Source organism: Melospiza georgiana, chromosome Z, assembly GCF_028018845.1.
Source record: "Melospiza georgiana isolate bMelGeo1 chromosome Z, bMelGeo1.pri, whole genome shotgun sequence".
NCBI lineage: Eukaryota > Metazoa > Chordata > Aves > Passeriformes > Passerellidae > Melospiza > Melospiza georgiana.
This window is the reverse complement of record NC_080465.1, coordinates 81061236-81132820: the sequence shown is the minus strand read 5'-3', so window position 1 is coordinate 81132820 and position 71585 is coordinate 81061236. Positions and strand designations below refer to the sequence as shown.

The 71585-nt window shown below is 41.5% G+C and overlaps 1 protein-coding gene across 2 annotated transcripts; it reads left to right on the top strand.

The window, feature by feature from the left end:
- Nucleotides 1–11181: 11181 nt before the first annotated feature.
- On the top strand, nt 11182–59420 carry SMAD2 (SMAD family member 2). Of its 2 annotated transcripts, XM_058043643.1 has the most exons (11): nt 11182–11298; nt 22159–22448; nt 44488–44577; nt 45716–45909; nt 46389–46523; nt 49575–49649; nt 51248–51301; nt 52368–52580; nt 54328–54465; nt 54622–54766; nt 59138–59420. In XM_058043643.1, exons 2-11 carry the CDS (start codon nt 22216–22218, stop codon nt 59259–59261), a joined length of 1401 nt encoding a protein of 466 aa, XP_057899626.1. In that variant the 5' UTR covers nt 11182–11298; nt 22159–22215; the 3' UTR covers nt 59262–59420. The 2 variants fall into 2 exon arrangements, with proteins under 2 accessions (XP_057899626.1, XP_057899627.1); XM_058043644.1 differs by lacking the exon at nt 44488–44577 and having other exon boundaries at nt 59138–59408.
- Nucleotides 59421–71585: the final 12165 nt, after the last annotated feature.

Below are 71585 nucleotides of genomic sequence, written 5' to 3'. Positions count from 1 at the left end.
TTTTGCTGGGAAGCAAGCTAAGAAGAGATACTGATGTTCTGTTTAAAAAAATATTTTTTTCCAAGCCACTAGCCTTAATTTTTAATTGCACTCCAAGTGTAAATTGTCACAGATTTTCTTCTGGCTTTATCTAGCAGCAGGAGACCACTATCTACTGACATTAGCTGTTAAATAAGTGCAAACTACCTGTAACTGCAGCATTGCATGTGCCCGGGGAATTTGTGTAAGCCTGAGCTGATGACAGGGATGGACTTCTGGAAAAAAAAACCCCAAACCCTAGAACACCTTAAAGAGGCAGAGTGGATTCATCGAATTATGTCTTCATCTGAAATTGTTGTACTTGCCACTGACACAAATAACCTGTGAGATCATGACTGAAAGAGGATTCAGAGGGAAAATATTCTCCCCTATCATTTTGTTAACTTTGTGCCTTTGACAGCACATCAGTATGTCTAGACAGTTCCACGGGTAGGCTGACAATCAGCTGTCTGGCACTGACACGTGGCAGGTGAGACACTGCAGGTGCCTCTCCTCCGGATCAGCTGCAGGAGAAACAGGAAGGATGATCACAAAGAAGGCCAAGTGTCTGGCTGTCACTTCTCTAAGCATTTTCAGGACAGGGCAGCTCTCACACAGAGCATTGTGGCTGTCAGTGCCCATCAGCAGAGTCATTAGGGCTTGTGCTGGGCACTTTCCCTGGGCAGAGTGACTGCTGGACTCAAACCTGCTCCAGGCATGTCTCCATGGTGTTTCTTAAGAATGGACAGAGTTCAGACTGACATTCCCTGACTCTCTTACTCCACAAACAGTGTAATCACCTTCCAAGTTTGGTGCATTGCAAAATCCACCAGGGCCTGGGTAGCCAGCCAGCCCTGAACTCCACACTGTGCTGGTCACAGAACTCACAAACCCTGAGATACTGAGCTCCATCGAGAGGTTTTCAACTCTCATTAAACTATAGATGAATCCTGGAAACAGCTTTCCAGATGATTCTTCTGTTTTCTTTAACTTCTAAGGGGCTTTTTCTTGCTGGTGGGCCAGAGTTCAGCTGAGCTTCATACACGAAATTGAACAATTGCACCCAATTCAAGGTCCTCCAAAGCATTGTACTGTGATAAAATCACCCACCGAGTGCTTGGGCCAAAATTCTTAGCCTCTGCCCTGAAAACCACAAACATCTATCCCCTTTCTTATCTAAGGAGAAGTCTGTGGTTACACTGAGCAGAGTTAATGTCAAAACTACACACAGAGGACAATGTGGGTCCTTGAGTCCAAAATAAAAAACCTCCTTTAAATCTTTACCTAAATCTTAAATTTAGCTTTTAAGTTTGTGAAAGACACTTGCATTCTTTCTGCAAAGAAGACATAATGTCCTTGGAACATTTCCCATATAATGTCTTAATATCTGCTTGAGGTGCAAACTGTTTTTTTTTTTTTGTTTTGGTTGGTTGGTTGGATTTTTTTGCTTTAATCTTCAAGCCAGTGGATGAGAGCAAGATGCTCCTTCTGAAGGTTGATACTGTTTTTCTTCTGTTGCTGTAGACTCCGAACTGGTGCAGATTGCTCTTTGTGCAGGCTTGGAAAGCAATGTATCTTGGAATGAACACATAAAGCAGGATCATTGAATATTAGCCTCTTCCTTTGTTTCTTGCCCTTTGCAGACCACTGCCTCTATTTCAGATGCTGCTCCTTTTTATTGTCGGTGGTGTCATCTCCCATGTTTTCCAAGGTTTTCATCTTTTGCAGCTCATTTTTGCCCTGCTCCCTGCCATGACACACATCAACATACTGATTAATTCTGAATCTGACTTTTGCAGCCTGTATGCAGTGATTTCCTTATCTCTGCTTCGTAAAACTGTATGATCTGTAATCTGCTTGCCTGCAGCCCTGTCAAACTTTCATGAAGGAGCTGACTCTGCCAGACTGCAGTTTCGGGTTTGGTTTGGTCACATCTACCAGAAGACATACCTCTCCACTTCCATTTCCACCAGCAATACCACTCTAAAGCATTTAAGTTCTCATTTTTGTCTGACCTTTCCTCACCTGTAAGCGTGGAGATCTGAAAAATCAAAAGCTGTCCTTGCCTGTGGCTGGAGGCTGGGAATCTTTTCTTACTGCCATGTTTCATAAATATTGACAAATTACTTTTGCGGACCAATTTGCACAGTGCAGAAGGTGTAGTCACTCAGAATTGGTGTTTTTAAGACAGCTGTCTGAAGGAATCAGGGGCGCACATCTCAACATGAAGAGCAGGGACTGCGTTTGGGAAAGCAGTGGCTTTATAAAGAATTTACTCGTCACTGTATCTATTCCTAGTTTTACATAGTAGCCCAGAGTGGAAAGGGGGCCTATGAATGTTTGGGAAAGCAGTGGCTTTAAAAAGAAACTTACTGGTCACTGTATCTATTCCTAGTTTTACATGGTAGCCCAGAGAGGAAAGAGGGCCTTTGAACGTATAAACAGATGACAACTGAACAAAGGCAGAGAACTGTTGTACCACTGTAAATGAATTAAAGGGCTGTTCATGGTTTCAATGTTCATATTTAAAAAGAAAACTGAAGAGGTAAAGAAGTTGTGGGATAAACCTGAAAGTTTGGAAATCCTCCTAGCAGGGAAAGACTAAAGAAAATTGGTTTAGAGTGTTTACTTAAGAAAAAATCCACTGAGGTGTCTCACTCCCAGTAGCCAAATATTTACATGGGATAAAGATTTGTATGTGAAGACATCACTGTGACAAAACAAAACCAACAAAAAGGTATAACGAGATTTGACGGCTTGAAGATAAAAGAGAGAGGCCTCCATTTTCACCACACCAACTTACTTGGCAGATAGGGGATCCTTCTCAACCCAAGTTTGCCATCAGAGCTGAGCTGCCTTTCCTGCAACAGCTCACAGCTGCAAAGGTTGCGGACTGAAGAAGGGATCCTCTGGGGAAATTATGTGGTCTTTGAAGTGAGCAACATACCGTAATGGTTGTAATGCTCCATCTTAGTTGTAAATTTGTAGATCCTGGTAAAATATTAATTTTTAACCTCTCGCAGGCAGATCACGGCATGAGGACAATGACTGCCCACATATTGCTGAGATGTGGTCTGTGTGGCCAGCAAGGCACCTCCTACGTGTAAAACAGGGCAAAACTCCCTTCTGCAGAGTGGAGTTTGCTGTGCTGAGAGAGGACAGGTGCCCACCCCCAGCTTGATCCCAGACTGAGGGAGGACACAGCCAGCTGACTCTTACACCACCCAGCAGTGCCAAGGATATCTCCTCGTGCTCTCCCCAGCTCCTCATAAACACAGCAGCTGTCACAGCATCGCTCCAGGGCTGTCCAGAGCAAGGAGCTCCTTCTCCTGTCACCCCAGACAAGGAAACCAGCCCCTGGTAATGCAGGATGCCAGGGATGGAGGCTCTGACACAGGCTTCCCTGGGGATTACGCAGAAAAACTATCAGTTGGCTGCAAGCACTGTGAGATGGATAGGCAGGTTTTTTTTTGCATCAGTTATTCATCATGATACATGCCAAGAGCTAAAATAAACAACATGACAGCTCTGTAGTGATAAAGTCCCACTATATTTTTAAGGCCTAATTTTTTTAATGGCAACATTTTTATTTTGTGTTATCTTCACCTGCTCAACAGTAATATATGTTTTATATCTCTAAAAGAATCTAAGCAAGAAAGGATTTGTCAAGCCCTTTAAAGTCTTGCTTGATTTATTTAGTCCATCAGAATAAATCTTTTAAGATGATAACTTTTAATCAAAACTTTAAAATGGATAATGTAATACATCACTAGTTTTTGAAAACAAGGAGAATGGCCAAAATCCGTAAATAAAGATTTGTTAGGCCAATAATAACAAAAAGAAAACTTCTACCTCAAAGTGTTCTAAACACGTCTTCAACTAGTATAGACAATATATACAGAGATCACTCCCAACTCAGCTACCAATCTTGCACAGATGGCATAGAAAACTGGGGTAAATCTCATTGAGACTAATCTATACAAACATATGCTTAATTAGCATAGTGCATCTTACACAGTGTAAAACAGAAACAGACTGTATTGCAATAACTGATCACGGCATAAATTGGTTTATTTTGATCCTTCCTGCAGAGCCACAAACTATTTGTTATTGATTATTTTGCAGATTTCAGTGTAATGAATTAATGTTAGTTTCCTGGAAAAAGCAAACTAAAAAAAATTAAAGATGATAAAAAAATAATCATACCAGGTTTGCATTTATGCTGAATTTTGTTTCTATGACTGGTCCCACTGGCTTATTCACTGCATAGATTTAAACACGTACTCAAATCCTTCCTGGACCAAGGCCTACCATTAATTCAGAAACAAAGCTATTGTCCCCCAGGCCTGCTCAGAAATTACACTTGTTTATTTAAGTCAATAGAGATAAACTTGTGTAAATCTCTTTGTAAACAAGGCTATTTCACTTAATGATGGCTTATTTGGGGTTACCATAAATGTGTTTCTAATCAACTAATCCAAAATAGAGGATGTAGGCAGATGAATGGTGCAGTATTTGGAAGAATAAAAAAGGACAAAGGAATAATCTGAGGAAAAACAGAAATGCTGGCAACATGAAACGTTTCTACACAATGAAAAACAGAATTGGGAAAGGAAAAGCCAGTTTCGGTGCATGAAAGTTTCCTGTCAATTTCAGCACAAAATCAATCAAGATAATGCCGCAGAGGAATTAAAAACTTGAGTGTCTGATTGTGCCCAAGTTGTCTGTCAATTCTTTACACTTTGGGTTACTGAGGGCAACTGGGTGTATGTGCACAAAGGCACTAGGAATTAAGGCAAGTTAAGGCAGTTAAATAATTTACTCATCAAAATCATACAGTGTAAATTAAGAACAGATATATAGGTCTTCTCATTGTGCTTTGAATGTCTCAAGGGGGATGTCACTTCTAAGGATTATGTCTAATTCCATTCCATCTGATGAAAGCACTGTGCTTTGTACCACAAACACCAACCAGTTTGTGCAATGATGGGTCAGAAAGGCAGAACTTTGCTTTTAGCCTATTATTTTGAATAGTGGTTATTTCTTAAGTCTGCTTTGCCAAGGGGATAAGACAGACACAGCAGGCTTACATCAAGAGCTGTCAAGTTTTATTTTTTGTCAATATTTTTTTCACTGTGGAACTGATTCCTCTTTTTTTTTTTTTTTTGGCTTTGTTGTGAAATCTTCCAACAGCCCAGTCTGAAATGACAGTGATTTGTGTAATATTGGAAACATACTTCTGCATTTCAGAAGAGGCAGTGAACAGATTTGTGTTTCAAGGTTTCAGAGGTTGTTCATTGCATTACTGAAATAATGAATAATTTCAATATAGGAAAGATAAGAATAACAGAAATATGCAATGCCTTTTTTATGTATTTTGCTGCTATTCCCAGCCATAGGTTCCAGCATATTTTATTAAGTTTGAGAAGTTTTGTATTTAATTTATGCTGGTATGACTGAGTAAAGTTGCTGTTTATTTTGGAGATTTTTATCCCTCATGCAATGGCTTTATTTAAATTTATGATGCTAAATCTCTTCTCTAGACACTTTAATGCAATGCCCGTTTTGACGCTACGCCAGACATTACTTGTCTTGAAAATCAACTGACATGTTCCTCATGATGTGATGGGGAAAGCAGAGTGTGGTTTTCTCTTTAACCCTCTTTGTGCAGCCAGAAGAACTGGCACAGCATGAAGCTTATGTGCAAGCTTGACAAAGATGCAAGGAAAAGGGGTTTAATCCATATTTAACTCTCAGAGGGAGACACGATCTCAGTCCTCCAGGAGGTTTTTCATGCTGGTACCAACAATAGGGGTGTTTTTTGTTGTACTGCTTCCCCGTGGCAGGCAGTCCTGCAATGGCATGGACAGGCTGTTTCCATGTTTGGCCATGAAGTAATGCAGGGTGCAAGGGGATCTGTGCCTTTCACAGCTTCCACACTCAGCGCCATTCCCTCTTTCATAATCTTTTGCAGATTTGTGCAAGGGGAAAATTACTTCCATGTAAGTTTGGAGAGAAAATAATGTGCTCAGATGGCATTAAGAGAAAACAGGGAAGCAACATTGCAGCCAGTGATGCAAGAGACAAAGCACCTATTGAAGTACAGAATAGTTCTCCAACAGAATGAGCTAAGAAATCTAGGAACATTTAACAGTGGTTTTCCATGGATTTGCGGCAGGTTTTATACACAGAAGTAAGCACTATACCCTGATTTGGATGGGAACCACAAGGACCACGAGCCCAGCCCCTGCCCTGCACAGACCCCAAACAATCCCACCCTGTGCATCCCTGGCAGCGCTGTCCAAAGGCTCCTGGAGCTCTGGCAGCCTCGGGGCTGTGCCCATCCCTGGGGAGCCTGGGCAGGGCCAGCACCCTCTGGGTCAGAGCCTTTCCCTGAGATCCCACCCAAACCTCCTGAAACAGCTCCAGCCATTTCCATGAGTCCTGTTAGTGGTCACCAAAGAGAAAAGATCAGTGCCTGACCCTTCAGCTCCCTTCATGAGGAAGCTGCAGACCAGGGTGAGGATTTCCCCAGTCATACATGGTTACCTGTCTTGAACTGATCTTTTCATATCACACGTCTGCTCAAAGCTTTTCAATTTTTTTCAGTTTAACACATCATTTTGACATGTTGGTAATAATGACTTCAACACAAAAACTATCTACTCTGCCTCCAAGGCCTGTCCTCCTGGCATTGCACTTTGCACTTGTCTCTACTTTCATGCAGGGATACCTGCTAGTGTTGAGTCATTCAGAAATCCTAGGTGTCTTTGAAGTTATCTGGTATTGATGCTGTATTTCCTCTGGTCATAGGCTTCGGGAAGTCAGCATGTATCCTCTACAGCACAACAGAGCCAGCTACTGTTTCTTGACACTTTTTTTAAGTCCTGGGCTATTTCATACAATCACAGAGTGGTTTGGGTTCGAAGGGACCTTGCAGATCATCTTGTTCCACAGGCAGGACACCTTCCACTAGACCAAGTTGCTCAACCTCCTTTGTTCTTTTTAGCAGACAGATGATAGATACCACTGAGCTGTTGCTGTCTCTGCACACGACATCCTTTGTGAGGATGTCGAATGCTCACACACACTCAGAGACCTTAAGGTGGATGCTCATGTTCTCACATGGCAGCCTAAAATCCAAATGGGACTGACAGCCATTTGTATCTAACTGCTAATGTCCAAAATGTGCTGAGCTATGTGGCTTGAGAAACAGGAGGACCTGGAGTGAGTCCAGAGGAGGCCACGGAGCTGCTGCCAGGGCTGGAGCCCCTCTGCTCTGGAGCCAGCCTGGCACAGCTGGGGCTGTTCAGCTGCACAAGAGAAGGCTCCAAGAAGACCTCACTGAGGGTCTTCAGTACCTAAGGGAATCTCATAAAAAAGATGGAGAGCAACTTTTTACAAAGCAGATAGTGAAAGGAGAAGAGGACATAAGGAAAACTTAGATTTGATTTTAGGAAAAAATTCTTGCCTTTAGGGTGGTGAGGCTCTGGCACAGGATGCCCAGAGAAGCTGTGGCTGCCCCTAAATCCCTGGAAGTGTCCAAAGGCAGGTTGGACAGGGATTGGAGCAACCTAGGATAGTATAAGGTGACGCTGCCCATGGCAGGGGAGTGGAATGAGATGAACTCCCAGCCTTCCAAACCAAACTACTCCAGGATTCTGTGACTAATTAACAGGACATAGCAATATCCAGCTTTGGTGTCAGGGACCAAGTTTTGCAAATGGTTTTACTAAATCAAGTATTATTTCACAGAATTATAAAATAGTTTGGATTTGGATTTGGATTTGCATGAGACCTTTAAAGGTCATCCGGTCCAACTCCCCTGCCAAAGGCAGGGATATCTTCAGTGAGATCAGGTGTCTGAAAGCCCTGTCAAACCTGACCTTGAATGTTTCCAGGGATGCGGCATCCACCAGCTCTCTGGCCAACCTGTGACACTGCTTCATCACCCTCATCAAAAAAAACTTCTCAATGCCCAATCTAAATCAATGCTCTTCCTGGAGCTGCAGGCATAGGGCTGGGAGCTCTTTCTAGATCAGATGCACATCCTGCCTGCCTTCTCCACAGCCACACTGCTTCTGAGGTGACTTCTGGGCTCTGGGATTCGCAGCCGTGATGGTGCCTTCTTCCATCAGCTTTCTTCCTCCTGCTGCTTGCTCTTTCCTTTCCTAGAAAAAGGTTTATGGAAATGTTGGGTGTGTGTGTGTGTGTGTGTGTGTGTGTGTGTGTGTGTGTGTTTGTAAGTGTCCCCCAGCATAAACTGGCCAACCTTTTGACTGATTTCAACCACACCTGACAGAGAAGCAGAGCTTCTGGAAACACAAAGCCTGTGGAGCTTCATGGCAAGCAGCGGCCCTGTTAGAGAAGACACGTGTTGTTAAGTGCTCTGCTGGGGAGAAAGGCAGGCAGAGCTCAGCCCTTATCAGCACTGCTTGGCTTCCTTGGCAGCAGATAAGGGGCAGGCAGCTGGCCAGCCAGAGCACACACATCCCTGAACCAGGCACAGCATGTGCTGCTCCAGACAGAAGGCCAACACAAGAAGGCTGGGGACACAGAAGGGAGATTTGGATGTATCAGGAATCAGCCTTGGAGATAGGAGGAGAGGGAGCCACGAATCTGTTGCAGAGGAGAGGTGAAGGGAAGGTCTGATGCAAATCCATATGAAAACTGATCTTAATTAAATTACTCTTCATAGGGAAAAAAAATCTCTCCGAATGCAGTGAAACCTCCATAAAGCAAGTGCAGTGTTGCCTGAATAGTCTGTATGTGTTTCCAGGCACAACATGACTGGAACACCTTATCTTTCAAAAACATGATGGCAATCTCTCAGGTGCTCTGCTTTGCCCGCAGAGGGGATCTTCTCCATTTCACTTCGCTGTTAATTTCATGACCAGCTTGAATCTGGTTTGGAACTGGCTGAAAATGCTTCCAAAAAATTAAGCCACATGTCCGCTTCAAGCTGGGAAAATCCAGGCACAGAAGAGGCAAGAGAGGGATTTCTGTGAGTCCACATTCTGTAGAAGGGCTAAATATCGTGAGGTGTCTCACCTTGCTCCTGGGAATACCAACCCCGATGAGATGGGAGCTGTGCCCAAGACACTGAATCATAACACCTACATCACTGAGTGCAGAAACCCTTCAGTCTAGAAGATGAGCATGACTCTGGAGAGACAACTGCTATGTTAGGGAGAGGTGACCTCAGGTGTGAAGGAAGTGGCTTGAAGTGGAGATATATACTAAAGTACCAAAAAGGCAAAAGCAAAAAAAAACCCAGAGGATCTCCAACAGACCTACAGCAAATCTGGAATTGACCTTCTCACCCCAAAAACCCCCATTAAATTCTCACCTTGTGGCTTCCCACTTGTAGAATCACAGAATGTTAAGAGGTTGGAAGTAACCTCAGAGTTCATCTGAGCCCACTGCCGTGTGCAGGGACACCTTCCACAACACAGGTTTCCCCAAGTCCCATCCAACCTGGCTTTGAGCACTTCCAGGGTTGGGGAATCCACAATCTCCTTGGGCAACCTGTCTCAGTGTCTCTCCACCCTCATAGCAAAGAATTTCTTTCTAAGATCTAGCCTAAAGATCCCTTTCTTTCTACCCATTCCCCCTCGTCCTGTCACTGCAGTTCCTGACAGAGAGTCCCTCTCTGGCTTCTGTGTGGGCCCTTCTGGATACTGGAATGTGCTGTGAGATCTCCACAGAAACTTCTCTTTTCCAGGCTGAACAGCCCCAGGGCATCCCTGCAAAGGTCTCTACAGACACAACAGCCATGGAGACCCACACAGATGGGTCCCCAAAAATGCACTGCTACAACAGGCTCTGATTCCCTTATGGTGACCCTGGACACAGAATCTTGGTTACCTTTCACCATTACCTCAACACAAGTGGTTAAAGCTTTGCAGAGATTATTGAAGAGAGTAGCTAAGAAAACCCCAGCATATGGGGAACCCCTATGTTAAGAGTTAAGAGTGTGTAAAGAGTTACTGAGTTTGGGGTGCAGGCAGCAGAGGGAGGCTGGGCAGGCTCTGGGGCTGCGCCATGTCTGTGTCACACCTCGGGACCCCCGCCCTGGAACTGTTGTGCCATTGTTGGAACATGGAGCTGTGGGCAGTTTGGATCTATTTAGAAACACAAAATCTTTTAGGCTGGAGAAGCTCTCCAAGACCAGTGAGTCCAACTGTGACACCAGCAGTGCCAATGCCACCACTGACCCATGTCCCCAAGCGCCACATCCACACAGTTTTTAAATCCCCACAGGGATGGAGACTCCCCCACTGCCCTGGGCAACTTGTGCCACGGCTAGACAGCACTTTCCATGAATGAATTTTCCCAATATCCAACCTCAACTTCACCTGAGGCCGTTCCCTCTGCTCCTGTCCCTGTTCCCTGGAGCACAGCCCGACCCCCCCGGCTGTCCCCTCCTGTCAGGAGCTGTGCAGAGCCACAAGGGCCCCCCTGAGCCTCCTTTGCTCCAGGCTCAGCCCCTTCCCAGCTCCCTCAGCCTCTCCTGGGGCTCCAGCCCCTTCCCAGCTCCGTTCCCTGCCCTGGACACGCTCCAGCCCCTCGGTGTCTCTTCTTGGCCTGAGGGCCCAGAGCTGTCCCCAGCACTGGAGGTGCCTCAGCAGCGGGGCACAGAGGGGCAGTCGCTGCCTTGGTCGTGGTATCACACTATTGCAGGAAGAAGCCAGGTGCCACAGCCCACCCGTGCAGACCCCAGCCGGAGTCCAGTGGCAATTCCCGCCGGGAATCGATGCACTCTTTCTCCGCTCCCAGCGTGCCCGCCGCGGAAGGATACGGAGCGGGAGCGCCGCACTGCGGCTGCGCTGCTGCAGCTCATCCAAACCTCCGGCGCGCGCCGATCAGCCTCCCGCGGCGGGCGCGCGCGCTGTGATTGACAGCAGAGCCAACCAATGAGCGCTGCGACCTCGACCCGCCTCCCTTCGCCTCACGCCTGTTTCTTTCACTCCCCTTCCCTTGTCTTTTTTTTTTTTTTAACGCTGAGGACATTCCATTGGTGATCCTGTCTGCCAGTCAGACCCTTAGACCAATAGCAGTGCGGCTCTTTAAAGAAAAGATAAATGAGGCCAATGGGCGGCCTCCCCGCCCAGCGGCGGGGGCGGGGCGGCTCGGGGGGCGGGTCCTCAGAGGAGGTAACGCTGAGGGAAGAGGCGGCGGCCGCACAGCACTCGGGGAGACGGAGGAGGATAAGGAAGGGGAGAGGAGGAAGAAGGAGGGGAAGGAGCTGTGGCTCTCGGCGGATCCTGGTGGCTCCCGGTAGGTGCTGGTGGGTGCCGGGCCCGGGGTCCTGCCCCATGGGCAGGGTCGCTCCGCCGGCGCTGTGCGGGCCGTGAGGAACCGTCCGGGCCTGGTCCCGGCGGGGCCGGGGGCGCCTCCCTACGCCCTCGCCCTTTTTGTTGTGGTGGGACCCGGGCTTGGTTATCCCGCTCCCGCCGGCATTACCCCCGGGCTGTGGTGGGAGGGCCGCGCTGTGCCGCCCGTTTGTGTGTGTGTGTGTGTGTGTGTGTGTGTGTGTGTGGGTGAGGGGAGGGAGGAATAAAGAAGTTGTGCCGCTCCCTCTCTCCCCCGCTCCCTCCCTTCGTGCCCGGTGTGTTTTCCTTGCAGGGGTCCGCAGAATATGCCGAGCTGGAAGGGGCCCGCGAGGATCATCGCGTCCAGCTCTTAGCGCTGCTCAGGACACCCCTCTGTGCCTCCTGGACGTGCAGTCAGGGTTAAGTGTGCGAAACTCCGTGGAGTTTTGGAGGGGCAAGTTAGGAGCGGTGTGGGGTGAGGGGTTGTGTTTGGAGCTAGGAGTTTGTGTTTGGGATGGCGAGGCCTCGCCTCACCCTTTTGTCTGTCCCTTCTCCTTGTCTGCAGAGCCGCGGGTGTAAAATACACACAGCCCACGTGAGGCAGGACTCGAGATTTTATTCACTGGTTTAATTCACGCCTTTAATGCTGCAGCAACCTGCGTGTTGTCAGAGGGCAGGGGTAGGTGGGATACTGGGGAGAAATTCCTCCCTGTGAGAGTGGTGAGGTGCTGACACGGGCTGCCCAGAGGAGCTGTGGCAGCTCCATCCCTGGGTGTTGTTTGTAAACAAACACAACCTCGTAATGTCTCATCTGTCTCCATAAGTGCACGGGGGAAGCTCTGTCGTGATAAGGGCAAGTGGTTGGTGTTGTTGCTGCAGAGTTGAGGAGTTCCTGTTTGTAGGGTTTTTTGTTTTGTTTTTTTACATTTTGTGGAGAGTGGAAGGGAAGAGAAGTGCAATGCAGCGTGGTCTTTTAGTGTTCACTCTGGGGAAATAAAAGAACGGAAAAAAGCGTGTGAATGAGTGAAGAGCCCTTGTGATGATTGTGGAGAGCTGTGTAACAGCTAGGCTGCAGGCTGGTCTTGTGTCTCCTTGGTTGTCCATCACAGTTTATGACTGAGAAAAACCCAACACGTGTGTTGTGCTCTTTTCAAATGCTTGTGAGTGGGATAGCATTAGGAAAAAGTTTGTTTACTGGGCTTGCCAAAACAAGTATCTCCAAAAACCTGCAGCCTGTGTGTGTTGTGTGTGGAGCTCATGCTGTCACAGTCCAGGGGTGCAAAGGGTTTAGATTCCATTGGCAGCGAGAGGTTTGTAATAACAGCTTGTTAGGAGACCGCAGGTAACAGCAGGTTTGTCTCTTCTCGAGTGCTCTGTCTTAGCCTGGAGAGCTGTGCTTCCAAAGGGATTCATGGCATTGCTGCTGTGGGGGCTGGCCTCTGCACCGAGGGACTGATTAGCGCTGCTCTGTTCTCCAGGCTGGAAAAGAAACACCCTCTGGCTGAGGTGAGGGGCCAGCAGCAGAGCGAGGTTGCTTGTTTAGATTTTCTCATGCTTTGCCGAGGTGTCGGTGCGTGAGTGGGCTGTTTGTGTGCCCCTTCTGAGGCACAGCTTTCAAACTTCTAACGTTTACAAGCTCCGGTGAATTCGGGGGGGATGAGAGGGTGGGTAAAGGAGGTGTCTGTGAAGTCCCTTCCCCCCTTTGCTTAGCACTGTCGTGATGAAAGATAACATTAGTTACAAATGCCTTGAAGAAGTGGAAGGGGAGGTTCTTGTTTAAGGTGGTTTCCACTTGAAGATGAGTCTGAGCATATGTTGAGCAGCATCTTGGGGTGTTGAAAAGAGTAACCTGGCAGCTGGTTGTTGTTGTGCAGTTGTGTGGGTCAGAGACACAGTCAACAAAAGGGGTGTAAGTGTTTGAGGATCCATTTTTTAAATTGAGGAGGCTGGATGTGCATGACAGAACCTTGGAGAAGGATTCATCAGCTTTCCTGAGGTTTTGTTTAACAATAAAAGAAACAGGACAATTGAAGCAATTGAAAAAATGAGGTTCAAGATTTGGTCTCTGAACTGTTCTCTTGTTTCCTTCCACCCAGCAGCTAGATTGACCAACAAAATCAAATACCCTGGAACTGCACAGTGAATCTCCAAATGAAAGGCTCTCCTCCTCCATCTTCCTGTTCCACTTGATCTTTCAGAAGTCTTGAGCACCAGTTGATATAATTGAGTTTATTGGAGCTCAAAAAAAACCTCCCTGCTACTGAGGGCAACTTTAAAAAACAAACCTTGTTTCCATCTCTCTAATCCCTTTCCCACAAAAGTACTGGGAGAACAGGCTTTGTAGTATGTTCTGGGCGACAATGAATCTGAGCTCTGCTTGAGACTGAAGCAAATTCCTAAGTTTTGTTTGTATAAAGAACAGTACGCAAAGTTTTAATTATTATAAAAAGTATTCCAGAGTTTTCAAATGTATTCAGTGCTGCCTTAATGGTTGTGCATGTAAATGCCCTGTAATTGAAAGCATCCATTTATGGGCCTGACTTGCTAAGTGAGCTGTAAATTCTGCTTTTCAGATTGGATTTAATGACTTTTATCATAAAGCCATAAACTGGTTGTGAACTGTGCCGAGAGGCAAACAATACCTAAGCTTACTTTGCCAAAATATTTGTAATTGTTGATTTGTTAAACTGAATTGCTGCAGGTCATGCGATGGGATTAGGTTTTTGTAATAGAATGGAGAGTACAGGCAGCCCTGTGCTCAATACTCTCTGGGCTAGAAGAAATTGGCCACTGCAGAAAACCTTCCTAAACATTCCTCTCCACTTGCAGTAACAGCAACTCCATTGCAAACATTGCAGCCTTCATTCCCGATGACTTTTTACTCTGATTATGTGTTTGACAGCCACAGTGTGAAGAAAGACCAAGCAGAGACCCCAAGAGGGGAGCTCCAGAGTCTCCCATCAGTTTAGTCTGGGGCTTGAGCTTGGTTTAAAACCCTGGAGCAAGAGGAGATTAACATCAGATAGATATATAACATAATGGAACCCTGCTTATCAAGGGGGTGGGGGCTGGCTTGTCTGAGGAGCACTAGGCCTCTATTGAAAGTGAACTTGCTTTAACTAATTGTTAAATGCAGTTGTTTGGGCTTTAACAAAGTGGAGGAGCTGCTAAGCTATAAACTGAAACAGGTACCTAGGTAACTGATAGCAGCTCTGTGAATATTCCTGTCAAATTTAGCCCAGGAATATTTATTTTCTAAAATAATGAAGCTGACACTTGCCTGTTGCACATGGAAAATTTTAGTTAAAATTAATGAGGTGAGAAGGGCTTAAACTGCTGTGTTTTGGAGTGCTTAGTCACAGCTTTTCTGGGGCTGTTAATGTCCTTTGAGTTTCAAGAAGCAGTACTCTGATGTTGTTCATAATATTGAATAAGTGGAGGAATTTTGCATCTTTGTAGAGACAGGTGGATTGGCCAGCTACAGTTGTGGAAGTTTTCCTCTACTGCAATTTTAAGAGAGTTGCTAAAATACATTGGGCCCTCCAGTAGTTTAATCAAAGGTCAATAAAATTAGCAACTCTTCCTTCTCATGCAGGCAATTTTAGTGTGCCAGGAGTGCATGTGTTAGATGGAGTGCTAATTTTTTAATAGCAACACATCTTTTCATTACTGCATTGGCTACAATTTGAGGTAGCCCGTAGTAATTGAAGAAAAATCCAGCTTCCCAAGCTTTTTTAAGATCATTATCATGCTTGTTTAGCTCTATGAGAAATTTGAGTTTTCTCATTTGATTCATAAACAGACTTCATGGAGTGGGTGAGATACACAGTCATGATAGGTGAGTAACTGTGTTTTCAGTGAGTATAGTTATGTAGAATTTCAAGATGCATTGCAATACTAGAGTGTGGTAAACTTAAAAATATGTGTGAATTGAGTCTCTGTATAGGCATGTTTCAATTTCTCACTCTAAAGCTGGCCCAGAGGAGGAAATTCCTTTGCTCCCTCCTTCCCTCACAAGTGTCATGCCTTGAACTTCATCAGCCTGTACCAAAACAGAACCAGGACCTTGATCTTGCTGGCCAGAGCTCCTTGGGATGGGAGCTCTCCAGAGCTGCCTCCCCTACTGAGCTGATTGTTGAAAACCTAAACTGGAGTCTGAGGGCATTGCTCAGTGGGGCTGAACTCCCAAAAGAATCCCTAACAGCCAAACCCCAGTAAGGGAATACTGCCCTGCTCTGACCTGAGTGTGAATGAATGAGCAGTAGGAATGAGCACTGTACCACTTTCTCTGGTGGTGGTTCTTCAGAAGGGTATCACAAAACCAGATGTCTGTTTGTAGGAAATGAAAGAGTTAGCCCTTCTGGAATCCTGAAAGGCAGTTTTTTGAGGAGTGGTGGGGGCAATAGATGCCCCTTGTCCTTTCCACTGAGTGATTTAAGCTAGAGCGTATCTCAAATGTAAAAGATTGACTTTGATTTTAGTTTGAAGTTCATACTGAATTCAGGTGCACATTGTGCGCTTGGTGAAATTGATAAAGAATCTTTTCCAGATTCCAGGATTAATGAAAAAAACATTGCCTTTTAAAAAATCCCAAAAATGGGACTAAAATAGGGAGGAAATGAGCTTGTAGACTTTCTCTCAAATACCACAAATTATTTTCCTCGATCTTCTTTCCTCGGGAGCTTAACTTCTGTCCTCTTTATTTCAGAAGAGCTCTTGCAAATGAAATTCTTCTAAGCCAGAATACTTCTAGTAAAACCAGGAGAGATCAGATTTCTTTATTTCAAGTTTAAGATGAATAAGCAGACTGATATGAAATATGTTGCATAAGGCTTTAGAATAAATTAGCCAGAAATCACTTGATATTTTTGGTAGCACCAGTGTGTTTATAGTATGTTCCAGACACTCAGGAAAGGAAAATTTCCCTTGAAGATTTCAGTGTGCTAGTATGCTGCCCTTAAGGTTTTCTTCATCTTTTGTGCTTAGTTATTGCTGGGATCATGGGCTTAATATTTAATACTTGTTCCAGAGAACCACAGTAGAATGGAATAATAGTAGACATGACTCAAACTTTGACTTTAGGAGTTGCCAACTATGACACTGTTTGACCAACTATAGAAACATGTGTGCATCAGGGAGGACAGATACGCTGCGGGGGCAGAGATGAAACAAATACCACCAAAGTTAGGCAATTTGTAGCTCTTCCAGTCTTAATCTGTTGGGAGTAACAGCACATGGCTCTCTGTGTTCCAGCAATCTAAAGGAACTTTTGTACCTTTCTGGGTAACAGTGAGTACTCCCTTGAGTATCCCTAGCTGCAGTTTGAAGGCACATTCTGGAGATGGACCGGGATGGAAAAAGCTGAAATGGAAGTTTTATGCTGACTTGGTACTACTAGTTCAACTACAGTTGAGCTTGGGAAGGGATCCTGAAAATCTCTCTGCAGTTACTCAGAGAGTCCCTGAATCTTGGTGTCCTGTAGTGGATATTGGAGGTAGTGCACAGGAAGGAAATAAAGATCAAATTTGGGCCATGCCATTGGGCCTCAGCAGAAGGGAGCAAAGGGGTCATGGTGCAAAGAGTCAGTGATGGTGAAGCACATCTGAGCTCCTTTTAAAAGCAAAAGCTGTGAGTACTCAGTTTTTTGAGGAGGTTGGCTCTAAACTACGAGGGAATCACAAAGAAACACTTCAAGTAAGAGGGGATGTTACATATATAGCATGTAGTTAATCTGAGGCCATTTTAGCAATGTGGAAATGTTTCTTGCAGCATTGGTAAAGATTGTGTTCTATGTGCATTTGGGGAAAAAACATGTTTTATTATTTTTTTTAGTGGATGAAGAATGTGTACCAGGCAAAAATCTAGAGGAATGTTTCTAGCAAGAGGCAAGTGTCAGCAGTGGCAGTGTATGCAATTACTGTTCTTTAAAAGATCAAAGCTTCTTCTATTACTGTATCCATTTGAAGGTAAAAGTTATAATTGATGAATAGAAATGGGATTTGCTGGTCAAAAATGAGCTTTAACAGTGACTCCTAAACCCATTGATGTAAACAAGGTGTTTCTGATACCATCTGGGTGGGTACATTTGGAATGATCAATGCAGGTCTAGGGATCCTTATGTTTGTTTGAGCTCCTGACAGATGTTCTGCAGCAGACACGTGCATCCTGCCTTCTATCTCCAGTTCCTCATGAGGTGTAAATTTCTGTCTTTATGCTTTATATTTAAATTATAATGTTGAGAGCTTTAGGATAATATGACAAAATGAATAAATGCAAAGATAACGTTAGGCTGATACAATATTTTTCTGTGGTCCTTGGATTAGTCCTTATACAGTGTCTTCAAGTACTTGAAATTAATTTAATGGAAGAAGTAAAGCTTTCAGGCTTGGTCTCTGTCCAGGGGAACATCCCAAACTGCGTGAGCTGTGTTCAGACAGTTTCTTTGTGAGGAGAGGCTGAGAGCCCTCTTATTTGAGGGAGGAACGTGATTCTCGTGTACAGAGTCGTGAAGCTTGCACGCCAGATGAATGCAAGTAGTCAGCAAAGTTTTCAGTAGTAGAACAAGAGTGACTTTCTGAAACTAGGAAGGGAATGAATTAAATTACTAGAAGTAGTTTTTCTAACAGTGGGCACTTAAATACTGGTGCAGTCTGCCACAACAGGTTGTGAAGGCATGTTTAAAAGGTGGTTAGATGGATTTGTGGGACAGCAAGTCCATAAATTGCTTCTGGTGGGAGAAAGTAGCGATGTAGCCTTCAATTTTGTAACAGTTTAAATTGCTGAAGGATTATGAGGAGAGTGGACTGCAGAAAACAGGTTCACATGCTTTCCTTGAATAGCATGTCCTTTTGCCACCTTGGGAGCCATTGTAGCACTGGGCTGGCTGCACCATGGCTGCATTTTCACTGCAAAATCTCCTTTTATCCAAATTGCTCATAATTCAGCCCACTCGTGCCTTGCAGTTTGCACTGTCTTCTCTAGGCTTGGAGCAGAGTGCCTTTTTTCATAAATTAAGCTGGTTGAAGTACTCCCATGTGAGTACTCACCACAATAGGCTGAAGTGTTAAGCTGAATGAAGTCCCTGTCCTACTTGTGTCACATTCTCTCTGCTCACCCTTTGAAAGATACAGGGTCGCTACTGGAATAACTTACTGAAATTCTTATTGATAACTCCTGGCAAATCACTGACATGGTAAAACAATAGCTAGAAGGAAGAAGTTAGTTTAAGCCTCCCAGACTCCTAGTCTGCAGCTGTGATGTACGTTGTGTTTTTGTTAAATAGCTGCAAAGTTGCAAAAAAATCATTGTTAGAAAGGCCTCTTTAAGTATGTCTCCTGGTGTTTTGGGGTTTTTTACAGTTGATTTTCATGGAGGTAACATATCAGTTTTTTGCTTTCTGACATCTTCTGCAGAAGCTGCATGAGCCCAATCTGTAAGGCAACTGTATAAAATAAAATGTAGTATCTAGAAATTTCTGACTAGTTAGGTCTGAGCTTACTTCATTTGGAAATGTAAAAAGAGATTTTTAAAAAAAATTATTTTCCTCCGAGTATGTCAAAATAATGTGAAAGTTCAAATGAAATATATGGAATTTCTAAATTCTTTTGTGCTCCAGGATTTAAGTTAATCAATGTGTATTTGAAGGAGAAAGGCAAATCTTTATTAAAGAAACACCAAACCATCAGAGAACACAGAAAATTTTATTTCATTATTAGGGGAGAGAATACTTCAAAATTGAGCACCTCATCACAGGAAGTATTAAAAGCTGAAAAATTGGATAAAAGCATTGAGACTGTTTGGAGGGCCTGGAAGAATAGGCTCCAAAAGAGGCTACTTACTGCCTTGGTGGTAAATGAGACCTTTCTGAAGTCTGTGTTTTATAAGGCTGACAGTCAAAGGAGTATTCTGTGGCACTGAAAGGTGTCAAATTTGAAGCTAAAGAACAGAAAGTATTCAGATAAGGATAAGAATTGGTGTGTGGATCAGCAACGATAGTGGTACTTGATTGCCTACATCTGTCAGCACTGAATTTAATATTTACATATTATACATCAATTGCTGCTCTTTTGAAACAGAGTCTTAAAAGCCAAAGGGATTGTCTCCTTTTGTTCAGTCTTTCTGAATTTCTTGTGTGTGCCTCTGAAGCACCCAGTGCTGGCCTTGCTCAGAGGCTGAGGTATTTTTATAAAGCTCCCAGGGACTGCTGCTCGCTGCTTTAGAAACTGAGTGTGATTCTTCAGCCAGTGGAGGCGCTGCAAGCCTGCCTGTTTAATCCTTGGAGCTGCTTGGTGTACTCATTAGGGGTCTAATGTCTCTCACTGCAAGGCCCTCACATGGTTCAGAACATATCAGGCTGCTTAACTTGGCTTTGTCACCAAAATAAATGACTTAAATTAAAGCACATTTCCAGCTATGCAGTCAACACTAGTGCTGCAGTGGAAGTCTGGGGCTGGAGTTCTCTTTCCACACTCCTGTAATTCATCTGACATCACTTGTAGTACATCAGTACCATGTGTGAGCAGCTTTTGAGCTTAAAAGAGAACTGTCTTGGCAAAACCCCCAGAAAACTGATGGGTTTTTACTCTTACCTAGCTGAATTTTTGTGGGAGGGCATTAGCACTGGTGCTGAGGTGGTGGTACCACAGAAAGGAAGGAGAACTGGGCTCCCTGTGGCAAAAAGCTGTTGTGTTGGCTTGACTCCTTTTCATACTATACCTTGAGTGTCTGAGTCAGTGTTTCATTAAAAAATGTTGTCTATTGAGTTTTATTTTTCTTGTTTGCTGTAGCCAGGCCTCCAATGCAATGCTCAGCAAAACCATCAGTTGGAGTTTTTGGGGACAATTCAGTAATAATTTAATGTTGCTGGAAGAAGATAATGTCTTTATAGTCTTGTGTGAAAATGAATGTTTTATCTTTTTACCAGGGCCTCTACAGACAAAAAATGTGCAGTAGTTTAAAACTGAGAGAGGGTTAGTCTGGATTTGGTATAAGGAAGAAATTCTTGCCTCTGCAGATGGTTAGGTCCTGGCACAGATTGCTCAGAGAAGTTGTGGCTGCCCCGTCCCTGGAAGTGTTGCAGGTCAGGTTGGATGGAGCTCTGAGTAGCCTGGGATAGGGGAAGGTGTCGCTGCCCATGGCAGAAGGTGCAACAAGATGATTTTTAACAGTCTCTTCTCAAAATACTCAGTGATTCTGTGGTTTAGGATGGAGTATTTTCAATGGCTTGCGTAAAATTATCAGTGTTGATCTTGGGCCCTGTTAATTAGCGCCTCTGTCTCCCTGACCCCAGAAAACTACTTTGCTACCTTCTGTCATATTTTTTGGGTGCTCTGAGAAGCTGGTTTATGGAGGTGTAATTTATTTGAATCTGAAATGTCATGCGTACTGAATGTTCTGTTTTGTGGAAGTTGCAAAGTTATGAATTAAATTACCTGTAGAATATAATCTAGTGTTTGTTGACTTGGCCCTCACTGAGAGTGCAAAAATGTGACAAGGCATAAATTAGCCATGAATGCTGTAGGCTGCAGTACCTCGGATCATGCTGTTGTGCAGGTGGGAGACTTCAGTGAGATGAAGTTGGTATATTTTGGATAGATGTGAGGAGTGTGCCTGTACAGGTTGGAGAGGCACATAAGCTGCCTTCAAAGCTCAAATCAAATAGCCTGAAGGTAGTGTTAGCTTTTAGCTAAAACAAGGTATTTTCAACTGAACTAACTTACTCAGCTTGGGAATATGGGAACTTTGTGGAGTTCAAATACCCATTTGTTGCCTGGAAATAGAATCATTTTTGACTTCAAAGCTATGCTTCCATCCATAGGACCATTAATGTCCTTGAGCAATTTCTAACAGCTGTGTCTGCCTGTTGATTTCAGGTATTTTATTTTAATGCCTAAAACCAGCCTAATGGAAGCTGCAAAAGCAAGATGCTTTTTCCTAAGTGGCTATCATTTCTCTTTTAAATTATTTGAAGTGCATATTGCAGTGAATGCTAAACATAGCTCCAGTTTCAGCATCCTTTTTAATATTTCATTTTATATTAATATCCTGATCAGGTAGTTATACTGAATGAAAGGCTTTTAAAATTGAAAACAGACAGTTCTACTACCCTGATGCCGACACACTAAGATTTTAACTGTTCCTTTTGTGAATTTTGAAAGACTTCATGTTAAGGACTGCCATTTGAGAGGATTTATTATCTGTAGACCACTGAATTTTAGAGGGGACTAGGCTTATTACTAGACTTAGGGGAAATTTGAAATTGGTGTCTCCCCATGTAAAAAAACCTGGTAGTTATTTTAAACATGACAAAATGAGAAAAGGTTTGTGAAATGACTGGCTGTTGTAAGGTTTCTCTCAAGCTATAATGACTAAATCACCTTCCAAGCACAATTTCATCTGCTAAATTAATTTGGAGATGGGCAGAACATGCATATATATGTATGCAATTTGTCAGTCATTTGGGGAAAATATTAATAATTTACTTAAACCAGCTAGCCTAGGTACAAAACTAGACTCAAGTTACCTTCTGTATTTGGTGAAGTTTGCTTTAGTCAGGAAAGACTTGAGAAAAAATTAATTTTCTATTCCAGTAGTAATCTTGGTCTGTGTTAGCTGTTGAAGAATCTGCAGCAAACTTGATCTTTATTGATGAAGTACCTAACTGCAATACAGACTGCTTCTGAGCTATTTATCTTTTTTTGTTGGTTTTTTTTTGGGATGCGGCGTCCTTTGGAATTTCGCAGTGAAAGGTCCTGTGGCAGACAGGTATTTAATTCATGTGGAACCTCAGTGCTAACGTGTCTCTTGTTTTGGTTTGTGTTTTTAGGGATCAGGCGGGAATCTCCAATTCATTGCTTGCTGAGTGTCCTCTCTGGTGGAAGTCATGTCCATATTGCCATTCACTCCACCAGTTGTGAAGAGACTTCTGGGGTGGAAAAAATCTGCTGGTGGCACTGCAGGGGCTGGTGGTGGTGAGCAGAATGGTCAGGAGGAGAAGTGGTGTGAGAAAGCAGTGAAAAGCTTGGTCAAGAAGCTAAAGAAAACAGGACAGCTGGATGAGCTTGAGAAGGCAATTACCACTCAGAATTGCAATACAAAATGTGTGACAATACCAAGGTAAGTGCTATTGTGTTTGAAATTGTTACAGCCACTTAGGAAATTACTAAATGGATGCTCAGACCTTCTGTGAACAAATGACTGAAAAATAGTTGCATGCTTTTGATTCTTTAAAATTATTTAAAACCTGTATTGGATTAATACGGTGATTGCTTATAATGGAATCACGTGCTTTGTGAAATCACAATTTCGTTACAATTTTTATTGATATGTAGGATCCTGTTTTTGTGCATTCTGATGATATTTAACACTCGTCTTTGTTTGTAGCACTCCCTTATGCTTTTATTTAATAACCCTGTCTATATTTGGGGAGGGGAGCATGCTGGAGCCAACGCTTTTACTTGAAAAAATACCAAAAGACTAGTTTTTCCTTGGTCAACACTTCAGTAATCTAATTATTTTCAGTTTTATCTGCTAGTTTCAATGATACAAGCTGCCTCCATTCTCCCTTTTGAAGGGAAATTTTATCTTTGGAGGCAAGTTGTCTGAAGACCAGTTTATTTACTGTAATTATTGTTATTGTTTAATGAAAACACTTTTTGCTTAATAACTTGGGGTATTTCTAGAATTGCTCTTCTGATATGTATAAAGATTTAGATGAACAACTTGCATTCTACCCCTTTGACTTTCCCAGCTTAATTCACAGCAACTGCTGTGCGAGAGCAAGGGTTATGTTTGTAAGTATAATGCAGTCTGCTCTTGATTCATGCTGCACTGAAATCCCACTGGGGTGCCTGGGCAAGCTCATTGTGTGTGACAGAAGTATCAAATCACTTCACAGGTGTGTTTTCCATGAAAAAGTTAGACAGTTTCACTTTTCTGGGCACTTAAGTCACTTGATGCTAAAGTTATTTATAGGGGAGAGGAGCTACATCTGGTTTATGAACTTCATTTCTGTATTAGCGCATTCATCCTAGCTACTTTCAAACTTTGTATTAATCATAGCGCAAGCTAGATTTGACTGGTGTCACTAATGATTCCATATATCAAATGTGTTGTAGCTGTTATCTGATAATGGTTTCAGCATTCTGTTTTCGATTTGACACAGCTGTCTGGGAAAATCATGACTATACCCTGAATAACTGACTATTTTAATTCTTATTTTTCTCTTTTTCTCTTCACATTGTGTTTCTAATGCTGCACTCTGCTTGTATTTTCTTCCCTAGAATATACCCAAAAATTTCTGGTTTTGCCTTCTGCTTTCTCCTTTTGCCAGATGGAAACAATAGATTCAAAAATATTAGTGCTTTCTTGTCTTAGTGTATTATCAGCAGACTAAGATTGGAACCTGTAAGGTTTTATGTTTCTTGAGATGACTCCGTGTATTTAGCGAGTCTTTACTGAGACTCAGATGAGGTGCTTAATTGGAAGTTGTTTCATATGACACAAGTTAAACGCAATATAAAAATGTGTACTTAGGTTCTAGAGCTCTTGGATTTTATAGAGCTCTCCTTCAAGGATACTGAAACAGTAGATATTGTTATTTCAGAAAAAGAGATGTTTACAGTGAATTTTGTTAGAAGATAACAAACAGTATTCTAATACATTTTTATTTTTGAGTAGACTCTAGTCTACTCATAGTAGAGTATGCTTGTATGACGTTTTGTGCTAAAGTAGACATAATAAATAATTCTTTAAAATGGAATACAGATATTCTGTTACTAGCAGTTCTTGCTGTTCTCTGTCCTCCACTCAGCTTTAAAAAGAACTGGACCTGGATTTTGCTCCTCTTGAGTACCTTCAGAGTTAGGCAGGAAGAGTTTTTCTGTTGGTGTTGGCTATTATACAGGGCTTAATTTTAAATTAAAAAATTGTTTTGGCACTAAGGGGCAGGGTGATATCAGGGCTGCCAGCAGTGCCATACAGAATTTTTTAATTTCATAGCTGGGTTTTGTATTGTTGATACTACTTCACTTTGACAGCAGTAGTTTGGGTTCCCAAGAAATAATGAATGTCAACTCGGTACTGTAATGACTTCTTGGAGATTCTGTTCTTGGATTTAGTAAGTTAATGAAACCACTGCTTGAGACCCGCTTTAATGAATGTCTTAAAGATCTGCAGATCAGCAGGGATAAATAATAAAATGCTGAATTTGAAACTTTTTTCCTTACTAGTCAGCAGGAAGTTTGTGGTGCCAAGCTGCTGAGATGCAGTTCTGATGTGACAGCTGGGCTAGCTTTCCAAATGTTGTTCTGCTTGGGGAGGGTTTTTGTGTGTGTTGGTTTATTAGTTAGCTTTAGTTTTACTTACTACTGTTTTTAATTTGGTGCAGATATCAACAACTGTCGTGGGATGCTTCTGTTTGTCACTATTGCATTATTGCTTAAAAAAAAGTTTCATTTGCAGTTTCAGAAATTTCTGGTCCCCTGGGAGATTTCCAGAGGTTTGATACAGTGTTAAACTCTAGTATACTTTTTCATCATTGAAACCTAAAGCGTCCAAACTCCCACAGACTTTTCACAAAACTGAGAAGCAGCTTGAACAAAAAGTTGTATTAAATCACCTACTCAGAAATCTGCATTTCTTACTGTGTGTCATTGATAATTGTGCTGAATCAGGTTTATTCCTCCCTGTGCTGTTTGTCAAGGTGACTGCACACTAAGGGAGGCTGATCCTCTGTGTACTACACAAAAGCTGCTCATGTGGTAATTAACACAACTTCTTACGAGACTAATGGAGGTTCTGAGAAAGCAGAAGCAAACAGATGGAGTGGGTGTTGGCATTGCACAGCAGGACTGCTTAGCTCTTCATAAGTGGGTCAGTAATCTAGAGCAGAGGCTAAATAAGTACAGAAGTCCTTTTGACACTAGCCCTCTAAGTAATTTGTAGTTATCTTGCTGAATCCTCCCAACAAGCCAGTGGGATTCTAATCACATAATCCTTGTGTATTCTGAAACTAAATGTTGACACGTGAGTTCACTTTTCTAAAATACAAAATGAATTTGGTGGCGTTTAAGAACTTGTCTTCATGCTCTCTCATGCAGTTATGACATGGGCAGAAGATGTAGTCAGTGGAGAAACACTGTGAGCATCCTTCTTCTAATGGAGCAGTTTCTTCCTTCCTAGCCTGGATTATTCTTTTGAATCTCAGAATCCTAGATTAGTTTGGGTTGAAGGGAACCTTAAAGATCACCTAGCTCCAACTCCCCTGCCATGGCCATGTGCAGAGGCATCTTCCACTAGACCTGGTTCCTCAAAACCCAGTCTATAAATGCTTTGTAACTAGTGGAGGCTGAAATCCAAGCATTTAACAAACCAAACCATGCCATGTAGTGAATAATCAGCTGGTTTATTGTCCTATCTTTGGCATATAGTCTGGCATATAGTCTAATCTTTGTTATTCAAAAAGTTGTTTCAGTGGTAACAGCACAGAGAATTGAAATCCAAAGTATGAAAACACAACTAGTTTCAGCATCCCAGTATTTTGGTGTGATCAGCTGAATCATTTTTCTCTCTTAAAAAGGGTACAGCTATGCTTCATGCCTTATTTTCTGCTCTTTTTAAATGGGACCACAAAACAGTTGCTTTTTTCAAGTGCCTTATAACGTACAACTAGTAAAAAGGGTTTGGTTGGGTCAGGTTTGGGATAATATTGACTTGCTGTAGTTCATTTATTTTCAAAATTGGAAATTAAAAAAAAAAAAAAAAAAAAAAGGCATACCAAAGCCTACGGGAAGAGAAGCATTGAATTTGGACAAATTTTTGTTGACATTAATAGCAGTAGTCATATTACAGTTATTATATATAGTTGCTTTTGATACTGTATGTGGGGCTGTTGTTATCACTTGAATCTCAGCTTTAATTGGGGGCTTTGGTTCCTGCAGAGGAGGTAAATTTTACTGCTGATTTATATTGAATTGCATCACAAAAGCAGAGCAGTGTCGAAAGTTGGAGAGCACTCTGGCAGATTTTTGGCTGAAGAAAGGTTTAAAAAGCCCAGCTTTCTGAAACTGCAGTTCAGAGAGTCTCTGCTGGGGTGCTGGTACCATGCAGGTGCCTCAGAGCCCCAGTGAAACGCAGCCATTGCTTCCAGAGCAGAGCAAGGGCTGATACTCTTGTCATGCTCTTCCTTTCCAGCCTGCTTTGCCATTGGAGTTTTAGTATGATCTGGTCTTACATGTGCTTTCTGTCCCTCTTGTGTAACATGAGGAGAGCTTCTCTGTGTCATGGTTTTTAGAAGCTTATTCTTGCTTGGTTTTTTTTGCAGCTTGCCAGTTTTGACTTAGAGTGAGAGTAAGAATGTAGATGATCTATGGAATTTGCAGTCCATAGTTAGATTTCTAAAGCACCTGGCTTCTGCTTCCAATATGAGCTGAATTCTGAATTTTTGTATCATTCAGAATCAAAGAGAAAATCCTACAATGGGTTCCATGGTTTTGGAAATGTGGAAGATAGTGAGGGTGTGTTGGGAATGTGAAACACACGGTTACAAATCAAGTGATTGGTTGGAATTACTGATCAACTTCATTAACATTGATGGTGCTTTGAGATTTTAGGAGGAAGTAGTAATATTTCAAATATTTTAAAGCCATACTTGCATGGCTTTCACTTCATCCAATAGTAAAGGCTGGTAACTTTTTTAACTGCTCCCATGGAATTGGTTACATGCTGATTGTTCTGGGGAAATAAGATGTTGTTATTTAAGCATTGCATTCAGAATACCTTTCTGATATTCTTTCCTAAAAAATGTAAAAACGCAGCAGCATGCATTGATTGCATCTGAAGGCTGTAGTGTTTTTGGGTTTGGTTGTTGTTTGGTTAGGGCTTTTTTAGTGAAATAAATATCCATGTGACTTCTGAGCCTGAAAGACTGCTCTTGATGCTGAAGTGAATAATGCTATTGACACAACTTCTCTTAGGCTTACTTAAAGTATCCAGGAAATAAATCCAGTATATCATAATTTTGCTGTATTTCTGATGTACTCAGCAATGCTTCAATAGTTAAAACTGCAGAATCTGATGAAAATTTGTCAAACGCATGAAGAAAATGCCATTTGACTTGATTAAAATCCTTTGAAGAAACTGTTTCTCTCTTATATAAATGTTATTCCTTTGGTTGCTTGCCCCACAGCCCTTTCCTCATTCCCTACTGTGAATAAGACAAGGGGCCTAGGCATGGCTTATGGCCCATGTTGAAATTGTTTTCTGCAGAATGGCTCTCTTTATTGGTCTCTCTGAGCCTCCAAACATGGGTGCAGATCACAGTGTCTACACAAGAGTTACCAGCAGGAGTACACTGGGCAAAGAAATACCCTGCTCAAATATGGGGAAGCTGGCTTGGAACTGCTGTTTGAAAACAAATCTTTTAAAATAATGCTTTTTTTGATGCCTTTTTCTTCACATAACTGAGTAGAAAGTAAATTTAAGTGTAAAGAGGTGAAAAAAAACAAACCCTCTACCAGTTAGCATGTTGTCTTGAATTTCTTGGGGATATTTGTCAGGAAAGTGATCACATAGGTAAGTGCAGTAACCTAGTTTTAGAAATGCTTTTGATCACTAATAGAGCTGAGTTGTCAAGCTGATGCAGCTTCTAGAATAGATTGTTTTCAGGGTTTAATATCTTTCCCAAAAATAGGTTACTTCAGAGGAGAGCACTACAGGTACTCCTTTGTTCCTTCTCAGGTTAAAGCCATAGGACACGGGTGATTTCAGCAATTAAACTGGGGTGCAGGGAAAGTTTCTCTGGGAGCTGTTCTAGGAGAGTTCCCAACATCTGCTAAGCTACGAGCAAGTTAGTGAAGAGGACAGTGGTAGGCACTTGCAATAACATTGCAGTCCAGAGAGAGATGGAACCTGTTTTCCCAGAAAGAAAACTTGGCACTTTCTGATAGTTTGTAGCAGAGATGGGATAATTCACTATTCAAGTCGAGGATGGACACTTATTCTTAATCATAGTTTAATGTATAAAAAATGTCCTCAAACCATGTAGTGTTTCTCAGTCTGGATGCATTCAGTTGGATGTAAATGAAAATACGTGAAAACTATAGTTGAACATCTTAAGCTTTCAAAAATATGTATAGATATTTAAGACAATGCTTCAAAGTTCGCTGACGTACTATTTTTCTTGCTGAGATTACAGGAATAATATGCTTGTAAATCGCTTGTTGATAAACTGACTCCCTTTTCTCATGATAAGCTTATTGAGGATGAAGCAGACCCCCCCTCTGTTTTTCTTTTGTTGGAATTTCAATAAAAACATTCTTTAGAACAAAGCCAAATAAATATTTTCTGGAAGTATTGCAAGAAACAGCTGAGATTTTGGGGGATATTGGCCAAGATTAGCTTCATAATCTTGTGCTCCTCCTTATGATATTTGATGCTGTGAGTACTTTGAATGTGTTCATAGGAAAGGTGTAGCAGGAGAATCAAATTGCCCTTATTCTGCAGTCCCATAATTATGGTGGAACTTAAGTATTGTTCTCTGTAAAAGACTAAAGGATGTGGTTATAGAAAAAAGGATGCTGCCCTAATTATGTAAAATGACATGTTCAAACTCGAGGCTGCAAAACACCTTTAGATGTTGCATGGACATACAGTGGGAAATAAAAATTCACATGAGGTTTGACTTCAAGGCTCCCTGAAACTTCCTGTCTAAACTAGAGTTTAACAGTTAATATGGCAATGTTGGTAATGTTATCATGTTAAATACTGTTATTCCTTCTATTATTAACCCTTTCAATATAATTCCCACATTATAGTCTAAAAGCAAATTTTGTTAGTTTTCTCCTATTTGAGTAACGATGTTGCTGTATTTCATGTGTGGAGTACGACACAGGATGGATATGAGCACAAGGTAATGTTTTGTTGTTTTTTTTTTTTTTTTCTCAAATAGCTTTGTTTTCCTCTACTGCCACTTCCTACTGGAATAGTCTCTCTTCAGGGATACCTGAGAGCTTCTTCAGATACCTTCAATGGACTATAAGAAAGGGACTTAGGACAGGGGCCTGGAGTGGCAGGACACAGGGAATGGCTCCCACTGCCAGAGGGCAGGCACAGATTCTGGCACATTGGGAATTAGGAATTGCTGGCTGGGAGGGTGGGCAGGCCCTGGCCCAGGGTGCCCAGAGCAGCTGTGGCTGCCCCTGGATCCCTGGCAGTGTCCCAGGCCAGGCTGGATGGGGCTTGGAGCAGCCTGGGACAGTGGGAGCTGTCCCTGCCCATGGCAGGGGGTGGAATGAAATGAACTTTTAACTGAAATTAAGGATAGCAATTGTGTTGAAGTGTAATTGAGTGGGGTTTAATTACAAATACTAAAACATAACTGTTAACTTGTTTTGTGGCACAGCTGTGGCTGGTGGTGAGGACTGAATTGCTGTAGCTGAGGTTAAGCTTTAGTGTAGGCATAGCTCAGGTTACAGCATCTTACAATGATGTCATCCTGAAAAAGGAAGTCTTAGAGTATTAAACAAAGATACTTATGGCTGCCAGCTTTAAGCTCCTGCAATTCAGGAAGCCATGTGACTTACCCACATAATTTGTTAGAGCTGGTGTGCCAAGCAGGGAGTATTGGCATGTCATTTGAGCTAGGTCAATGTGTAAAAATACAAATGTGAAAAATACTTAGCAAGTAGCAAAATGCTGTGTAGTTCAAAGGAGCTTGTCTCTCGAGTCAGAAGGAAGAAATGTTGAATTTTGAGGATTACATTGTATACTAACTGGAATTCTGGATAAAGGCTGGGGGAATGTGGATTCTGGCCTTGGATTTCCTGCCTTTTCCCAGGTAACCTAAGTTTCTAATTTGCTGTTATTTTTCTGTCTATAAATGGAGATACATATTTTTTAAGGGTTGTAATAATGCCACCTTCACTGCTATAAGGCATATTAATTGTTTAGAGAGAAAGCTTAAAGTATTTTTTGCTGTTGGACTATCAGTGATGTGAAAGCAAATTTGGGGGTGACAATGTGAGTGGTTAGGATTTGTGAAAGTTCTTTGTTTAAGTTGATGCTGGTCTTGATTAGGATTGCCTTAATGGTTAGAAGCAGGGAAAGTTTGAATCAAAAATAAGTGTTAAAGTAAGTGTATAGGCTTGCTTGATTTTTTTTTTCTCTTTTTTTTTTTTTAATTTTTAATTTGCAGTTAATTATCAGGTTAACAACTGATGCCGAGGCTGCTTGTGTTTACTTTAGCAATTTACCTGCACAGTAGGTTCTGTTAGCAAGTTCTGACTAGGAAGAGTAATACCTGCATCTTGACAGTTCATGCTGCCTTTAAGAAGGTGTATTAGTCACTCAAAAAAATATATTGATTGTGCTTTATTGTCAGTACTGAGCCCCAAATTATCTCTTAAATAGTTTTTTTTTTTCTCCAGTAAAGGAGTCAGTCTTTACCCAGCCCCAGTCTATGCTAAATTGTTCCCTATCTTGCTGTGGTAACTCATGCCTTTAGCTGGCCAGCTATTCAGTGTGGTGAAGATTCCTCTCCTCATTATATTCTTCTGTCAAAGTCAGCCATTTTAGTTTTCTTGGTACTGTAACAAAACACCTGAGTGCTGTTTTTACTAGTGTGAATGTTTTATGACAACCTAGCCAATTTTACATGAGAAACTTCCCAAGTATGTCGCTCAGGCTGTTAGGCTAGGAGGAATTTATAGGCTAAACAAGATACTGCAGTTCCTTTACTGCTGCAGCTTTGAACACAAATAGCTGTTTAATAGGCTCCCTACTGATTTAATCCCACTTGTAATGTACACCTGCTAATTTAATAAAAGTAATTTCCCATGTCTTGTTTACTACTTGGAGTTGTTTTTTTTTTTCACTTACTCTGACTCAGTTGCACTGCTGATTGGTGGAAAGCTTCTAAAATTTACTGTGTACAATGCCATAGTCTCATCATGAACAGCTTTCTTTGGCTTCTGTCATGTTGCATTGTTTGAAGCCGACTGGCAGGATACAAGAGAACAATCGGGAGCTGGAGTAAGTTCACATCTCGCTGCATATGCTTTAGAATTGGCAGAAGAACAATGAGGTTGGGGAAATCCCCTTGAACAAGTGCTGCACAGTAATCTGACTTCAGCATTTGTGCAGAAAAATCCTCCAAACTGTGGCTTTTCATTACCAAATATACAAGGAAGTCTTAGAATTAGAGTTGAGAATTTTCACGTAGAATCTTCACTCATAATTGTAGGTAGACAGGCCCCTTTTTCAGTGCTTGGTTTGTTCTTTTCTTGAGTAGTGGATAGAGAAAAACCTGGTGCAAGTGAAGCATACTCAGTTTTAGTGTAAATGCAGAATTTCAAAGTTACTGTTTAGTTCAGTTAGTGAGTTACCTCCCAGAACTGGCCTTTACTTCCCCTTAGTTTTGTGGAAGGCTTTGAGTTCCTCTGATGCTTGAAATAATTTCAACTCATGCTGTAGTTTTGCAGGTTTGAACATGAAGAAAGGCTTATACCAACTGATGTGGAATCTTGCAGCTTTGTGGCACAGAAAGTTGTGTTTGAAATGGTTTTTGACTCAAGTCAAAACCCTGAAAAAGCCTTGTCTCTAGTAGACTACTCAAATGTTCATCTCATGGACTCCCAACTACATTTTTCAGGAGTGGCTTCTGAACCTTACAGTTTGCATAACCTGCAGAAGCACAGCCTCCAGTGACCCAAGCTCATTGATAATTCTTTACTCTCTTGTCTTCTCCCATTTCTGCTGCAGTGGGAGGAACTTGAGTATGAACTGAACAGCTGTACCAGGGAAGGGAATTCACATGTGTCCATAACCATGAATTCCACAAAACCAATAACAAAAATGCTTTTTCAGTTCTTGTGCATTTTAATTTTGAATGTTCTGTTTGTCCCATGTACCTGTCTTGCAGATTGATGTCTTGTCTAAACACAGTTAGTACCCAAACATTTGCTGTCCACTGTATGTCTCAATTAGATGAATATAGGAGGAAAACAGAAGGGCTCTACCTAGTGCAAGCTGCATTATTGGCAGTCATTTAAAAAAATCTGTAATTCTATTTGCTGATGGGAAGACATTTTTACTGGAGTTGAGTGCTGATGTGTTTGTTGATCCTCTGGGAGCCCCTCAATGTTTTGGCAAACAACCACAGACATTCCAAGAAGGATTTAAGCGGCTTTCCTTCCAGCAAAATCCATGTATTTGTTAACTTAAATGTTAGTGTTCCTTGAGCCTTTGAAACACTCATCTTTTTGGCTGCCATAGGACAGAGAGAGAGAGAGCAGGGCAACTGCCACCTCAGCAGAGGGCAGGTGGTGGTAGATCAGGGCTGACTTCTGGCAGGTGGAGTGAGGAAAAGAAACTGTTGGATGTCCTGGGAAAGGGTTTTACCTGTTAAGCAATTGGATGTGAGGCAAGAGCACTTGTGGGCACAGTCTTCAGATGCATGTTGTGGGTGTGGACCATGAGCAAGATGTTGAAGACTTCAGGACTTGGCCAAGGTTTTAACACATCCTTTCTGCCTAAGCTCTAGTCAGCAAAGCTCAGGAGGTAACTTTGGCTCTTATTCTAGAGGTGTCTCCTGCATATTCTAGTTTTGTGATGACAGTATCCGCTGTAGGGTCCCATGTTCTCTTCTGGGCCTGAGCAGAATAGAGGCTTCTAGTCAGGCACATTGGCTATTACCTTCTTGATTTTGTCTTATGAAAAGCATATGAAGTAATACAATATCTAAGCAAACAGGCCAAGTGCGTTTTAGAAATGTTTCATTTATTTATTCTATCTGAATAATGCAACTCTTCAAGGCTTTTTATGGCTTCCTTGCTAGTTGTGAGTTTTCTTTCTTCTCATAATGAAATATGGGCATTGTCAATGTTGGCAAGGGCATTGTCAGACATAACTTTGTATTTTTTTGGCAAAAAGTGATGTCACAAGTACCATTCAATTCTCACCCTCAGTGTGTTGCTTGGGGAAGCTTTCTCTAACACTCAAACTTCAACTTCATTTGAAATTCCTTACAGGAAACACTTATAATTTAGCTATATAATCATTGGTATTTCTTTATGTTTTCATAAAGATAGTCTGTTGTTTGACAGTCTGCATATGGATCAAGGTCAGTGTATTCTCTGCTTCACCAGTTTTCTGCCAGGTGTGCATGGCTCGGGCTGCAGCAGGGATTGTGGTGGCCTCCCTGCGTTGAGCATTTCATAGCATATAACTCTGTTCTTCTTCTTGGGTTTTGAGATGGATGTGCAAGTCATAGGGGCTGTTCAGAGGAATGAGGTATTTAATGAGGTATTTAATGAGGTATTTAAATGAGGTATTTAAAAGATCCTGTAACTGTTGTTCCACGAGTAATCTTTTTGCCAAGGTGACATCCTTTTTGAGGACTGTGGACAATTGACTTGAAGGGCTAATCTCTCCCCTTCACTGTCCCAAATACACAGTAGTTTGAAAAGGTTAATCAAAACATCTCATGTTTTCTCAGCTGTCTATCACTGCAAAACAGCCCATGCAGGTGGTAGCATCAGCCACTCACCCACTTGAAGGATGACGGACTCCTCAAGAAAAATTACTTGACTTGGCCCTTGCTTGGTAGCTGTACCTGTTAGCTTGTGGGGAAAGCTTTCACCACACCTGCTGTGACTAACAGTGGTTAGAGAACTTGAGATAAAGGTCATTTTTTAATGTCTGTTGGGAGTATGATCTTCTGTGAGATTTGTCTGCTATTAACAAAGCAGTTTGTTGTGGATATATCAGCCGATATTGTGGTGGATAGGTCTTCATATACAGGTATCCAAAGACAAAGGTCTTTGGATATTTCTGATTTTCAGGTCTGTAAAGAATGATACGACATTAACGTGTGAAAATGCACTGGGTGTCATCATAACCCACTGCCTGATGTTATCACAGAGTAGTTTATGTTTCTAAAGATGTGAAACTGCAGCAATTAGAAAATCTTTATTGGCAACAATAGTGTAACGAATAAAGCAATGTAGGAACTCCAAGTTACCATTTCAATAATGCCATCTTAAAGCATAAACATCCACATCCTCAGTGTTTGTAGGTTTACATGGTAATAGGTTTTTCTTTATTGTTGGTTTTGTTGCATGGGGTTGTTTATTTTTTGTTGTTCCCTCCACCCCTTGGTTAGTCTTTAGAGAGCTGCCATTGTGAATGCTCTTGTACACTTGTCATCTTCAGTAGATACAGGGCATCTGGGAGTGATTGGTTTTGATGGCTGTTTTGGAACATGTGACTGGGGGCAGTTTTTCCATGCTTAGGTTCCTCTCACCTCCAGTTAGACTGCTTCAGTGTTTGTGAGATGCAGAGCTGCTGAAAGCTGTGTGGTGTTTGGTTGGGAGTAGGGGAACTGCAGGGCAAGTTTCCCAGCAAAGCTGTTAGCTCATGATTTCTGTGGGCTGCTTTTGGATGCTCCACATCTTTGGTCTTTGAGCAAAAGACTTGTGGCCAGCTCCCTGCTGAGCCTTGAAGGAGGCTGAGCTGCCCTGCATGCCTTTTATTTCTCAGTCCTGACACCACCTCTGTGTTGCTTGACCTTGTCCTTTAGAGATTTTCAGGCTCTACTCCCCACCTGCCTTTGAGCAGAGAGTAGAAACTCCTTGATCAGATCTGTGTCTGAGCAGACCATATGGACAATGAGAAAAGAAAGGAATATTTTACTTCAGCTTGGTTTCCATGGCATCCTGGGAAAATTGCTCTTGAACTTTGAGGTTCTATCCTTCCAGGATCTCGTAGCATTGAGAGAAAAATAAAGGTAGCACTGGTTGTTGTGGACTGCTTTATTCTGTCTGACAGCACTGGGCTAGCATGTCAGGATTTGGGAGAAGGGAGGATGATAAAGTGCTTTGAAGAGCCTTGTATCTGTATTTTTGCCTATGTAGGCAGTTTGTTGCACATGTGACCAGGAAGAAGTGTTCCTTTAGAAAAGGCAGCAGAAGCATAGGCTGTTCATCAAGATCGCTTGTTGGCCTGGCACTCAGCAGAAGTAGAGAAAATCAGCTACTGGCCCTGGGCAGCAGCCCTCAAATGCTGGGCTCTAACAGTGTCTTCTGTACATCACGTTCCACTTTCGTGTCCCTTGTGGACATCCTTGAAGTTTTAATCTGAAGTAAATGGGAGTTATTCAATGACTTTTTTTCTTTTCCCACAGTGTTAGAGAGGTTAATTGCATCCTGTGCCTCCTGCTTTTCTGGCTATTTTGATGTGTTAATTTTTTTAGCATACATCTATTTATAAGGAAGGTTATTAAGTCATTTTCCTCGGTTCAGATGCTGCATTTTGTATTTGATGTAATGGTTTTGAATATGCTTTATAAAGTTCTATGTAAACTTTATTCGTAAAAGCATTCTGAAAGATGAGAGGTTGTGTAATGGTTCCTGATTTATATTCCACTAAATATGCACATACATAAGCGTATCCTTCTTGGCTGCTTGTGGTGTGTCTTGAACGTGCCTGTGGGGTGGGGGGAGGGAGGGAGAGAAGGTAGTGTTACAGTTTTCAGCAAGTATCTGTGTCTTCTGCTTGAAGCATAAAGGTCTGCTTTTGGATTCTGGGGAAGGAGGAAAAGTGATTTTTTTTTTTTAATTTCTTTTTTTTTTTTTAGTAACTGTGTAAGGCCAGTTGCTTAAATAAGTAAATCTAAGGGGTTAGAGATACTTGAGGAAGCACTCCTAGTTGTAGATGATCAGTGCACAGCCCACACTTTTACTTTTGTTTTGCTGAGTTTGTGCTGAGAGAGAAATCTGTGATTTCAGTTCTGCAAGAAGATTAAGTGCAGGACTTTGTAAGACAGTACTTGGTATCTTTTTCCTAGACTTGCCAGGCTCTATTGCTGCTTTGAAGAATGGGAGATTCTGGTGGCAAACTACCTGTAACTACCTAAACTCTCCACCTACAGTTGTGTGTAAATACATGTAAATATTCATTTACTCTGGTTGGTAATACAGCCCTTTAACAGAACTTTTCTAGGGGTCTGCTTTTCTACTCCAGCTTCTATCACAGAATTGTCTACATAAAAGAACCTTTGCTAGCTCCTCCAAAGGGCAAGTTCCACCACAGAGTGGTATTGATAATTTTCAAAAAGAATTCATACCTGTGGTTTTTATTTGGTGTTCGTTAACTTATTAGGTCATCCCTCTAGCAGATGATTGGATGAGAAATCATTATTTCATGCTGAATTACTGAAACTTTATATTTTCTGTTGCAGGATAATGAGATCAAGACCTCTGTAACTTGATGTCATTGACAAGCAGGAATGAACTGCTGTAGCTCTGTGTCATTCCATTTGATGAATGTGTGTGCCTGGTTCTGTACACTTAAGTGAGCAGATGACATTATGTCACTGTAACATGGGATGCTGGAGATGCAGGTGAAGACATTGATCAGTTCTGCAGGGATGCAAAATAATTCAAAGGAGGAGTATGGTAGATCTGCCATGAAAGGAGCTTAGCATTCATGTCCTTATTGCAGGTTGTTTTAGTCTTTCCTAAGTCAGCATCGTGCACTGAGTCAGCATTCTTTTCCCCTGTCACCCTCAGCATGGGGAAAAGAAACATAAGCAGCATGCATTTCAGTAGTTGAGGCATTTAGGACAACCAGATTGCATTTTAGTGGGTTTGTTCAGGCACTTGGTGCTGCAGCTAGCTGAGGTGCTGCTTGGAAAGATTGGTAATATAGTTAGAGTTTGTAGGCATTTTAGACTGTAACAGGCAAAAGTGCTGATTGTCAGTATGCAGAAAGGACTATCAAATCAGAATATAAAAGAATATTTCCATAAAAACCTATTTTCATTTGAAACCCAGAATTAAGGAAACCATGTTCAGGCAGGTTTGCTAGGAGCTGTCTGTGCTGAGTACAATACTCATGTACACACGTATCAATGTAAGCAAGTGAACTTCTTAAAATGCTGACTTAGTTTACTTGCTGTTACACTTAAGCGTTTTAATTCAGCTTTTCCTATTACTTTGAGGCCATTCCTGAACTAGCTTCAAAGGCTAGAAGGTAACTAATATGAGAAGAAGGAGTCTGTTCTTCCATACATCAATTCACTGGTCCTTTTCTCAAAGGTAGAAACAGTGGAGTGCAATGGGCAGTGTGTTCACAGGAGTGCAGCTTCAGTGTAGCCACACCAGTGATAAACTGGAGGCCAAGCCAGTGTTGTGGTTCTTGCCTTGGCTTCCTGCTCACTACATTGCTCTGAATTCTTGGATCTAAGACATTACATAGCAAGATTGATTTATTTCTTTAAAAAGAAAGGTACAGGTCTTGTATACAAGGTACAGATCTGGAGTTTTCAGACTTCAACCTGTTTTCTCTGGTCAATTTTACAGAGGCAGCCATAAGCAAAGCTAAAGCACTGGAATTGCCCATTTGTTATGAGAAAATGGGATTCCATAAGTCTAATGGCCATTTTTTACCATTGCTCTAACTCCAGTTTGGATAGCTTGGTGTAGCTCTTGAAGCAGATTTTCTGCCTCTTTTCTGCCTACTTGGCAAAATAACAAGGTTGTAAGCCTGGTAAATGTTAGGCTAGTGTAAAGGTGCCTGCTTGCTTGTATAAGCAACTTCTCTAATTCAAGTGAAAAGTCTGATCGTTTTTGTTGTTGTTGCATTTTTTTCTTGTTCAGTCTTTGAGTAAAAACAGTGAAAACCAACATCAGGCTCACTTCTGTAGGGCAGACTTTGTGTGAGAATTCTAGAACTGGAAAACTAACTTTGATTCTCATCTCCCATTTTAAGAGATAAATGGAGTACTGTCACAGATTGCTGAAATTATTTTTCGTTTCAACCACAGCTCCAGCTCTATGAGTGCCTCAGAAAATGTAGGGGCAGACAAATTAGATTCAGTGGGAGAAAGGCTCGTGATTATAAGATGCAGGAGAAAGGCAAATGGAGAAGATTGCCTTGAACATGAACTTGGCAGACTTGTTAGTGGCTGCAGATTCTGAAAGATGTGAAAGATTCAGGAAGGATATTAGGGGCTCAGTGTAATACTTCACAAATAAGCAAATTAAATGTCCAAGACCATTTCTGTAATGTTTTCTGTATAATGTGGGCTTTGACTAGCACAGTGCTATTTGCATTTCAGGTTTTATTTGTCATATTTCTAGTGTTACCACTTCAGGTAAAGAGGAGGCTGCCAACTGAACTCAGTGCCTTTTAGCTCCTTTAGAGCTGTTCTACCTTGCGAGACTTCGAAGAAAAAATGTGTAACTACAGTTGTATATGAATTGTGACAATATTTAACGACTTCTTTATAGAGTTTCTGGTACTTCATATGTAAATATCTTTCAAGTGGTTCTGCCTGCTTCCATCTGATGTTGTACTTGTTGCAAGCACTTAATTTAGTACAAAAAGTACCTTGAGCACAAGGAGTTACCAACACTGTAAATAGGGGTAGGATAGTTATTTGTTCAGTCTGTTTCTCAATAAAAATTGGTAATAAATTAATGATAGCAACAACTTGTAATATACCTAGATCAGCCCAAGCACTGTGTGTGATAGTTTTGGTGCACACCAAAACTGTCGCATACTGGGTACTGATTAAAATTCTTTGGCTTCAGGTTTTTCAGCTATAGCCTCAAATAAACCTCTCTGTAAAAATGAGTATTGTTGACAAGATCTATCACCTTTATCCCTGTTTGTATCTTCTGCTTTGCAAGTGCTCTCGGGGAAGGTGCAGGGATGTCTTGGAGGATGTGCAGTGCTATGTATAGACATGAGCATGTTGATGCTGTGGCCATGAATATCTGGTCAATGCATGCACATACTTGCTTGGATCTGCAAATCAGCACATCTGGCTTTTAACTGTCTTGAGAAACTGATCCTAATTAAGTAGCCGATGTTGAGTACCAGTAGGCTTTAATAGTTGGCATCTGGACATGAGTGAGGGGATTTGTGGATTGGTCTGTGTATATACGTCTCCAACTGCTGATGTTTCTAGTTACTGCTGCCACAAGCCAAGATGCAAAAGTCTTTCTGTATTCACGGAGATGAGGTTGTGCTGTCACAGGTCATCTTACCCTGTTCAGTGTTCTCCTGCAGTGTCCTTTACCACCTAAACATATCAAATAGAAGAACTTGGTTTTGGGCAGTGTGTTCCAGGTGATAAGAGCTCCATGTGTATTTTTGGACTCATGAAGATCAGTACAGTGCATTTCTTTAAACTATCTCATTAATGTAGGGTTGTTTTAATTGGTATGGATTTTGATAGAGACAGTATTCCTCTGGTTAAGATACACTGCCTTAAAATAATTTTAGTGCTTACTCATGAGTGTAGCACAAACTGTTTTCTATGTTCATTTGTTGTGGGCACATCAATAATTTATTTGTATTTGTACCAGGACTTGATAGCCCAGTTTTTATAGTAGACTTACAGTTAACTGTTATTCCACTAAGGTAGTGGAATAATGACTGGGAACATCATCTGTAGATAATACAAATACTTGCAGATTATCTTCCATAGTAGTTGGAGTTGTCCTGTGTCCACATGTTTCTTGTGTATGTCAGAGTTTTCTGTCTTACTGAATAAAGACAGTCAGATTTGTCATTTTGTGTGAAAATAGTAAAGCGTTGCTACAGCTCATTGCTGTGTAGGTAATTTCTTGCCCAGAGTACAGTTTTTTTGGAACTCAGATTTTCCTGTTAAAGGAAATGATGAAATGGAAGAAGTGAAGGCATACTGTGAACTGTTGCACGCTGATAGCCACATTAAAGATTCTTCTTGCCAGAATTGCACAGTATCATATGAGATGATATTCCTTATAAGCAGATAAAAAGTTAGGTTGAAACACCAGCTCTCACAACCCTTTCTATTCAGGGAAAGCTGACAGAAGTAGCTTTGGTTCCATCGTGTATTAATTTATCTGATCCTTTCTTTACCACATCAGTCCTAAAGAGTCCCAAACCCCAGTTGTCCCAGGTTTACTGTGTAGCAGCTTAACCACATACCTGCTAGATTTGGTTTCCCTACAAGTACTTGATCTCAAAGACTGCTTCTTATTCCTTGCAAATATTTTTTTCAGCACTTCTTCTTTCTCTAGGAAATAGTTTTCTCCTGTTAGACCATCCTCCTCACCTGGGAATCTGAGCCAAATTGGTATTTATATCCCTGAAGTCCCTTATAATAAATTCACTTGTGGGAACTGCAAAAGTAACAATCTTCTGTTGAGGCATGGAGTACTAAAGGCCACAGAACATGATGATTTGCTGTTGGGAGCTACTGTTGAAAAGTGTTGAAAAGATAAAAAACTAGCTTTTGTGTTGTGGACCAAATGTTTGCTTGTTTCTGTCAACAAATTGTTTTAAGAACAGCAGTGAAAATGCTCTTTGGAATGAAAGTGTCTAGGAGAGAGGAAGTACATTAGCTTTGAACTTGTGTTTTGGAGTATATTTAAACACTGTCTGCACAGGAAACATTTAGGTACAGCGACACAGAAGCCAAATTATATTTTGAAAACAATGATGGCTTACCAGTGATACAGTGTACAGCGAGTTCAAAACCAAACCCCCTTGTTTGGTAAAATACAAAGCCTGAAGTGTGCTTCCAGGCTTCAGCTTGAGTGCTTACTGAGGGTGAAATGGTGATATGTTTTGGCTGCCTCCTTCCTAATAAATTAAAGGTGCCTGGGAACGTTCCCAGGCTCTGTCCAACTGGCTCAGGACTGCCTGGTCCATTCTCTTCAGCCCTCAGCTAGCAGAGCAGGGGAACTGCCTCTGAATTGTCCGCTGTGACTGGGTCCCGATGGTGTGCGACTCACAAACCTGGGAATTGTGTGGGAGAACAATAATTGGCACAGCCTGGTGCTGGGGAATGTCCTAGCTGCTTTCTAGCATACATGATCATGTTCCAGGGCCTGGGAACATTTCCAGACAAGGCTTGACTTATGAGTACAGATGCTAGTACTTGATTCTCCTGAAACCTTTATGGACTAACGCATGGAAAGGACTCTGCACCACACAAGATTTTGGATGCTCCAGAAAGGTAGATTTAGGAGTGAGTGATTCCTGTTTATTTTGAGGCAGTAATTCTGCACTATTAAAAATCTGTCTTATTTTCAGATGGTTTTACGGGTGGTTAAAACATCTTTCAGAATGTTCCAGAATTCAGTCACCTTTCCAGCACCACCTTTCAGGGATGAGTAGACATGCCTGCCCTCTGTCAGGCCATGGCTTGTGTATGAATGAACGTACTGTGGCCTTTCATGGAAGTGCTGTGTATTGAAGTACGGTTTTTAAGGTTGTGAGGAATTTAGTTTTGATCTGGTGTGTGTGTGTGTGAATTTTAAGAGTCTTGATTTATTGCCTGGGTGACGTGGTGAGGGGACGGTCTTGCACCTTGTGGGCAATGGATCTTTTATGTCAGCAGGAAGTAGAGAAACCTCTTTATTTCTTTAGATGTTTCTTCCAGCAAACAGTAAAATCTTTGTTGAGCTGACTTCATTGATCATATGGAATGATTTCCTGCAGGCTCTTTCTTCTGGGTTTGATTGTGCATTACTGGAGTTTAAGTATAGTCCTGGTGTAGATGAAACAGTAAAACACTAGTACTAATCCCAACTCCAAGCAGATGTGTATCCTGGAGGATAGCACGTCATGTAAACCAATGACTTGGGAGCTGCTCTGACTGATCACTTTTCTGTGCCTCTTGGCCTGTTCTCCCTCCATGGTGTTTTGAGCTTCATTCCAAGCTGTGGCTCTGTCACACAGTCTGCTTCAGGATACTGTTTGTCTTTCTGTAGGTTGTGGAATATGCTGTCAGCTTTAAATGTTAATAGGGAGAAGCGGTTAGCAATATAAAATACTGTTCCTGTTCATCTTGTTTTGTCAAGGGCTATGAAATTTTACTTTTATATGTGCTGTATTAAAAGCCTTGTGAACCAAATGCATGGCAATGTCATGCTTACACCAGTGATGCCCCCGACAATTTTGGGAATGTGTAATCTGTGTGACAGCTGCACAGTTTTGGAGCACTGCTTTGTATGAAGGATCCATTGCTCAAAGGTAGTGAGCTGTCAGAGCTCACTGTGTCAGTTAATATGCAGCAGGCTTTGTGTCTGCTGATTGTTCTTCTAATTGCATGTAAAGGTGATCTGTCTTAGCAGCAGTAGTGGTGCATATTTAAGGACACAGTACAGTGCGGAGATGCTCCCTGGTGTCCATGTGTCTTCAGGGCAACTGCTTCAATCCTTGCAAAGCTTCTGGCGACCCAGGGTTCTGACTACATCTTAGGAATGTGGAAGAGAGAGGCTGCAGGCCCTGCTGATGCAGCCATGGGCAGGATCCCTCTTTGCCCACTCCTTCGGGAGAGCTCTGATCTCCTTGAGATCTGGAGGCTTGATGGTTGGCTTCTCTGAAGAGCTGGGTCTGTGCCAGAGAATGGGCCTTCATCTCTGGCTCTCTGCTGCTCTCTACTAGGCAAACTCATCTAGTACAAGATTTTACTTGTACTATAATCAGTAATATATCAAAAGGCTTTATTTAACATATTTAATTCTGATGAAAGCAGTCTGTTGCCACCTTCTCCTCCTACTTAGTAGTGCTCATATAACTATGGTGAAGAGAAGTGATCTGACTGAAAAGTATCTCAAAACATGTATTTTCAGCCATATTTGTTCTCTGGTCAGATAGCCTGTTTATTGATTTGGGTTGCTTCTCACTGGCATGCATGTTTCAGCCTCACTGGGATGGCATTAAAAATGAGGTATGTGGTAGAGGCAAGAAGGAAGCAAGACCTGTTCATTGCCTTCACCGGTTGCCAGCACTTAGGTTTTATTAAAAGTCACTGTGGAATTGAGGTGGTTGTCAGCCCTGACAGTGGTTTCAAGTCCAATGAAGTGCTGTCTGCTCTTTTGTTTTGTAACACTAATGAATTTTCCCTGTGTAATGAGAAGAAAAAAAAGTCAGCCTCACTTTTCTTTTCTTAAGCACTCAATTCAAACTTGAGTGTATCAGCTAAACTTGGTAATTTAAATTTCAGTCACAACACTTGTATTTAAAATCAGAAGTTTGGTGACCTTGGATTCTTCCTGTTGCAACTTTTCAGAGGCTGTTAATTTTAAAGGTAATACAGCAACAAGCCAACTTCAGGGTGCATAATTAGGAAGGAGAGATTTACTTGTGAAACAAATTCTCTCCATTTCTGAAGTGAGAGTATATAAGTATGTTACTTATATAAAATAAAGTGTTTTCAGTGGTCACTGAGCAAGTAGGTTATAGAACTGAGCTTCATTTATGCTTCTGAAAGTCTGTTGCCTGATTACAATCCTATGCTGTTTTCTTGCTTTGTTTAAATGTGTCTCTGCTTTAATTTGTTTCTATGACTGAATTTTCCTTTATCTTCTCTATTGTGATCTGCTCCTTGAGCCAGTTTGGTAAAGGCTTAGCTGCCTTTCCTTTTCTCCTGCTTGATTTAGCAATTAAAGTTATGTGATAGTTGAATCTTAAGGTACTACACTGTAAAGCATTCTGTTTTGTGTACTGTGTGAAAGAATATTTAGCTGTTTAATCAAGGAGAGTACGGAAAACAGTTAAATATAAGCTATAATGTGTTTTTCTTCAGAGTTTGAATATCTGTTTTTCATAATAGCAGCAAATTACTCTGTGCATGGAAAATGAGATTAATGCTGATTGATCAAGTGGTGATACTTGAACTTTAGATTGTGATGTTCAGTTTTGGATACACATGGCCTTTCTTTGAAGTCTTAGGGCAGTTTATGTTTAGAAACAAACAAAAACAAAAAAAAAAAAAAAAGAAAAAAAAAAAGCCAAAAACCAACCCAACCCAGAAACTACCTTTTCAAATTGAATTTTGTAAAGAACTAGGCTGAGGAAGTTTTGCCTGTTTTAAGGAACATTGCAACTGTATCAATTATTTAAAATCTGAGAACTTGTTCACCTTTAAAAACATTTATCATTTACCTTGAATCACTTGTTCCATTTTGATAGCCTCCTTCATATAGAAAATATAGCATGAGATGTCAGTTTAAATGCCAGTCTAACAGTGCTCTATCTTCTATGTGAAAGGAAGTGTTCTGTACATTTTTCCATGTTTGACCTCATGGTGTTTTGAATAACCATGTTCCATATTCATATCAATTTTTTGTTTTTGTTTTCAATTTATGCACAGCACTTGCTCTGAAATTTGGGGACTGAGTACACCAAACACGATAGATCAGTGGGATACAGCAGGCCTTTACAACTTCTCTGAACAAACCAGGTGAATATTCTGCCCTCTCTCGCATCATAAAAATCTTGTGGGAGGGATTGGCTTTGGAGGGTCTGTAATGGGATGCTTTAGCTGTAAAATAGACTAAAATGATTCCTAGGCCTCTCATGGTACAGCATTTTGAAGTATTTCCTTGCCAGTGTAGAGATCAGTGTGTTCACAGCTGATGTTTTGACCAATGAAACTCTTAATTCTACTGCTACTCCTTTTTCACGCCAGTGCTATTGAAAGAATGGGAAGACTTGTTAAATGCAAGCTCTAATGTGATCTGGTATTTATATTAACAAAATTGGCAAACTTAATTCTTTAGACCTAATCTTACAAAGTGTTTAAACTGCTTTGTATGCTACAAGCTTTCAGTTAAATCTTGCTAATTGGCTCAGATACGAGCTACTAAAGAATTGTTTGTAAATTCTTCAGTACTTAATGGTGGGCAAATTCTAAACAGGGTCTTTATTTTTTCATGTCACATTACTTGATTTGTGTATTGAGGTTTGTCTCCCATCCCATAACAATCATAAACATCTGCATTTGTGTAAGCATATGCAGTCTGTCTTAAAACTAGCAAAACATTTTCAGCTGGTAGCAAGGCAGATGAAGTGAAGAAGATAAACTGTACAGCCCTTACAAGATGTGCATTCATGTGTTTTGCATTGCAGTTATACTGCCATGTGGATCACTTGGGCAGCTGACTGCTTATAGGCTTATTTGCAGTCCTGTGGGAGTTCTTATGCTTAAAACCATAAAGCATCCATGCCACAGCAAAGCCTTGAGGTGCCTTTAGCAGTGGAAGGGACCATTAAGTGTGTGATTTTATTTTTAACAACTGTGTTCTGCATTAAAAAAAAAAAGTATATGAAGCAATCATTCTAAATACTTGGTTGTATGTAAGTGGCTTTTAATGAACTCTAAATTCACTGGCAATAATTTGAGCAGCTCAAACATGAGTTGACATTGCTTGATACGATCATTGTCATTGCATTTGAAGCCTTTCAGTTAGAGTATAGATGTCACTCGCAGAGTCAGCGCCCTGAGTTCTGAGAATGAGCTCCCCATCCGTGTGCTCTGTTGCTGGAGGGCCGAGGCAGCGCGCAGTGTGTAAACGCTTCTCCACGTCTCTCCCCTGCAGATCCCTCGATGGCCGTCTGCAGGTGTCTCACCGCAAGGGACTGCCTCATGTCATTTACTGCCGCCTCTGGCGCTGGCCAGACCTGCACAGCCACCATGAACTTAAGGCAATTGAAAACTGTGAATATGCTTTTAATCTTAAAAAGGATGAAGTATGTGTAAACCCTTACCACTACCAGAGAGTGGAGACACCAGGTAGGAGGACTGCTTCTGACTTTCTGTGTCAGCATCTGTTTGTGTTTATTCAGCATGATGTTTTAAATGAAAAATGAGAGAAAGGTGATGTCCTGTCTTGATATAAGTACAAGATTATTTTTGAGATCGTATCCCTGAAAGTTCTTAATAGTAAAGTTACTGAAAAATCTTTACAAATGTGTTTATAAACACTTCCAGGACTGCTAGCAGTTTCCAGCTGGCCAGGGGCAATTCAGACTAGATACGACAAAAAAGTTGATTTGCCTTTGTTAATGTGGAGTGGTCTTATTTAAGGCACCTCAGGAATCACATCTCTTCCAGTAACTAGCTGTGCAAATGTAGAATTAGCGGTGCTGAGTTTCAGAAGATTTCAAAACATCTGAAGAAACTCTTAAAAGTTTTAGATTTATTGTTTTTCATTTTAGCTTACAAAATTGTGTATTTTGATTACCAGTGATTTTTGAGTTTTGCCTTTCCAGTCTTGCCTCCTGTGCTCGTGCCACGGCACACTGAGATCCTAACGGAGCTGCCACCTCTGGATGACTATACCCATTCCATTCCTGAGAACACTAACTTTCCAGCTGGGATTGAGCCACAGAGCAATTACATACCAGGTATTTTCTTAACTCCCACTCTAGACAGTGTGTTCTGACATTGTGCCCCTGGAACAAAGATGGTCATTTCATCCTTTTAAATGATCAAATTAATTGAAATATGCACCACTAAATCAGATTTAGTTGATCTCATGTACTAATTCCAGTGGAAATACCTAAACAATGTTGTTTGCAGAACGTGATCCTGCATGAAACTATATTGCTGTCATTTCACAATAGCTGACTTGGTTTCAGTAGCTTGAGATTCAGAATGCTAATAAGTCCACAGTAGATCTTCACCTTCTGCTTTAAGCCTCTTTCATAAACATACAAGGGGTTGCCAAATGCTGTGCGTTTGAGATTGAGTAATAAATTGATGCTCAATCCCATCCTGTGTAATATGTGGAGAAGACTTTTAAGTTGCAATGTAGTGACTTAAGTGTTTTGATCTGTAGTTCACATCAGTAGTGGTCTGCTTTAGCTTTTTGTTACTATTGTGTGCATGTTGTTTTATCTTTCTGTATGAAAGAGCAACCTAACAATACTGAACTGTTAAAGAGTTTCTCCTCCCTCTCTTTTCCCCCCCAAAATAAACAATGTTAAACTGCTGCACCTGAAACCCTGTTACCCTCATTGAAACAAAATTGGTGACCTTTTTTTCCTGCCCCAACTTCCTGTTTCCTATCTCTTCAGGAAGTCGCATGGAGTGTAAAACCAAGCAAAGCTGAAGTTTGCTCATAAATGTTTAATGCATTCATGTTACAAATAAGCTGAAAATTCACATCTGGAGTCTCTGAAAGAATGAGATGACTGCCCCAAAACTCAAATATGTGCAATGTACATATTTGTACATAAGTTGTACTTACAGGTCTTAATCAGAATGTTGCTTGTGTTTTCTTTAAATATATCCAAGAATTGAAATGGCATGAAACAATCAATTAATTTGACCTTTCTGTTTAATTTTGGCCTCATCAGTTTCCATCTTTATAGAGCAATTGAAGGCACTAGGAGTTGGTGTTGCTTTCTTAACTTGCTTATACTTTAACTCAAACTGAGGGCTTTTGGTAAGGTTTGCAAACAGCTTACTGGAAAGCCACTTTCTGCAAACACAGTGCTATGGAAATGAGCTAAAGTAGTTATTTGCAGGAAGTTTGCTCAAGAAGATTGTAGGCATTCACATGATCTTCAAATGTTTATGCAGGTAACCACACCTCCTTCTCTTTGTCACTGACACCCTCCTCCTGTGCTCATATCATGGTATCTTACTTTATTTGACCTTGCTGACTTAATCTGGAACGCTTGGCTGGGTTCTGATAAGCCTTGTGTGCCTTGATAGCCTTCTTCAGAGAACCATTTTCTTCAGTGGTAGGGCAGGCTCACATCTGGTAGCTTTGTACCCCAGACCTGTCTCAGTACTTGATCTGCAAGGGAGAAGGTGCAAGGTGGCCTTTGAGAGCTGCATGTTCCAGTTGAGGTTCTGGATTAGCTGAGCTGCATCACCCACACTTCTGGCAGCACTCAAGCTCTAAATTTTTGGTGTCCCACCTGAGTGCTCATTTCCAGCTGTGTGGTGCTCATCCTCTGACCCTAAACTGCTAAAAGTACTAGGTAGAATAAATCTTCTGTGTTTGGGCAGAGACTAGACATGGAAAGTAATCTGTGCCAAAGAGCCTAGATTAGCAACTGGAAACAGGAGTCATGGGTTGGATTAGAAATGTGTATTGACCTTTTGCCACAGCTGTGGGTTTAGCTGTAGCTAATGATTTGGAGAAGGGTGGAGTCCCCTTTATCACAATGAATGCTGTAAAAATCTTCAAAATGGATATGATTTTTGTTATTGTATTTCTTACTAGTGATGATTTCCTTTAATTGTCCTTTTAAATTGAATTCTGTCAAGTCTATACTTAGCACACAGAATGAATCAAAGATAAAATTCTCTCAGTTAATTTTACTTTAATCAACTGACTTAATCTAGTTTCCTCTCACTGGTTTCCTTCTGATCTCATAATATTGCAGTACATCTCAGACATGATGCTTGTAATAACTGTATTTTATTTCTTAAGCAAAAAGTCTTTATCTTTAAGGTTCTGCTGTTTGGTAATAGTGCAATTAAAGATGTTTAACCCCTGGGAGTTTCAGAGACAATTCTAAGGTGATTGTAGAGATAGTTACCTTCAAACACTTTCACGAAAGAAACACAGGTTTTGCCTGTAATATGTAGGAAAAGACATTTGCCCAGTTCAAAGAAATTTATTTCCTGAAATGCAGTTGGTTAACTTGTTATGTGGATTACAAAGAACATCTTGAGTGGAAAAAAGGAACATGCATACTCTCCTGGGTTTTGAAGATATTTCAGAGGAATTAGACACAGTTTCTGGTATCAGAACGCTTCAAAGTTGGTTCTGAATTTACTTTGGTCTGTGAAATTCTGTCTTTAAAGAAAGCTAGTTAAAAGAGTAGATGATAGTTTTAATAGAGCTCAGAAGTATCAGTGGTAACAATAACAGAACTTTTGCAGTGTTTTAAGTCAATAGAGTTAGAAATGAGTCAAATCAGCTGTTGTGTATGGAAGAAATACATATTTGGGAGCTGAACTGAAAAACAACCTTTAAATCTAACAGCTTCAGTAAGGTGTGGGAGGGTATCTGATCTGATGGTTATCCTACGTGAAGACAGCTCACATTATTTTTTGTGGAAATCACCAGATGGTTTTTTTCTTTTGTGATTCTACTAAATATGAAAGCTGTGGATCACAATTACAAAATTGTTACTCATTGTAGTGACAGCAACTTATCTTAAATGGAACAAACAAGGATTCTCATATTTATATAACAAATTTCAGCAACTGATTGACATACAAAAGAAGATACATTTTACATACCAATAAGGCAGGTAACCTGTTTGAAGTCCTACTGTAAGGAAAAAGGGACAGCAAAATTACATTCAGATTCAGTGTTCAGCTGGTGTAACAGAGCTCATGAAGATGTCATGACAGAATCCACAAGACTTGGATCTTACAATAGTTTCCCTAGTCATTTTACAAATTGGTGGATTTTTCTTTTTTTTTATAAGAAACACCTCCTCCAGGATATATCAGTGAAGATGGAGAAACAAGTGACCAGCAGCTGAACCAAAGCATGGATACAGGTAAGATTTATTTTTCATCACTTTCAAGGCTTTGTATTAGTAGCTGTGATCCCTCTGCATAGGAGCATGAATTCAGCCCAAAAGATGATTGCAGTTTTGCTCTGTAAAACCTGGTGTTTTATGCCTAAAATACCACTTCCAGTCTTTAATGAACAAAGCAGATTTTGCCAGGGAAATGCTTCTAAAACATTCTGTGACTTATTAAGTATATTACATTTGTTCTGTAACAGAAGCATACAAGTCTAATTAAGACTTGACCAGAAACCCTTAAAATAGATTTTAATAGCTAATTGGTTTCAACCATTCCCCGGCAAACAGGTTCATTGAAGCACTATGTCTGTGGCCTAAACAAGGTATAGACAGTCTGTGTTCTGAGAACCGTCTCTAACTCTGACAAACTTACCACTTCTGCCATGTTTAAAATTAAACATTAAAGTTCTTGTGTGGAAGGTTCTGTGGCAAAAGTAACGGCATTTGTGCCTTTGTATGTAAGGGTTTCTAGATAATGTGGTTGACCTTAGACTTGGACAAAGCACAGTTAATGTGCTGGGTAAGAGCCTCCTGCTGTGTGTTGGCAGACTTGAGTGTGCTTGGTTAGCTAATGTTAGCAACCATTTTCAGTAAGTTGGAATCTGCTGCACCAGTTTCTGTAAGAACTGCAATATTTTCCCACTATGTGACAATAAATACCTGAATTAAAACAGCCTGACATCAGTGGTCACTGTAGGAATGTTTCTGTGAAAGCTTTTCTGTATTTTGCCACCTTGTGTGCAAATTGTGTTGGAGAGTTCATTTTTTTTATGAGTGTTTAAATTCCTCCTTCTGGGAAAGAATTATTTCCTCAAATGAGGAAATCTAGCTTGCTCTTTTCTGGTGATCATAGAATCATAAATTATAGAATGGTTTGGGATAAAAGGGACCTTAGAGACCGTCTCTTTCCACCAGGGACACCTTCCACTACCCCAGGTTGCTCCCAGCCATGTCCAGCCTGGCCTTGGACACTTCCAGGTATGGGGCAGTCACAGCTTCTCTGGGAAACCTGTGCCAGGGCCTCACCATCCTCAGCATAAAGATTTATTTTCCCAATATCTAATCTAAATCTCTCCTCTTTCAGTTTGAAGACTTTGCCTCTTCTCCTGTCACTACCTGCTCTTGTAAACAGTCCCTTTCCAACTTTCTTGAAGGCTCCCTTCAGATACTGGAAGGTCTTTTCCAAGATAACTCTTTTCCTTTGAGAACAGAGAGGCAATGTCTTGCTTGTCTCATCGACTCTTTCTTACCTGTTTTTTTACTGAATTTGGGAAATCACTACCTTCTCACTGGAGAAGTGCATAAATAATGTTGGGAGTGGGTGCCAAGTGGCAGTTCTGCCAAAATACAGTGCTAAGTTAATTGAGTCTTTACAAGGAGTGGGGTACACAGAAGTCTGGAAGATTGAATGAAATCCTAATTCAGAGTAAGTGTGTGATATTCCAGAAAACTGATGTTTCTTACTCTGAAAAACTTCAATGAAAACCTGATGTAGATAATGGTTATGCCTACTGATCTGAAATAATAAAAAACATTTGCTCTGAAACCTGTCTGTCTTGCTTCAACAGGATCTCCAGCAGAGCTGTCTCCTAGTACTCTCTCTCCAGTTAATCATAGCCTGGGTAAGCTGGAAATACTTACAATTATTTCTCCATGTGTAGTGATTCTTCATTATATATGTAATTACTTTAAAAGTGAAAATGTGCTGTAAGAAATTAAGAGCTATATTAAGAGGTCATTCTTGTGTTGGCTTCCTGGTGTTAAGCATAATGGGGCTGGGTTAATCACTTGTTAACAATTACTCTATTTCTGTACCTGTTGAGCTCGTAGCAAAGAGAAGAAGTAGTATCTTTGTGTGTGCAGGAATAGCATTTATAAAATGAATAGTTTAAAAGGATGTTTGCCTCTCTGTGATGCTGCCCAGACTTGCTGTCTCCCTTGTGTGTGTGTTCTGCTGCTCTTCTCATGTACTGTTTCACCTGTAACCACAGCACAGTAGTTGCTCCCACATTAGTAGCCCACCTGCTTTGATCCAGTGCTATTGCTGTGTGTCTGTAAGTGCCGCAGGAAGATCAGATTGCCATGGGTTTATTTAAGGAATGGTGACAGGATGTGACAGGAAAATGCAGAACGCTGAGTAAGTAATTAGGGTAGGTAAAAAGGGGAAGCAGTGAAGAAAAAAGCCTGAAGATACACAGGGAAGAGTCTCTAGTAGGGGACAATAAAGTAGCTTGGAACTACCTTTATCTAAAGAGAGAGTTTAATACAAAAGAACATGATTATCTTTTTTTTTTTTTCTTTTTGTTGTTCCGTGTTTGATAGTTTAATCTTTTCTTTAATGCTGCCAAAATGTTTGCAAGCTACAGAAAAGGCAACAGGAATGTCTCAACGTCTGGCGCTCAGAGCACCATTAGCTTAATCATTTTGCCGAGCAAAATGCAAGTACTGAACTAAATGAGCTGTGGTCAGATTAGATCATCCCTTCTTCCCCTCCTCCTTCCCTTGTGTGGAAGATTGAATTCCATTCTGTTTACTGAAGTAGGTAAAAAGGACAGCAAGCAAAATATAGTTTGAGTAGTTTGAGGAGACTACTGCTGTCATTTCTGGGAGAGACAAATAGCAGGGTAGATCGATCTACTTTCAGCCTCAAAATCTGTGTTAAGTTTGGTTTTTAAAATTTTTTTTTAGACTTGCAACCAGTTACTTACTCGGAGCCTGCGTTTTGGTGTTCAATAGCATATTATGAGTTGAATCAAAGAGTGGGAGAAACCTTCCATGCGTCTCAGCCTTCCCTGACTGTAGATGGCTTTACAGATCCATCAAATTCAGAGCGATTTTGTCTAGGTCTGCTTTCCAATGTAAACAGAAATGCTACAGTGGAAATGACAAGGCGACATATAGGTAAAGATCTCTGATCTTTTAACTATTTAATTTCATTTTGTTGGTTAAATTATCTGGAATGACCCAGGTAGGATGTGGGTTGGGTTCCTTTCACCCTTGTGCAGCCAGCCGTCAGCCATATCTCTCAGGGCTTGTCAAGGATAGTTTGGTTTCACTGGCTGAGAACAGAAGTGGAAAGACAGAGTCACTGCTTCTGAAATTAGGGAGAAGCATGGCAGCTTCTGCTGCTGAAGCCAGTTTGAACTGGGAAGAGATGTAGTGATGGCTAGAGCTGAAAGGAGCTGCCTTTCCTCACTTGGTAGCCCCATAGCTGGTGCCAGCTGCAGTCACACAGCTGTCACCCTCCGGGCAGCACAGGAGCAAGCCACTCTACTGTGTGGCACTCCAGTAGCTCACATTGCTGTTCTTGCCTTCTGGAAAATGATAGTGCACCAAAGCATCCCAGGGGGCAGATTTGTGGCTTCCAGCGTCCTCAATGGACCACTCTGCCCTGAGCAGCATTTATATTCAGATTTGCTTGTAATTGAAATTTAAGCTTCAATTACAATATATTCCCATGTTGCTTAGTTTACTGTAGTTTATAAAATGCAGAATGGACACTGATAGAATGAAATTCTGGATTCTTTTCTGGAATGGGAAAAGCTGCTATTGAGAACCCATTGTTCTGACATGATTAAGGTTTTCTTTGTAATGGTTAGTCAAGAATGTTGTTTTCCACAATGCAGTGTCTTGACTTCAGGTTCTTCAGTAAACTACATTCATTCTTTTTTTTTTTTCTGGATACTTTCATTAGCAACATTTATGAGATTTGTTGTTGTTGTTATTTTTACTTGCAGTAAAATTTCAGCCTCTTCAGTAGAACTGACTCCTTTTATGCCAAGTCCAAATGCCAAATCCAGATGCTTGTCTAATAAAGTTTTAGATGTGCAGAAACCCAGGCTGTGCTTGTGCTGCCTGGTCAAAATGATCAATGATAAGGAAGAGCAAAAATCTCATGAGCCCTTACTCTTTAATAGAGGGAGCTCACATTTTGTTTGAAAAATTGTTTTAACGAAAAAGGCGAATGGAAACTATGGCCTCTAAAGTATCTGTTAATTATAAATAGTTCTCTCTGGGAGATCATTTGCACATTATTTACTTTCTGCTAGAAATAAACCATGCAGATTTGTTTTCCACTCAGAGACAGAACAAAGTAACAATTTAAAGGTGGAAAATTGAGTTTGTTTTTTTTTTCACAGTTTTTTTTGTTTGTAATAGGGCTAAATGAAATCATATTGGTTTTTTTAAAGCAGCACAGGGGTATGCAATAGGTTGTGAAATAGTGTGGGTGTATGTAAGTGGAGAGTTTTGCAGTGGTGAACTTATGTTTTCTCCTTTGACCATAGTGGCCTGTGCTGCTTCACATACAATGCCTTAATATTAGCACAAGTTTTAATTCTGTTTTATGAACACTGCTTCTGAGCTTGGATTTGGTTACAAGCCATTATATGGCTAAAAAAGGCTCTTTCACTTTTGACCAAAAATTATTCTGCTTTTTTTCCTTCATATATTTTGCATTCATGGGAGAAAAATCCAATTTAATTGTGTTCTGCTCCTGCTACAGCTGTCAGCACAGCACTGAGGTCGTGTAGATAATTGATTTCTGTTTGTGTTGTAAAGAAAGACCTTGGCTTTCTCTGAAAAATAAACTTCCTTGTTCCCCAATCTAGTCATACCATAACTAGAGTTCCTTTGAATTTTGCTACAGGCAGGGGAGTGCGTCTGTACTACATTGGCGGAGAGGTTTTTGCCGAGTGCCTGAGTGATAGCGCGATCTTCGTTCAGAGCCCCAACTGCAATCAAAGATACGGCTGGCATCCTGCAACTGTGTGCAAGATTCCTCCAGGTCAGTGGCCTGCCAAAGGTCTTGGGTGAAAGCACCCAGTGGAGGTGGTCACTGTATGATGTTTGCTTTCCTTTTTTGTAGTTTCTTCATAGATTCAGACTTCTGTGTAGCAAGTGCAGGTGTATTCACTGACTGTACCTTTTTGACTCTTTATAGGATGCAATCTAAAAATCTTTAATAACCAAGAATTTGCTGCTCTTCTGGCTCAATCTGTGAATCAGGGCTTTGAAGCAGTCTATCAGCTTACTAGAATGTGTACCATAAGAATGAGCTTTGTTAAAGGATGGGGGGCTGAATACAGGTAAGAAAATAACCTCCTTTGTTCTTAAATTTTGAGTTAATAATTTTTGTTTTTTCACTAGTATACCATTTCTGTCTGGCTTGTATGTATGTAAGCCATACATACACACTTCTTGCTGCTATTGTGGATATGCTCTCTGCAAATTGAACCCATATTTTCCATTTTTCCCCCCCCTCAGCTATGGAACTGCTAAGTTACAAAGTCCATAAACTGATTTTAGGGTTGCGTTGAAGCCAACTGTTGAGCAAGGAATGTCGTCAAAGTTCCGTTCCCTTGCTCAGCCCTGCTGGCTTGCATGTTGTGGTGAAATCCACGCCATCATCTTAAAGTTCCACGGTTTGTGCTGTGAGATTATTTGCTGTGTGTTAGACTTGCAGTCATTCTGGTCTCTGTCCTGCTCTGCATGTAGCATGAATTCCTCAGGCTGTGGTGCAGGATGGGGTTGGTGGTACCCAGCGGAGAGATGGGCAGTGCCTCTTGCAGAATGGAATAGCTGGAGAGCATGCATCTAAGGGATGGCAAGTATTTTGGAACTTACAGTGGAAAAAGCTTTGCAGGAGTAAGATGATTGTGTTTATGTAGTAAAACTTCTAAAAACAGTTCTTTGAGTGGAAAGAAATAGCATTCTATCTGCTTTGGAATAGATTCTAATTGTGTTCTCTATTAGCACAAATGAAAAGTGGTAGTTGAGGACTGTTTTTAATGCAGTATGGAAATTCAAGAAGAAAAGGAATTGACTTCTAATTGAGCAGTTCTAAAGATTTCATTATTTTGGAGAGCTAGACCTGTGGTTTTAAACAAATCTCTTAAACCTCTCTAGAAATTGTCCACTGAAAGAATGAAGTTTGACAAGTCAATACCCTAATGCAATACATAACGATTTTTTTAAAAGCCATATAATTTCTGAAGTTGAATAATGGTGTGTAGGCTCCACTTGGGTTGATTCCTTTATCTGATCTTGAAATACATACATGTAAATAGCAGAGTCGGTATGTGGGGGAGGTTTCTCAGCTAAATGAAGCCAATTTTGTAGTAGTCTAATGAGATGAAATGAGAAATTTAAGTAATGGAATAAATTGGTACCTCTTTGTTAGGAAGAAGTAAGAAAAAAATCTGGCTCAGGTTTAAAGAGCTATTGGATTTGGCCCTGAAGGAGTATGTATACACTCAGGCATAATTAAATACAACATTCAAATCTGAGCAGAAGAAAGGCTTAATCAGTCAGATTATATAGAGGCATCTTGAAGTGAGTGTAAGTGCTGGTTTAAAACTGTAGGGAGGCTTTTGTTAAAGTTGATTCTGAGTGGGGAGAATGTTGGTGGTTGGTCTATAAACTGTTTGTAGACCGTAGGATTGAAAAAGCTGCAGTGGTAGCACTGCCAAAACGGCACAAAAACTGGTTACTGACTCATGATGAACTAATTTCTTTGCACATCTCTTTAAGATGATGCTAATAAATTACTGATACACAAAGCTTGTAAATATGCTCTAGCTGGGATTAGAGCAAGAAGAGGTGGCTCCAATGACATAACCTTGAATTTAAATTAATGTAGCTTGACTTGTTGAAATGGATCAGGAAACACTGTAAACCCCATCACTCTTGTTAAAACATCTGTGCTTCATTATTATGTGAAAAAAACATTTCTCATAGAACAAGCTTAGGCAGAGGCAAAGCATTACTTGCATTTTGAGCATATGTGCGTAAATGTGCAGGTACAGCAAGGTGATATGTTTTATAGGCTTGGTGGACACAATACCTAACAAAGCTTTTTGCTTTGTTACATGTTGGCCCAAATTGGGGATGGTAGAAGTTCAGATCACCAGTCAAATGCTCATGTTAGTGCAGGAACAATCCAGGTCCAGGATCATCTTCTGAACAAAGTTCAGCAGAGGTAATAAGTGATCTTTGAACTGGAAATCTTTGGGTTGAAGAGGTTGCGTTTTTAGCTTTAAGATGGCTGCTCAGTGACTGTCACTATTTTACCAGTTTTTACCAGCGTGGTGCAAAGGGAGGATTGTTGAACTGAACCAGTTGTAAAATTTTGAGGAATTGTGTTGTGAAACACATTGTAGGAGAGTTGACAGTGGTGGAATAATGAACTTCCTTCTTTGGGAGAGGATTCAAGAGTAAATGCAATCTATATTTCCTGTGGTTTAGATTTGTTTTTCTGTTGTATCACTTTGTTCTGACATAGGCATTTGGAGCTAAGATAACTGTTTTGTAGAGTGCTGAAAGAGCACAGACCCCAGCTGCTGTCTTCTCCTAGAAAATGTGAAACTTTTGAAATCAATCTTCACTGTCTTAATCTTTCTGCCTTTTCAGTTCCTCTGTTTATATAAACAGATTTCCTTAAAGGAAAGGGCTGCATGCCGACAGTAAAAATGAAGGAGCTCCGTTTGTGTCTGACTAATCTGCTGCCTTTGAATCTTGGGATGGCTGGAGTTACTACAAAAAACTGGCTTAGCAACCATTGTCTTGCCAGTCTGGTTAGGGAAAACTCCCATGCCTAGAGTGGGTACAGTGAAATAGGATTTCTCAGGCAGAATTTGTTTTGTCCAATACTGATTTCTTTACTTTGGAGATGAGAAGGAAGATGTTTGAATAGCAGATCTGTGAAACAAAGGTATGTGGGAGAGAGAATGAAGCTTTTATGGTTGTCAGTCCTTCAGCTTTACTGAAATGTGCTATATTTGTTTAAATTAAGGTCTTCTATTGTGGAAAATTATAGGCAAGCTATAAAAGACAAGGGAAACCCAATTTCTACGTCAGTTGTTTCTGTGAGGATGTTGTAGTACAAAACACATGTAGAAGTGTAAGATTATGGGAAATCAGAGATAAAGTTTGGTGTTCCTTTGCGATACCATCAGTTAGCACAGTGCAACCACACACTGTGTTTTGATACAGTGTTTCTGACAACATCTGCCAATTTCCTTGGTACATTTATCATGTAGTTTACCTCAAAAAGCCAGAGCTTATGATCACCATAGCATTGTGCTGTTGGCCACGCTGGCAGTGCAGAGCCAAGGGCTTCTATTCCATATTTCTCAGTAGTTGTCTACAAAATTCAAATCCAGGTATGCATGCAGACCCTTGAAAGGTTGAGATACAGCTGCACACAGTTGTTTGTGGTGTGAACACTGCATCAGCTGGACAACCTTCACTTCTGAATTTCTTTTCAGAAGTAAGGCTTTTGGTGTGGCACTTGAAGAAAATACTTGTGATGTTATTCTTCAGGGTGAAATATTCTTCATTTATTATGAACAAGCAGGTAATTATTGATTTGTCTTACATATGTGAAATGCTTTGGAGTTCTGGGACCTTTTTTTCTGGAAGAGGTTTAGTAACAGTTACGGTAATGGTTACAGATTTTTATCTCTGTGTACTAGGTATGGATGGAAACATATCTAATCATAGGATGCAGAATTCTGTGGCTGCTGAGCCTGCTCTCTGGCTGTAGTGGGTTGACTCTGACTGGATTCCAGGCAGCCACCAAAGTAGCTCTCTCCTGTCCACAGCTGGACTGGGGAGAGAAAATGGAGCAAAATAGTAATGAGATAAGGACCAGGAGAAACCCTCACCAAATACCATTTGGGTAAACAGCCTTGAATCAGAATTATTGAATGAATTATTGCTAACAAAACCAGAGCAAGATAATGAGAAGTAAAATAACGCCTAAAGCACCTTCACCCCTTGCCAGCTCTACCTTCTCCCCCAGCTGCAAAGGGAGGTGGGAATGCGTGTCATTGTCAGTTCTTTAAGTGTTGTTCCTGCCACTACTCAGGAAGAGGAGTTGGAATCCTTCCCCTGCTCCAGTGTGAGATCCCTCCCACAGGAGACAGTTCTACATGAACTTCTCCAGTGTGAGTCCATCCCATGGGCAACAATTCTCCATGATCTGCTGCAATGTGGATCACACTTCCATGGGATGTGGTCCTTCAGGGACAGGCTGCTCCAGCATGGGCTTCCCTCTCCACATGCCTCCCAGGGGCTCACAGCCTCTCTCAGGCACCCCCTGCTCTGGCGTGGGCTACTCCAGGGGCTGCAGGTGCATCTCTGCAACCGTGGTGCCCTCCATGGGATGCAGGGGAATCTCAGCTCTGGCACCTGGGGCAGCTCCTGTCCCTCCTTCTCCACTGCCCTTTGTGTCTGCAGAGTCATTCCTCTTACTTGTTCTCACCCTGTTCTTCTGTGGCGATTAAAACTGGGTAACAACCTCATTTTTTTCTTAAATCTGTTATCCCAGAGGCATCACCATTCCTAGCTGGCCCAGCCTTGACCAGCAGCATGTCCATCTTCAGAGCTGCCAAAGGATATCTCACCTGGTGACACCAACCCCATGGAGTGACTTTTCCCTATTCTTTGTTTTCTAGGCGGCAGACGGTAACAAGCACTCCTTGCTGGATTGAGCTTCACCTGAACGGGCCTCTACAGTGGCTGGACAAAGTATTGACTCAGATGGGCTCCCCTTCAGTTCGCTGCTCCAGCATGTCCTAAAACTCTCCTCTGTCACCTGTGGGCTAAAAAAGGAGTCCAGTCAACAGACTTAATATAACAGCTCGTCTGTCGTAGTATTTGTGTGTGGTCCCCATGAACTGTTTACTATCTAAAAAGGTTTTTTAAAAAGGAAAAAAAAAAAAAAAGAAAAAGAAAAAAAAAAAGAAAAGAAAAGAAAAAAGAAAAAACAGCACTTGAGGTCTCATCAGTTAAAGCACCTTGTGGATTCTGTTTCCTATACTCTGATACTAGATGAAAATTTAGTGTATAGAAAAGCCTTCTTCAGAAAGAAGGGACAGTTCTAAAGACTCTTTAATGGTGTTTTTTATTGGGTATATAATTGAGTGTCCTAATGGTTATCAATAACATGAATAGCTAAGTATATATACAGATAATGTATCATGATCTCAAATATCACAGTATTGTGCTGTTCTACATTTTAGTTCCCATAAAAAGTAATTTTGGTTTTTTGATTGGGGCAAGTATCTCATGAAATTCCAAGACTTTGCTCCCTTATTCTTTTATATTTTTTTAATATAAGCAGGTTTTCAAGTTGTCCTAAACATAAAAAGACTTTCCTTATAGAAAAGCTGATTTTTTTTTTTTTTGCTGCGTTCTTAAAGAAAAGTCCCTTGATTGGAAGGGAAAGAAATGTCTTGAGTTTCATCTGTGAAGTCTTAAGACACTTTATATACTTAATGGGGCCTAAAATGAATTCATATTATAAATTCTGAGCGTCCATCACACTAGCAGTCTACTTTTTGATACCCATTTGAGTTGATGCATCTGTTGCCAGCAATATTGCTGGCAGTGGTGTAATTTGGGACTTTTTTATACCTTGGATCATTGAAATGAGTGATTTTTTTCTCATGGACTGAGAATTTACCATGGCTTTAGATATTGGATTAAGTGCACAAGGTTATTGGCTTACCCCTTACATCTGTAATTTTTTTCTTTTCATTGAATAAGTCTTACCCCTTATCATCTGTATTTTTTTCATTTTTTCATGTCACTAAAATTAATGGGGTTTAGTTTTTGGAGCCGTATACCTTGAAAAATTATTTCCTGGGTTAAGCTAGACTCTTTGTTTAGGTTTTAAATAGATGCAGCTTCTTAACATATTTCAGTAACAGAATTTAAATTTCTTATCTGAGTCGCTTTTATAGTTTACTTACACACCAGATCATACGCATTCATTATGTCATAATGGGCCTTGTTATTAAAAGTAGTTGCTTCTGCAAAACCTCTAGGATAGTGGTTGCTGAGGTATGACCAGCGAAGGAGGACTTCCAGGTTCTTCATGACAGTGCATGTTATTGTGAACCCTTGGACACTACAGCTGCACCATATTAAAAATATTCTGAAATATATTCTACAAATAAGTCTGGGTTGGGGCTGGGTTGGGAAACTGTATAGAAGGGTTATTCTGACTTGAAAAATACACATCTTACTAACAATCTTGTGATCTAGCTGTCTGTCATTCTTTTGTTATTGTGGCAGTAGCAGGATTGCCTTTGTCTGTTTTTTTCCATTGTTTCATCAATTACACTAGTTCTGTACTTTGTAAGTACAGCTAGTGATAACTTAGCTTTGAGAACAAAAATGTGGCCAGTGTTACAGCTTTTAATCACTTGACTGAATTGATGATAGTGATGGATATTTTTATGCCATAATGACTAGGGCATAGAAGCAATACCAAAAATCAAGCCTTGAGAAAATGGGCCGGACACCTTTCAAAAATTGGCAAAGCAGTTACCAGTTTGTGCTAGTTTTACCAGTAGACTAATGTATTGGTAGAACTTGTGGACCTAAGAAATAAGCTTCATGCGTGTTGCATTTGCCTAATATGTGAATACACTAATAAAAGTTTTAATTCTCAAAATGGCCATTGTTTTTTTTTTTAATTAATTACTGTGTATATTTTTTCATTGAAGGTCAAGAGTTGCCCTTATCCACCCTGTTAAATGGTACAAGTGTCCTGCATGTGGTGGGTGGAAAGGCAGAGTTTAGATCCTAATACCACTTTCCATGCAGCTGTTGTGGAGGTTCTGGATCTGTGTGTGTTTGGTGGTACAGACTCCTGCTCCTGATGGAGTTTATTAAAGCAGTTGTTTTTTCCCTGCCACAATCAAATTGCATCCTGCTATCTCAGGTGTTTACTTTCACCTGTGAGACAGATAAGATTAATTTTCCTGGGTCAGACTCCCATTTTCGAGCAGGTTGCAGCTTGAATCAGTTGGGTGGCCTAATGCTGTGGTCTCCTTGCTGTGGATTTCTGAATGTGCCTTTCACCTGTGGCAGTGTTAGTTGCTTTGCCTCGAGCACTGTAGTAACCTTGACTCTGCCTCTTCTCAGGGTGGGCACTTCCAAGCAGAGTGCCAGGACCCTGCAGACAATGCCTGTGGACCATGCTGGTCTGTGCTGAAGTCACTGTTTTTGACTGCTGCTGGTACCATTTAAATGTTCTCCTGCCATTGCAGTTCCAGCCACAGCTTAGAGGCACAAGGGAGTTTATCTGTGTTTGTAATGTTCACTTGTCCGTGTTTCATTTCAGTGCCTTTGGCAGTTCTTGACTAACTTTAATCTACTCCTGTTTCTTAATCCAGTGCCTTTCTGACACTGCTGTTCTGCTCTTCTTCAAATTCATGCAGATGACTGCAGCATCTTAATGCAGAATATGCAGAATGCCTGTGGTACATAAGGAACGTGACTTTCCTTCCCCTCCTCTTCTGCCAGTCAAAGTACTGATGTCCAAAATACAAATAAAAGTGGTTTGTTTTTTTTTTTCAATGAAGCTATTTTGCTAAATAAAACACCTAGCAAATAGGGAGTACTCAAGTGGAGATGCTTTCAGTAAAGTGTGGGGAGCCAGCTGCTTACATGTATCACAGAGCTGAAGAAAATCTGTACAAATTTTGTGTAGCATTGACTTTATTTCCATGAGCTGGGGTTCTGATCTCTCTTGTCACAAGCCCTGCCTGAGCCGTGATTTTCATGTTGCCAAAGCCAAGTAATGCAACACCAGGTGGTTAATGTAAACATCCAAACCTAAAAATTATTTTTGAGTTGCCTTTTGGCAGCTTGAAGGCACAGAGTTGACTTTTCGGAACCCTTCCTCCAAAGAAAAACCTGATTATTTGTAAGTTGTCTCAGGGCTGAGGCTTTGAGAACCATGTCAAATGCCTGGACTTTGGCAGGTTTGAACTGTGAGAATTGACTACAGTAGAGTGTCATCATCTCTGCATGTTTCCCCCTTCCTTTTGCCCGTGGCTCCTTTTTAGGTGGCAAGGTCCTTGCAATAGGCATTCCCTACTCATATTTCAGCATTTTGTGTGGAGTCCTTTGATTTCAGGTGGTGTTACACAAATCTGGAACACCATGAGAGCTGTGGTGTTCTCTTGTTTTTATTCAGGACATTGTGTTTAAACAGATCTTAACCTACCTGAGAGCAATTGCAGGCAAGGAGAGTAAATAATTTAACTTCAGACTCTCTAAAAAATTGACAGGGAGAGGTAAAATCTGAATTTGGCTGTTAGGTAGCATAGGCTGTTGGCAAAGGAGTCTGTTTTAAGTGCATAGTATAGATATAAATGTCTGCCTTAAGAGGTTCTCTGGTGCTATCAAAGTAGTAAGCTAAGATATTTAAGCATAAAAGGTTTAAACTAATTAACACACAGCTAGAAATCACAACTCCTATACTTCATCAAGCTCTTTGTTTCCATGTGTCCAACATTTTTCATGTTGAAGTGGGAGGGTGTGAAATTTGGGGGTTTGATAATCATCTGCAGCTCTGAATAGCTGGCACAATGAACTGTGTTTTGTTTTAGCCTTGAAACTTGTCACACTTCATTGTGGTTACTGTTTTGGGGTTTTTTTTTTAGCATTGCAAGCTGAAATTTTACTGCAGCTGGGTTTTGAGTTAGAATATTGTGAAATACAGGATTCACTACACTCTGCCCACACAGTGTTTTACTTGAGTATGAAGCACTATTATTTTTACCAAAACAAGTTTGGCTAACCTAATTTTGGGGATGCTGAAGTTCCAGTGCTAGCTCTGAAGCATCAGTGAGGTAATGTCTTTTTAAAAAAAAAAATTATAAAAATACTGTCTTTGTTAAAAAAATTATAAAAATAGTTTTGTAACTAAAAATAGTTATAAAACACACTAGCTGCATTAGCAACCGCTTCTGGAAGGACGAGAGGAAGTTCCACCAAAGTGAAATCCTGTGATCCCCCTGTCGCGCCAGCAATAGAAACTTTTTTGTTTCTGCCCCCGCATGTCTCGATGGGATTAATGTGCATTGTGCACCACTATCAACTAAAGCTTTATCCGCACAGTCCAAAAACCACAGTTTTCCCCAGCCTCTACCTGGCTAGAGGCAGGGCCCCTCTAAGCCTGGCTATCCTTCTTTCCCTTGGATGTATGTCTTGGATGTTCCTTCAAGGGGAAGGCTGCTTTCCTTTTGGCGGAACTTCCTCTCTGAGCCTCACCTTCCTTCAATTCATGCACCCATTGGGCCAGAGCAGCAGTAGGTTTTCTATCCCACCTCCTCATGTTTTCTCCACAATCCTGCAAGAAGGACCACAGCTCAGCTCATGACGTGTACCTTCTCTTCCCATCTGGGGAACTTCTGTGTTGGATACCAGAACCTCTGATCGGTGCTGCTGAGATTTAGAAAAGGTCCTCTTTCATCTCCTCCCTGAGTTTCTTGTGATTCTCCTCTATCTTGTCCTCTAATTTCTGCCGACGTATTTCCACCACTGTGATTCTGGCATGTGTTGGGGCCATGTACAGCATCTGCATATGCTCAGAGCTTCCTTGCCATGTCAAGCACAGTCTCATCCCTCTCACCCCTCTTCATTATGGTTAAAGCAGAAGTGTATCCTTGTGGCCCAAGTTGTACAAGTTTTCACCACATCCCAGACATGCATGGTACCAAGTCTGGGTTCCTAGTTGTTACGCCATCTGAGAGGACAATTTCTGCCACTGCCGTTTCTCTCAGGTGTTGGATCCCTTGCTCTATGGTCTTCCACTGCGTTTGCTGCATACGGAGATCATCTGCATGCAGATATCTTTGTGACGCATTTCCCAAGATCTGTGCCCAGAGGCTGTGAGGGTTAGCCCCCCTCATCATTCCTTGGTCGATGACAGGATCCTGTGACAGCGATCCCAAATGCCTGGCTTCACTACTGTCCAAAACTGTAGCCTCACCTGCAGCATCCCAAAGACAGACTAACCAACTAATTATGGATTCATCACGTCGTTGAGTGTAATCCTTAGGCCATGAAAGTCCTTCAGGGAAAAGGACTCCATAGTGACTTCTGATTTTCTGCCTGTTGCTGGCCTTGTGGTTCCTTTCCCTGCATATTCTTCATCCACTGGGCAATTGGTTTTGGTTTTGTGTTTCATGCCTCTCTTGGTAGGAGCAACAGCCCTTGCTTTAGGCTCACTGTCTGGTTTAGATGCAGGTTTAGGCTCACTACAACCTGAGTAGCTGGGGTGTTGGCTGCAGCCTGAGTGTCTGGGGTAGCTGCTGATTTATCTCCCTGCCCTGCTGCCTCTCTCTGCTGCCCTCCATCTAGCAGCATGCAATAAGCACAGGCCAGGGCCCAGCTTATTGCAATGATCTTTTTCTCCTTAAAGTCATCATGGCAGTTCTCTTCCAGATATTTCCCCACCTCATCTGGGTTCTGAATTTGTTTACAGGCTATTGGATCAGAAAATTCCTTCAGGGTTTTCGACCTGTTCTCTCTCATTCTCCAGTCTATTTGGAATTTTCCACAACTGGGTCCGTGCCTGGGCCAGGGGTCTCATCAGCCCCTCTGGACATCTCAGCTCATTCTAGACAAGCTGCAAACTATACAGAGAAAGCCTACCAGATGAAATACCAGAAGGGTGGTATCCTTGGCATCCAGGGGAAACTGAGCATTCTCAAAAAGTGACATTAACAGATTTAAAGCAAAAGAAGGAAAGGAAAGGATGGAAAGCCTCACCCCCTGCTCCTCCTCTAACAAACGGTGCAATTACAAAGAAACCCCCAAAACATGCTACTGAAACTAGGACACGGGGTACAGAGAAACCATAAACCACTCATATTTCTAACAAACCTCAGTACCTTTGTTAAGTCCTTTTAAATCATTATCACCACATCCATGGTGGTGATAATCCTAATCCATGCCTCTCTATGTGCCAGGGACAATACTAGACCTATCTGTGGATAGGAAAATAAACCTAGGGACTGCAAAGGTATTAACACCTCAAACAGCCCCAGGGGCCACAGAAACATCAAGGCCTCAATAAACTCAACAACATGGTGGGTACAGATTGCTTAATTCCAAGACAAAGTAAGTGAAACCAAAATGCAATCAGTTCAGGTTTTTTCCACTTTCTCAAGCTCCATGTTGGGCACCAAGATATTTGTCCTGATTTGGGATAGATTTGGGAGGAAACTTCACCAAGGGATCTCCTCTAAAAAAATTAGTTCCAGCAGCCCCTCCACCAGCTGATTCGGGAGAAAAATCTCTTTGGGGAAAAGTGGAAAAAACCTGTTTATTTCACAAGAAAAGTACTCGCAAACATTAAAAAAAAAAAAAAAAAAAAAAAGGAAAAAAAGAAAAAAGAATAATGTTAAACAATGAAACCTCTTGCTGCTCTCAAGAGGTGGCAAATTCAGAGAGCCCTTCTGTGGGTGTGGCTCAGTCTCTCCAGAGGTCAGCCTGGCATCCAGGCTTGGTGTCCAGCTTTGGGGGGATGGCCTGGGTGATTGTCCTGGTGTGTTGGACCAGAGAAAAACCTGAACAGTTCCATAAGGGTAAAAACCCCACAGTCCTGGGAAAACTTTTCTTTGCCTTGGCTAATGAGGAAAACCAGCAAAAGAAGCAAAGAACAACTCCCAGTCTGTCCCTTGCTCTGCACTGCTGTGAGCTCAGTGAGAACTGAACTCTTACCTCTGTGTTTTGGATATAGGCATAAAAAAAATTCCACCCCTCCCCCTGCCCCTCTATCTCACTCTCTAGACCTAGCTTAAGGCTACAGGACCATTTCTGGGCACACAGCAGGTCAGGGCATACACTGCATGATAAAGTCACCCCAGGACACCTGCTCAGGGACTTAATTTGCAACTGGTCTGAAGCTTTATCAGTACTGAGAAAATATGAATGAAATGTGTTTTTCCTGACCACTTAAACTTGGCGAGTGAATAACCATCATAAACCCTATTAAAGAAGGCCTTTTAAAAAACTCTTCAGTCACGTTTGTCCTCTTCCATCTCTGCTGGGTAAAAATTCTCTGGGTAAGGTTGACATCTCTTCTCTTGGAAAAGCAGTGTGTGGAGCAAGGTTCTTGTCCTGCATTGTCACAGCTACAAGAACTAGAACCAAGGCTTCAAAGCTGAGAGCAGTCTTTGATGTTGCCTTAGCTGTTGTTTCATTAACTGTAATCAGGATTAAATCTAGTTGGCTGGCAGAAGAAAAATGAATGAAAATGGAAATGTAGACATGTCAGACCTCAGTGCTCTTGATCCTTCCCCTGTGTGTAGAAGATGTACTCAGAATGAATTTGATAAAGCCCAGTTGCTTGTCCTGTTTCTTTTGGAATAGGATCCAGTATCTATGGGCATAGACATTCTGGCCCCACTGTTTTCCCAGCAGGGGAAGGTGAAACAAAGCAAGCTTCTGACACTCTTGATTTTTCTGTTAGCAGCAGCATTTTTGCTCTATTTGCTTGCCTAAAACTATAGCAAGGTACCATAAAGAATTTATGCCTCATGAATTAATTGAGCTTATGAGCAATGTGTACCTGAGGCTGCAAATTCAGTTTGATTTTAACACTTACTCTGCTTTAAAGTCTAGTTTGCTTGCCGTTTCATTTTGGAGTAAAATTCCAAGAACAGCTCTTGTGTACTTAGTGTGGAGGATCATTAAACATAGTTGCAGGTGATCTTTGGGTAGAGTTGGATGCTCTCTATGAGTTTGTACTTAATCCTGGAGAGAAGTTGTTTAGAAGATGGTCACCTTTGATCAAGGAGTAACTACACAGCGAGATCAGAGCCTCAAACATGCACCCAATGTCTGGGGAAACTGGAGTGGAGGCAGGTCAAGGTGTAGAGCCAAGTCCTGGACCAGGGAATTGCAGACCCCCCAGTTACCTGCCACACACTCAGAACTCTTCAGAGATACCAAACAGTTGGACAGATACACTGGAATCGTCTAGATGCATGAATTGCTTTGAAATCACCCCAATGCATAATGAATTTAGAAACACTTCAGAAGACCTGTCTCTTCTGTTTGTGTTGCATGTCCTTGGTGGGTGGATCTGCAGGATTCACAAAGTGAAGCTGAGAAAAATGTGCATGTGTGAGAGCTGGTGAGATTCATGTGGGGGTTACTCAGCATGGATTCCCCAGGGCTTTCACACCTGTGTGTTGGTGCATTTCTTTTTCCCCTGTGGGATCACTGGTGGAGTCTGTGGTTAAAAACAAAACGCTTCAGGCAGCAGAGGGGCAGGACTTGATCTCAGTGAAGCTCTGGGAAGAATCACACTGATCTTGCTGAGAGGAGATTTGTGAGCTGCAGGAAGAATTTCCCTGCTGGGAAACACCATGAGAAGGACAGTGTGCTGTCACAGGGGGTGTTGATGCAGGTACAGGCCCAAGTGAAATTTCTAATGGGCTCAGCCAAGGTGTTCACAAATAGAATTAGTTGCGTTGTGTGCCTGTGCTTCCTCTTTCTAGGTGCCAAAGTTGGCAAAGGCAGAGGGAGCCTGGGATAAATGGATGAAGATCAGCAAGGTCCACTTGAGGGCTGGATGAATAATCCCTACCCAGGCTGCTTCCTGATAGTGGAAAAAGAGCTTTTACCTTATGTTTTTGTAAGTGGTCTGATGAACAGCAAAGGGCATTAAGTTAGATAGAGGAAGTCCTGGAAGAAAAAAATTAGTTGTAGTGAGAAACAAATGAAAATATCTTTTGGATGAAGAGCTGCCAGGCACCTGAGGAGCTCAGCAGGCTGGCAGGGCTGGCAGGCACTGAGGCAGGCTGTGGGCTGGGATGCACTGTGGTCAGTCTGGAGAGTGTCTGCCTCCAGACTGGACATTCCCAACAGGATCCTGGTCTGCACAGGAGACGCATCTCCATCACGGAAGTGCACGTTCATAACCCAGCATCTCTTTTGGTATACTTAGGCCTGGAAAATGATAACATTAATTTTGAGACAGTAATCTCCTTCTAGACAAGTACACTTATCTTTTCTTCTACAGCTTCACAAGTCTGAGAGTCCAATGGGAAGAAAAACCGCAGCAATTAGCAGTGATGCTGTTAGTACTGATGGGAGGGAAAATGTCTTCATAATGTACGCAGACTTTGAGGTTTGTGCAGCGTATGAAATTAAAATGGGCAAAGAGCCAGGGCTGGGAAATACAAAGGTTTACTGAAACAGGAAAAGTGGTGGAGCTGAAAAAAAGAATGAGAGGGTGGTGGCTGGTGCTCAGCTTCAGCAGTGATACGTGGTCACAAAGGCACCCTAAGCAGTTATCTGAACCCTCGTGATATGCATCTGCTTAAAGATCATGAAACTCATTTTCCTTTTGTTACAGCACTGAAGGAGTTGTTGGAGCACAGAAGCAGGTTTAATGGAAATGGGGCTGAGGAGCACAAATCCAGTTTTGCATCTCTGATTGCCAAAGCTGAGCCTCAGTCTCTCCTGGAGCAACTTGAGTTCAAGAATGAAGAACCAACAGAACAGAACAGAGAACCCTGTCTCCTGGTAGTTACTTGACCATGAGGATAAGCAGTCTTATAAATAATAGTATAAATAGCCCACAAACTCTGTGGGAAGAGGTTTGCTGTAATATCTGCATGAATTTTTATTCTGAAGAAGACTTTTTTTTGCTTTTTCTTTACTGCTGGGACAGTTCTTGGGAGTGTCCAAGTGCTCCTTGGCAAATAGCGCATCTCATCCCATAGCATGAACATGTTTTGTGATGGGGCTTTGGGAGGGAAGGCTTTGTTTTTGAGGAATGCAGAAGAGAGTCTGACTTCCTGAAAGTCTACAAGACTTTTTTCTCTCCCGATTCTGTTCTTAAAACACTTAAATCCAAAGTTAGTGGAGTTTTGCGTGACAGCAGCCACGCTTGTAAAATGTGGGGAAAACGCTATACTCTTCTGAGGCCCCGAGGAAGAATATTAAAGAGGAAATTTTTCAGAATACTTATTTGCCAATAGCAGGAAGTCCTATTAAAAAGGGGGAGGGAAAAACCAGCTTCAAAGTTTTCTGCTTTAAAACAGGGTGGGGGAAGTGGGAATTGAATTAGCGTGCAAGTAACAGTCTAAATATTTTAATTGTGGTTGGAGTGCCCTGGGTTGAAACTTGCCTGGCTGATGGACCAAAGCCTCGATGAAGTGAGGCTTGAAGAGGCTTAATTTCAAGCATAGGACTCTTTGTCATAAATGTGCATTGTATTTTTAGCTTGCTGTGTCAACAGCCACTCTTGCTCTGTGCAGTTTCACTTGGCTGACAAAAGCAGCGTGACAAAGGTGTTCTCTCTCCACTGGAGACACCTGGAAACAGGTCAGCCGTTGGTTGAATTATTGATTTTGTGTGATCTAAGAAACAAACCTGGTGCCTCTGGGAAGGCAGTTCTGATCTCTGTACCATCCCAAGGGCACAAACTCAAGGTCAGTATTCCCATTTCCCATATGGATGTTCACACACACCCTCTTGGACTTTACTTCTGATCATCTTGTTGAAATCAAGGGGTTCCAACAGAGGTTTGCTGCAGTAATGCCATAATTAGGTGACAATGACCATAATTTGGGTGTTCTCTCTGAGTTCCACCCACTCCCCATGAGTTTACACAAGTGGACCCCTGGGAGCCAAAACCCTTGAGCTCATTGAAAAGACGACTGTAGAACTTTGGGACTGTAGAATTTTGGGATCTGTTTGTACCCAGTGCTTCCCCCAGGCGTGCTCCGAGGGCTGAGATGCTTGTGTGAGCAGAAGGAATGATTTATCCTGACTTTGGGATGATGAGCAGAGCTTTGGGAAGTTGTACCTCAGGCATGGGGTAAGGAGAGATCCCCCTAGTCTGCTTCGGTCCCCAGGTCTGCTGCTGTCAAAATATCAGGGCGCGTTTAGAATAATTAATGTCCTGTTAATTAGCACTGCAGCAGGTGGCACTGGTCATACCAATTGCTAACGATGGGCCTGTTGGGTCTGACTGCATGTCTAACAAAAAATAAAGGCAGATTCATTTCTGGCAGTGGCCTAAGGAGCTCCAGTGCCCTTGCAGAAGGAGCTGCTAGCCTGGATTTGCCACGACCCTGTCAAAATCCAGCCAGCTTTTGAAAAGAATTTATATTTCTTTGATATTAGGCCAAATAATTGAAAGTCATCTAATTAAGGAGAAAGTCATCTAGTTAAGGAAGTGATTAAAAACTATGGAGGAGCAAGGGGGTAATTTGTGGACTTCTTCCCATGGCATGGAGTGTTTTAGTGGCAGATCCAGTTCAACCCAAAATTCATGTATAGGCTGCTAACACTGGTGTATCTGCATCCATGGAGCTCTGTTTTCCTCAGCTGTGATTGAGCCAATTCTGAAACTGATGATTTCAAAGGTGTGCCTTTTGAGGTTTACAGCTGGTGTTCCGTGCTATTTTGGATTCTCTGCTGCCCTGTGCTCTGGCTGGCTTTGGTGCAACCTTGCCTTTCACTGAGTACTATGGGATTTTTAAAATTTTGTGCTCTTGTTTCCCACGTGGTCAAGAAAATGTCAACTCTGTGACAAACTAGGTCCCTTAGAGCCTCCTCCTTAGAGAAAAGAACTGATTGAATGTGCTGATTAAAAATGAAATACTCATGCTGAGCATGATCGAGGTAATACCAAAACTTCAGAAGTCCAGGAAAAGAGATCTCTTCTCAGCCTCGCTCCCTTGAAAGGTGTTTGTAGGGGTTGTTTCATCCAGAAGAGGCATCAGGTTCTCTCCACGAGGGTGTCAAACCTCCACAGCCATGGGAGGGAAAGTGATCTGCTCAAAGTTTGTGTGGAGGAGTGCCGAGGGAGGCAGACTGGGAGGAGCAGTGTCTGTGTGCAGATGGAAAGCAGATAAGAGCAGTCAGCAGCAAAACAAGTCAAAACTCCTTGTTTTGCTGGAGTCCTCGGGTCCTTCTGTGTCAGCTCTGGGTGCTTTCAAACAAGGTTAAACTCCTGGGGGGTTTCTCTGTTGCCATTAGCCCAGGATGCATCTGCAGCAGCGGCGTTTAAACCCACGCCTTCCTGCCTCCCAGCCTCAGGATGGTTTCACAGTATTTTCTGACAGGGCACCACCG

Bases quoted from the DNA above. Each gene is read 5' to 3' on its own strand.
- SMAD2 (XM_058043643.1), top strand. From the start codon at position 22,216: ATGTCCATATTGCCATTCACTCCACCAGTTGTGAAGAGACTTCTGGGG. The intron at 49,650-51,247 runs GTAAGATTTATT...TTGCTTCAACAG, and splicing joins GAACCAAAGCATGGATACAG to GATCTCCAGCAGAGCTGTCT. The intron at 51,302-52,367 runs GTAAGCTGGAAA...ATTTTTTTTTAG, and splicing joins TCCAGTTAATCATAGCCTGG to ACTTGCAACCAGTTACTTAC.